Below are 72,089 nucleotides of genomic sequence, written 5' to 3' on the forward strand. Positions count from 1 at the left end.
CACCATGCATATAGCCTCCACATTGACTCTGTACCGGTACCCACCTGTATATAGTCTCCACATTGACTCTGTACCGTAATAGCCTGTATATAGCCTCCACATTGACTCTGTACCGTAACACCCTGTATATAGCCTCCACATTGACTCTGTACTAGTACCCCCTGTATATAGACTCTGTACCAGTACCCCCTGTATATAGCCTCCACATTGACTCTGTACCAGTACCCCCTGTATATAGCCTCCACATTGACTCTGTACCGTAACACCCTGTATATAACCTCCACATTGACTCTGTACCGTAACACCCTGTATATAGCCTCCACATTGACTCTGTACCGTAATACCCTGTATATAGCCTCCACATTGACTCTGTACCAGTACCCCCTGTATATAGCCTCCACATTGACTCTGTACCGGTACCCCCTGTATATAGCCTCCACATTGACTCTGTACCGTAACACCCTGTATATAGCCTCCACATTGACTCTGTACCGTAACACCCTGTATATAGCCTCCACATTGACTCTGTACTGGTACCACCTGTATATAACCTCCACATTGACTCTGTACCGTAACACCCTGTATATAGCCTCCTCATTGACTCTGTACTGGTACCTCCTGTATATAGCCTCCACATTGACTCTGTACCGGTACCTCCTGTATATAGCCTCCACATTGACTCTGTACTGGTACCACCTGTATATAGCCTCCACATTGACTCTGTACTGGTACCACCTGTATATAGCCTCCACATTGACTCTGTACCGGTACCCCCTGTATATAGCCTCCACATTGACTCTGTACCGGTACCACCTGTATATAGCCTCCACATTGACTCTGTACCGGTACCCCCTGTATTTACCCTCCACATTGACTCTGTACCGTAATACCCTGTATATAGCCTCCACATTGACTCTGTACCTTAACACCCTGTATATAGCCTCCACATTGACTCTGTACTGTAACACCCTGTATATAGCCTCCACATTGACTCTGTACCGTAACACCCTGTATATAGCCTCCACATTGACTCTGTACCGTAATACCCTGTATATAGTCTCCACATTGACTCTGTACCGTAACACCCTGTATATAGCCTCCACATTGACTTTGTACCATAACACCATGCATATAGCCTCCACATTGACTCTGTACCGGTACCCACCTGTATATAGTCTCCACATTGACTCTGTACCGTAATAGCCTGTATATAGCCTCCACATTGACTCTGTACCGTAACACCCTGTATATAGCCTCCACATTGACTCTGTACTGGTACCCCCTGTATATAGCCTCTACATTGACTCTGTACCGTAATACCCTGTATATAGCCTCCACATTGACTCTGTACTGTAATACCCTGTATATAGCCTCCACATTGACTCTGTACCAGTACCCCCTGTATATAGCCTCCACATTGACTCTGTACCGGTACCCCCTGTATATAGCCTCCACATTGACTCTGTACCGTAACACCCTGTATATAGCCTCCACATTGACTCTGTACCGTAACACCCTGTATATAGCCTCCACATTGACTCTGTACTGGTACCGCCTGTATATAGCCTCCATATTGACTCTGTACCGATACCCTCTGTATATAGCCTCCACATTGACTCTGTACCGTAACACCCTGTATATAGGCTCCACATTGACTCTGTACTGGTACCCCCTGTATATAGCCTCCACATTGACTCTGTACCGGTACCCCCCTGTATATAGCCTCCACATTGACTCTGTACTGGTACCCCCTGTATATAGCCTCCACATTGACTCTGTACCGGTACCTCCTGTATATAGCCTCCACATTGACTCTGTACAGGTACCACCTGTATATAGCCTCCACATTGACTCGGTACCGTAACACCCTGTATATAACCTCCACATTCACTCTGTACCGGTACCTCCTGTATATAGTCTCCACATTGACTCTGTACCGGTACCTCCTGTATATAGCCTCCACATTGACTCTGTACTGGTACCACCTGTATATAGCCTCCACATTGACTCTGTACCGGTACCTCCTGTATATAGCCTCCACATTGACTCTGTACTGGTACCACCTGTATATAGCCTCCACATTGACTCGGTACCGTAACACCCTGTATATAGCCTCCACATTGACTCTGTACCGGTACCACCTGTATATAGCCTCCACATTGACTCTGTACCCCCTGTATTTAGCCTCCACATTGACTCTGTACCGTAATACCCTGTATATAGCCTCCACATTCTCTGTACCGTAACACCCTGTATATAGCCTCCACATTGACTCTGTACTGTAACACCCTGTATATAGCCTCCACATTGACTCTGTACCGTAACACCCTGTATATAGCCTCCACATTGACTCTGTACCGTAATACCCTGTATATAGCCTCCACATTGACTCTGTACCGTAACACCCTGTATATATCCTCCACATTGACTTTGTACCATAACACCCTGTATATAGCCTCCACATTGACTCTGTACTGGTACCCCCTGTATATAGCCTCCACATTGACTCTGTACCGGTACCCCCCTGTATATAGCCTCCACATTGACTCTGTACTGGTACCACCTGTATATAGCCTCCACATTGACTCTGTACCGGTACCTCCTGTATATAGCCTCCACATTGACTCTGTACTGGTACCACCTGTATATAGCCTCCACATTGACTCGGTACCGTAACACCCTGTATATAGCCTCCACATTGACTCTGTACCGGTACCCCCTGTGTATAGCCTCCACATTGACTCTGTACCGGTACCACCTGTATATAGCCTCCACATTGACTCTGTACCGGTACCCCCTGTATTTAGCCTCCACATTGACTCTGTACCGTAATAACCTGTATATAGCCTCCACATTGACTCTGTACCGTAACACTCTGTATATAGCCTCCACATTGACTCTGTACCGTAACACCCTGTATATAGCCTCCACATTGACTCTGTACTGTAACACCCTGTATATAGCCTCCACATTGACTCTGTACCGTAACACCCTGTATATAGCCTCCACATTGACTCTGTACCGTAATACCCTGTATATAGCCTCCACATTGACTCTGTACCGTAACACCCTGTATATAGCCTCCACATTGACTTTGTACCATAACACCCTGTATATAGCCTCCACATTGACTCTGTACCGGTACCCACCTGTATATAGTCTCCACATTGACTCTGTACCGTAATACCCTGTATATAGCCTCCACATTGACTCTGTACCGTAACACCCTGTATATAGCCTCCACATTGACTCTGTACTGGTACCCCCTGTATATAGCCTCCACATTGACTCTGTACCGGTACCCCCCTGTATATAGCCTCCACATTGACTCTGTACCGGTACCCCCTGTATATAGCCTCCACATTGACTCTGTACCGTAACACCCTGTATATAGCCTCCACATTGACTCTGTACCGGTACCACCTGTATATAGCCTCCACATTGACTCTGTACCGGTACCCCCTGTGTATAACCTCCACATTGACTCTGTACCGGTACCCCCTGTATATAGCCTCCACATTGACTCTGTACCGTAATACCCTGTATATAGCCTCCACATTGACTCTGTACCGGTACCCCCTGTGTATAGCCTCCACATTGACTCTGTACCGGTACCCCCTGTGTATAACCTCCACATTGACTCTGTACCGTAACACCCTGTATATAGCCTCCACATTCACTCTGTACCGGTACCCCCTGTATACGGCCTCCACATTGACTTTCTTAACACTTATTTTTCTTAAAACTGCATTGTTGGTTAAGTGCTTGTATGTCAGCATTTTCACTGTTGTATTCGGCTCGTGACAAAATGAGGTGGAAACTGAGCTGCACTTCCTAACCTCCTTCCAGAATGTATGACCATATTAGAGAGAGACATTTCCCTCAGATAACACAGAACCACAAAGAATTCAAAAACAAACCCAAGTTTGATAAACTCTCATATCTACTGGGGTGAAATACCACCGTGTGACATCACAGCAGCAAGATGTGTGACCTGTTGCACAAGAAAAGGGCAACCAGTGAAGAACAAACACCATTGTAAATACAACCAGTGACCAGTATATTTATTTTCCCTTTTGTACTTTTAACTATTTGCACATCTTTACAACACTGAATAAAGACATAATATCACATTTGAAATGTCTTTATTCTTTTGGAACATTGTGTGAAATAATGTTTACTGTTTGTTTTCACTGTTGTTTATTATCTACTTCACTTGCCAATAAAACTCTTAAATTGAAATGTAATTATATTAAAGGCTGTTTTATTGCTTAAGGCAATTAGTCTGGATGAGAAGGGGTGAGAAGGGGTGAGAATAGAGGGAGGGGAAGGTTTTAAACCAAGAGTCGTGATCTGAAAGGAGGGACACAAGAGTGAAAGAGGGAATATGGTGTCATAAATACCCTCCTGTCTCTTGAGTGCCCATCTGTGCTGCACCTTAAAACATCCAACACGAAAGAAAAACATCACAAATGGATGAAATGTTATTTTGTGTTATAGGCTACCAAGAAAAAAACGTTGTGAAAGTTATTACGCATGATTTAGGTCCTACTGTATGTAACTAATGCCAATCAAAATAGCAGTTGAGTTCAAGCTGTCTCGAAGAAAAAGCCCTATTATTTGAAATGTTAACAATGCTAGTTTTTAGTGGTGGGTGTGAGCGTCCAGTACTCTACCATACCTTCGAGGTGAAGCGCTGCGCGTATGGAAACGGGTGGACGGACACTTCAACCACAGAGCGAACCTCGCGGTGAGGAATGAGCACATGACTGAACTGAACGCTGTTGCTGCGCCCGTACTATTGGATTTATCAGTGATTATTAGTAATTCCCGAGGACAGTGTCGTAACATTTTGGATATATCTACTGGTTCGTGTTCTTTAAAAGCTTTGGGAAACATATTTCACTTCTCTCGGTTCTATAAAGGGTAAGTTTGAGGCGCTCTCTCCAATTCAGTCCCCCATTCCGTTCGTATCGAAAATGTCACGCAGTAATTCGAAATTGTATTTGGATGTTAACTGTGACTTTGTATCCCACCCAATTTATTCAAGGCTTTTTGTTATGTTACATTAAAACACTATGGACACATTAGCTTTTGAAATGTATAGACTCAAGCAACCACGATGTTTTTATTCAGTGCTGAACGTTTTCTCTCAGAAACTCGGGAAGTTTTGGTTTGGCTTCCATCAATATTGACGATAGGCTAATGCACGATGTGTCTGTTTGTTATTTATTTATTTAACGAGGCAAGTCAATTAAGAACAAATTCTTATTTACAACGACGGCCTAGGAACAGTGGGTTAACTGCCTTGTTCAGAGGCAGAACGACAGATTTTTTACCTTGTCAGCTCGGGGATTCGATCTTACAACCTTTCTTGTTGCTAGTCCAACGCTCTAACCACTAGACTATGTATTAACTGTCAATTGCAAACCATAATGCCATAATGTCTGAAGACCAATAGGCTACTATTCTGATATGTTTGTTATTAGGACGAGGGTAGTGAGAACACATCAGTCTGGGAGAAGGCTATAAAATCATCTCGAAATTATTTGAGCTCCATCAGTTCACTTGTGAGGCTAATCATTTACAAATGGGGAGTATTTAACATGACAGCAACTCGGCCTACTATTCTGATATGTTTGTTATTAGGTCTCACCGTACTTCATATGTGTCTGTACTATAGTAATGACATCAGGTAATAACATGGAATAACAGCAACGAGGGGTTGGAAGTGTCCTGAAATAGTTTGTGAAATAGTATTTCCTGTCCTGGCCTCCTCTCACATGCATACTGCAGCTTGTAGTCTACATTCAGTCATCACAAAGACAGCTGAAACCTATTGGTGAGAAAATCTGATGTTAGAGGGGGTCTGGGGTCAAAGAGGGTCTGGGGTCAGAGAGGGTATAAGGTTATTGAGGGTCTGGGGTTAGAGAGGGTCTGGGGTTAGAGGGGGTCTGAGAGGGGTCTGGGGTTAGAGGGGGTCTGGGGTTATTGAGGGTCTGAGGTTAGAGGGGGTCTGAGGTTAGAGAGGGTCTGGGGTTAGAGGGGGTCTGAGGTTAGAGAGGGTCTGGGGTCTGAGGGGGTCTGGATTTATTGAGGGTCTGAGGTTAGAGGGTCTGAGGGGGTCCGGGGTTAGAGAGGGTCTGGGGTTAGTGGGAGTCAGAGAGGGTCTGAGGTTAGAGAGGGTCTGAGGTTAGAGAGGATCTGAGTTTAGAGAGGGTCTGGGGTTAGAGGGGGTCTGAGAGGGGTCTGGGGTTAGAGGGGGTCTGGGGTTATTGAGGGTCTGAGGTTAGAGGGGGTCTGAGGTTAGAGAGGGTCTGGGGTTAGAGGGGGTCTGAGGTTAGAGAGGGTCTGGGGTCTGAGGGGGTCTGGATTTATTGAGGGTCTGAGGTTAGAGAGGGTCTGAGGGGGTCCGGGGTTAGAGAGGGTCTGGGGTTAGTGGGAGTCAGAGAGGGTCTGAGGTTAGAGAGGGTCTGAGGTTAGAGAGGATCTGAGTTTAGAGGGGGTCTGGGGTTAGAGGGGGTCTGGGATTAGAGAGGGTCTGAGGGGGGTCTGGGGTTAGAGGGGGTCTGGGGTTATTGAGGGTCTGAGGTTAGAGGGGGTCTGAGGTTAGAGAGGGTCTGGGGTTAGAGAGGGTCTGAGGTTAGAGAGGGTCTGGGGTCTGAGGGGGTCTGGGGTTATTGAGGGTCTGAGGTTAGAGAGGGTCTGGGATTAGAGGGGGTTAGAGGATCTGAGATTAGAGAGGGTCTGGGGTTAGAGAGGGTCTGAGGGCAGAAAGGGTCTGAGGTTAGAGAGGGTCTGAGGAGGTCTGAGGTTAGAGAGGGTCTGAGGTCAGAGAGGGTCTGGGGTCAGAGAGGGTCTGCGGTTAGAGAGTCTGAGGTTAGAGAGGGTCTGAGGGGGTCCGGGGTTAGAGAGGGTCTGGGGTTAGTGGGAGTCAGAGAGGGTCTGAGGTTAGAGAGGGTCTGAGGTTAGAGAGGGTCTGGGGTTAGAGAGGGTCTGGGGTTAGAGAGGGTCTGAGGGGTCTGGGGTTAGAGAGGTTCCTGGGTAAGAGAGGGTCTGAGGTCAGTGAGGGTCTGGGGTCAGAGAGGGTCTGCGGTTAGAGAGAGTCTGAGGTTAGAGAGGGTCTGAGGCGGTCTGAAGTTAGAGAGGGTCTGGGCTTGGGGGGGTTCTGGAGGCAAAGAGATGAGGTAAAGCTTATTGAAGAGAGTTGAAGTAGAGGTATTGGGAGAAATGTCCAATTGACATAATATATACATAAGCTTTTCATATTCACATCAAACTAACTTAAAATAGGCTAGCTAGTTGAATGCTAACGTTAGCCAACGTTAGCTAAACAATAGCTAGATTGTTTTTCCTTAGAATAAACCCATGCTTCATTTTCATCAATATCGACACAAAATCATTACAGGAAAACAAAAACAAATGAAGGGATAGTTCACCTGAATGACATCACGTCACATTGATTTCCTGACCCTGTACGCAGTCTATGGACAAGGTATGACAGAGAACCATGCTTTGGCTGAGTTTCCCTGCCACTGTTTCCACATGCTAACGTTTTTAGCATTTGTGGCACAAATCCCATTCGAGTCACGCGACCGATAATTAGCATTTTTTCTGTGCGCCAGGTCCAAATCATCAGAAAGTATGTGAAATTGATTGTGCAGCTCAACAAAGTCAAATGGCATCCTTTCCCCTACATAGTGCACTACATTTAACCAGGAGCCGTAGGGTTGGGAATAGGATGCCATATTTTGGAAGCGACCTGGTAGCTAGCTGCACCTGGAGCTGTAGACAGGCAGTAGAGCCTGGTAGAGTAATCACATGGTTTAAAGTCAATTACACACCGTGTCACTGTGTCTAGGCTTAGTGGGTGGGCGTACCAGCTGCAAAAGTTTTTTTTTGGGGGGGGGGGGATTTATCAATGCTGAAATCTGTTACAGTTTATATATATCACAGACTGGATGTGTGATCCCTTGTATGTATGGTCTAACTGAGTGGCTGTAAAGGAGACCCCCTGTAGTCGTTCTTCCTCAACCCCTTCAGTGTGGACAGATCTGGAACTACGTACAGTACTGATGGAAGGTATGTGAACTACGTACAGTACTGATGGAAGGTATGTGAACTACGTACAGTACTGATGGAAGGTATGTGAACCCCTTGTGCAATTTACAGATTTATTTTTTGTTGTAGTTTTTTCAAATTGATTTTTAAATTGAATCGATGCAAAAAGATAAGTGAACCTCGAGTTGCATTGGGTTAAATCAAGAAGTTAATAAGTAGAATCAGGTGGGTCAATAATTGGGTATCAAATGAACCAATCAAAGGAGAGATGGTTAGGGGGGGGCGGGACTCTGATAAATAGAGAGATACCTGCTCAGTTTAATGTTACCCGTCCAGGTGAATGCAAAGCAGACCATACAGAGAGGAGAAGATCTCAGAGGACATCAGGACGAGGGTAGTGAGAACACATCAGTCTGGGAGAAGGCTGTAAAATCATCTCGAAATGATTTGATCTCCATCAGTTCACTTGTTAGGCTTATCATTTACAAAAGGAGAGTATTTAACATGACAGCAACTCTTCCTAGAAGTGGACGCCCTTCCGAAGTATACCAAAGAGCCACAGGAACAATCATAAATCAGGTAAAAGTCAACCCAAAACATAACATCTAGCCTGGTTCCTCTCTAGGTTTCTTCCTAGGTTTTGGCCTTTCTAGGGAGTTTTTCCTAGCCACCGTGCTTCTACACCTGCATTGCTTGCTGTTTGGGGGTTTTAGGCTGGGTTTCTGTACAGCACTTTGAGATATCAGCTGAAGTACGAAGGGCTATATGAATACATTTGATTTGATTTGATTTTAGAGATGTGCGGACCTCCCTTGCTGCGTCTCAGGTAACTGTGCTTCAACAATAAGGAGAACACTGAATCAAAATGCCACCCGTGGTAGGGTTGCTAGGAAGAAAGGCTCTGCTGTTAAAAAAAAAGAACCAAACTGCCCCGTCTTAACTTGGTCAGAAACCCCCTGGACAAACCTGAAGAACCTGAAGTCCATACTCTGGACCGTGCATCATGTCCCAAATTGACCTTTTTGGGCACAAGCAACACCGCTATGTTTGGCGAAAACCCAACACAGCCTACCAACAAAATAACAGAAAACCCAACACTGCCTACCACCAAAATAACAGAAAACCCAACACCCCCTACCACCAAAATAACAGAAAACCCAACACCCCCTCCACCAAAATAACAGAATAGCCAACACTGCCTACCACCAAAATAACAGAAAACCCAACACCCCCTACCACCAAAATAACAGAATACCCAACACTGCCTACCACCACAATAACAGAATACCTAACACTGTCTACCACCACAATAACAGAATACCCAACACTGCCTACCACCAAAATAACAGAATACCCAACACTGCCTACCACCAAAATAACCTTATCCCAACACTGTCTACCACCAAAATAACAGAATACCCAACACTGCCTACCACCAAAATAACAGAAAACCCAACACTGCCTACCACCAAAATAACAGAATACCCAACACTGCCTACCACCAAAATAACAGAATACCCAACACTGCCTACCACCAAAATAACCTTATCCCAACAGTCCAGCATGGTGGAGGGGGTCCAGATCTGGGTCTGCTGTGCCTCCTCTGGACCTGGACGACTCCACATTATTAGTCCACGGGACGGTTGAGCTAACGTAGGCTAATGTGATTAGCATGAGGTTGTAAGCAGTCACATCTACCTTCAATCAGCCCTGTAGCTGTATAGCAACATTGTGGAAGCCCCCCAACGTCCACTGGAAGTCGAGGTGGGTACAGTAGATAGAGAAGAGGCACCAGTCACATCTACCTGGAAACAAGGGATCAGTTCAAAACCAAGAAACCCTTCATTCTTTCTCAAAAAACATTTACACCTTTATTTAACTAGGCAAGTCGGTTAAGAACAAATTCTTATTTTCGATGACAGCCTAGGAACAGTGGGTTAAGTGCCTTGTTCAGGTGGCAGAACAACAGATTTTTTACCTTGTCAGCTCGGGGATTCAATCTTGCAACTTTTTGGTTACTAGTCCAACGCTCTAACCACTAGGCTACCTGCTGGTTACTAGTCCAACACTCTAACCACTAGACTACCTGCTGGTTACTAGTCCAACGCTCTAACCACTAGACTACCTGCTGGTTACTAGTCCAACGCTCTAACCACTAGACTACCTGCTGGTTACTAGTCCAACGCTCTAACCACTAGACTACCTGCTGGTTACTAGTCCAACGCTCTAACCACTAGGCTACCTGCTGGTTACTAGTCCAACGCTCTAACCACTAGACTACCTGCTGGTTACTAGTCCAACGCTCTAACCACTAGACTACCTGCTGGTTACTAGTCCAACGCTCTAACCACTAGACTACCTGCTGGTTACTAGTCCAACGCTCTAACCACTAGACTACCTGCTGGTTACTAGTCCAATGCTCTAACCACTAGGCTACCTGCTGGTTACTAGTCCAACGCTCTAACCACTAGACTACCTGCTGGTTACTAGTCCAACGCTCTAACCACTAGACTACCTGCTGGTTACTAGTCCAACGCTCTAACCACTAGGCTACCTGCTGGTTACTAGTCCAACGCTCTAACCACTAGGCTACCTGCTGGTTACTAGTCCAACGCTCTAACCACTAGGCTACCTACTGGTTACTAGTCCAACACTCTAACCACTAGACTACCTGCTGGTTACTAGTCCAACGCTCTAACCACTAGGCTACCTGCTGGTTACTAGTCCAACGCTCTAACCACTAGGCTACCTGCTGGTTACTAGTCCAACGCTCTAACCACTAGGCTATGCTGCCGCCCCGATTAATTCTCAAAACACATGATCGTTGTTTGTGAGTGTCTCTGACTGTCTTTCACCCAGGATGACCAAAATGTCCTTTGACAATTAACGAGCTTTCCAGAGACCTGGTGTTTCTTGGTCCTCTAATGGTCTTTAGTCTTTGTGATTGATAGCTACGTTTACTTTCAGCTGACAAACAAATGCATTTTCTACATGAAAACGAGCCAAACCCATCGATCGACAGTTGATGGGACACGACAGGCATTAGTTGTAAAACACAATCCATTCCAAAATAAACATCAACAACAACAACAACAACAGGCTCTAGTTCATTTATTTGAAAGAGGTGGCCCAGTAAACACAATCCATTCCAAAATAAACATCAACAACAACAACAGGCTCTAATTCATTTATTTGAAAGAGGTGGCCCAATAAAACACAATCCATTCCAAAATAAACATCAACAACAACAACAACAACAGGCTCTAATTCATTTATTTGAAAGAGGTGGCCCAGTAAACACAATCCATTCTAAAATAAACATCAACAACAACAACAACAGGCTCTAATTCATTTATTTGAAAGAGGTGGCCCAGTAAACAAAATCCATTCCAAAATAAACATCAATAACAACAACAACAACAGGCTCTAATTCATTTATTTGAAAGAGGTGGCCCAGTAAACACAATCCATTCTAAAATAAACATCAACAACAACAACAACAGGCTCTAATTCATTTATTTGAAAGAGGTGGCCCAGTAAACACAATCCATTCCAAAATAAACATCAACAACAACAACAACAACAGGCTCTATTTCATTTATTTGAAAGAGGTGGCCCAGTAAACACAATCCATTCCAAAATAAACATCAACAACAACAACAGGCTCTAATTCATTTATTTGAAAGAGGTGGCCCAGTAAACACAATCCATTCCAAAATAAACATCAACAACAACAACAACAGGCTCTAGTTCATTTATTTGAAAGAGGTGGCCCAGTAAACACAATCCATTCCAAAATAAACATCAACAACAACAACAACAGACTCTAGTTCATTTATTTGAAAGAGGTGGCCCAGTAAACACAATCCATTCCAAAATAAACATCAACAACAACAACAACAACAGGCTCTAGTTCATTTATTTGAAAGAGGTGGCCCAGTAAACACAATCCATTCCAAAATAAACATCAACAACAACAACAGGCTCTAATTCATTTATTTGAAAGAGGTGGCCCAGTAAACACAATCCATTCCAAAATAAACATCAACAACAACAACAGGCTCTAGTTCATTTATTTGAAAGAGGTGGCCCAGTAAACACAATCCATTCCAAAATAAACATCAACAACAACAACAACAGACTCTAGTTCATTTATTTGAAAGAGGTGGCCCAGTAAACACAATCCATTCCAAAATAAACATCAACAACAACAACAACAACAGGCTCTATTTCATTTATTTGAAAGAGGTGGCCCAGTAAACACAATCCATTCCAAAATAAACATCAACAACAACAACAGGCTCTAATTCATTTATTTGAAAGAGGTGGCCCAGTAAACACAATCCATTCCAAAATAAACATCAACAACAACAACAGGCTCTAGTTCATTTATTTGAAAGAGGTGGCCCAGTAAACACAATCCATTCCAAAATAAACATCAACAACAACAACAACAACAGGCTCTAGTTCATTTATTTGAAAGAGGTGGCCCAGTAAACACAATCCATTCCAAAATAAACATCAACAACAACAACAACAACAACAGACTCTAGTTCATTTATTTGAAAGAGGTGGCCCAGTAAACACAATCCATTCCAAAATAAACATCAACAACAACAACAACAACAGGCTCTAGTTCATTTATTTGAAAGAGGTGGCCCAGTAAACACAATCCATTCTAAAATAAACATCCTGAATGAAACAACAACAACAACAGGCTCTAGTTCATTTATTTGAAAGAGGTGGCCCAGTAAACACAATCCATTCCAAAATAAACATCAACAACAACAACAACAGGCTCTAGTTCATTTATTTGAAAGTGGTGGCCCAGTAAACACAATCCATTCCAAAATAAACATCATCAACAACAACAACAACAGGCTCTAATTCATTTATTTGAAAGAGGTGGCCCAGTAAACACAATCCATTCCAAAATAAACATCAACAACAACAACAACAACAGGCTCTAGTTCATTTATTTGAAAGAGGTGGCCCAGTAAACACAATCCATTCCAAAATAAACATCAACAACAACAACAGGCTCTAGTTCATTTATTTGAAAGAGGTGGCCCAGTAAACACAATCCATTCCAAAATAAACATCAACAACAACAACAACAGGCTCTAATTCATTTATTTGAAAGAGGTGGCCCAGTAAACACAATCCATTCCAAAATAAACATCAACAACAACAACAACAACAGGCTCTAGTTCATTTATTTGAAAGAGGTGGCCCAGTAAACACAATCCATTCCAAAATAAACATCAACAACAACAACAACAGGCTCTAATTCATTTATTTGAAAGAGGTGGCCCAGTAAACACAATCCATTCCAAAATAAACATCAACAACAACAACAACAGGCTCTAGTTCATGTATTTGACAGATAGATGTGAAACATGTCTCTGTGAGGGTTTACAGATGGCTACATGTCCTCTGGTATCTTCTACAGAGTCTTCTACATCCCCATTCTTCTGAGTAGTGCTGCTGTCAGTCATAGTTCTGTTGAAATTACCATGGTTAGTTAGTCGAGTAGCTCTTTAGGCAGCAGGCGTAACTACAGAGCCGTACACAGACACTTTTGGGGGGGGGGGGGGGGGGGGGGGGTCATGTGCTCATACCTAAAAACACAAAAAAAGGGCACCGGAAACTGTTTTTTCCCCGTAACCGTGGTAACGGGCTGGTTGATCAATTCTGAGAAGAAGAAGAGGTGAAAACAGCCCAATCTGACAGTTAAACTGTTTGAGAACTGGAATAAATGTTGTGCTTATTAACAAGGACCAACACAATTCCAGTCAAAATAGAAGATTGTAAGAAATACTATATCCTACCATGATTATATCAACCCAACTCCATGTGTTGTCACTATCATGTATCCTACCATGATTATATCAACCCAACTCTATGTGTTGTCACTATCATGTATCCTACCATGATTATATCAACCCAACTCAATGTGTTGTCACTATCATGTATCCTACCATGATTATATCAACCCAACTCAATGTGTTGTCACTATCATGTATCCTACCATGATTATATCAACCCAACTCAATGTGTTGTCACTATCATGTATCCTACCATGATTATATCAACCCAACTCAATGTGTTGTCACTATCATGTATCCTACCATGATTATATCAACCCAACTCAATGTGTTGTCACTATCATGTATCCTACCATGATTATATCAACCCAACTCAATGTGTTGTCACTATCATGTATCCTACCATGATTATATCAACCCAACTCAATGTGTTGTCACTATCATGTATCCTACCATGATTATATCAACCCAACTCCATGTGTTGTCACTATCATGTATCCTACCATGATTATATCAACCCAACTCCATGTGTTGTCACTATCATGTATCCTACCATGTCTATATCAAATCACCCAACTCCATGTGTTGTCACTATCATGTATCCTACCATGTCTATATCAACCCAACTCCATGTGTTGTCACTATCATGTATCCTACCATGTCTATATCAACCCAAATCCATGTGTTGTCACTATCATGTATCTTACCATGTCTATATCAACCCAACTCCATGTGTTGTCACTATCATGTATCCTACCATGACTATATCAACCCAACTCCATGTGTTGTCACTATCATGTATCCTACCATGTCTATATCAACCCAACTCCATGTGTTGTCACTATCATGTATCCTACCATGTCTATATCAACCCAACTCCATGTGTTGTCACTATCATGTATCCTACCATGTCTATATCAACCCAACTCCATGTGTTGCCACTATCATGTATTCTACCATGTCTATATCAACCCAACTCCATGTGTTGTCACTATCATGTATCCTACCATGTCTATATCAACCCAACTCCATGTGTTGTCACTATCATGTATCCTACCATGTCTATATCAACCCACCTCCATGTGTTGTCACTATCATGTATCCTACCATGTCTATATCAACCCAACTCCATGTGTTGTCACTATCATGTATCCTACCATGTCTATATCAACCCACCTCCATGTGTTGTCACTATCATGTATCCTACCATGTCTATATCAACCCAACTCCATGTGTTGTCACTATCATGTATCCTACCATGTCTATATCAACCCACCTCCATGTGTTGTCACTATCATGTATCCTACCATGACTATATCAACCCAACTCCATGTGTTGTCACTATCATGTATCCTACCATGACTATATCCAACCCAACTCCATGTGTTGTCACTATCATGTATTCTACCATGTCTATATCAACCCAACTCCATGTGTTGCCACTATCACGTGTTGAATCAGAAAGAGGTGGCCCAGTAGACACCACCCAGACCCTGTGTTGAAGCAGAAAGAGGTGGCCCAGTAGACACCACCCAGACCCTGTGTTGAAGCAGAAAGAGGTGGCCCAGTAGACACCACCCAGACCCTGTGTTGAAGCAGAAAGAGCTGGCCCAGTAGACACCACCCAGACCCTGTGTTGAAGCAGAAAGAGGTGGCCCAGTAAACACCACCCAGACCCTGTGTTGAAGGAGAAAGAGGTGGCCCAGTAGACACCACCCAGACCCTGTGTTGAAGCAGAAAGAGGTGGCCCAGTAGACACCACCCAGACCCTGTGTTGAAGGAGAAAGAGGTGGCCCAGTAAACACCACCCAGACCCTGTGTTGAGGCAGAAAGAGGCGGCCCAGTGAACACCACAGGTGTCTTCTCTTCACGGCCGGGCCCTTCTCCATTGACAAGCCCAACGTTTCCTGCTGCTGAGAGCTCATTAGGCCACAGGCTACGTCACAAATGGCATCTTATTCTCTATGCAGTGCACACTGGGCCTTGGTCAAAAGTAGTGCACTATTTAGGAAATGATATGGTGCCTTTTGGGACACACAAACAGGGAAAGGGGACAGTTTTTTTTTTGTCTGTGTTCAACAACATGTGTGAACATGACATACTAGTCATGCTATCATGCCATGTCCAGGTGTAGCTACTAGCCAGGGGTCAGGGGTCAGGGTGAGTCACGTGATCAGTCCATCTGTCCCTTTCCTTCCTGTTGCAGTTTGACAATAAGGTTCTGCTTGTATCTCAAATGGCTAACTGTTCCCTATGTAGTGGCCCACACACACACACACACACACACACACACACACACACACACACACCCCTGATCAGTAGCAGTGCACAACATAAAGGACAGGGCTCCATTAGGGACAGAGTGTGTTCTATTGTTGGATCACAGCGTGGTGTCACTCTGCCAGCCTGGACCAGACCAGCAGAGCCCAGTAGGGGCTGAGGGCCTGAAAGACTGTCTGGCAATTAGTTTGTTCCCCTCCTGCCAGGCCAGGGCAGGGGACAAGCTCCCGCTACGCTGGCTGATCCAACCAGACCTCAGGGTTTAAATAGGATTCTGAAGAGAACAAATACTGTTTGAATCCAGGTTTGTAGCCAACACAGGCGGGGAACAGAGGCCAGGCTAGGTAGGCCTCCTGAAGACTGGCAGGACTAATGCAGACTGGCAGTCCTCCTGAAGACTGGCAGGACTAATGCGGACAGGGTTCCTGAAGACAGGCAGGACTAATGTAGACTGGCAGGACTAATGTAGACTGGCAGGACTAATGCAGACTGGCAGGACTAATGAAGACTGGCAGGACGAATGCAGACTGGCAGGACTAATGCAGACTGACATGACAAATGCAGACTGACGGGACTAATGCAGACTGACTTGACTAATACAGACTGGCATCCTGCAGACTGACAGGACTAATGCAGACTGACAGGGCTAATGCAGACTGGCAGGACTAATGCAGACTGACAGGACTAATGCAGACTGACTTGACTAATGCAGACTGGCATCCTGCAGACTGACAGGACGAATGGAGACTGGCAGGACTAATGCAGACTGACAGGACGAATGGAGACTGGCAGGACTAATGCAGACTGACAGGACTAATGCAGACTGACAGGACTAATGCAGACTGACATGGCTAATGCAGACAGGGTTCCTGCAGACTGGCAGGTCTAATGCAGACAGGCCTCCTGCAGACTGGCAGGACTAATGCAGACTGGCAGGACTAATGCAGACAGGTTTCCTGAAGACTGGCAGGACTAATGTAGGCAGACCTCCTGCAGACTGGCCGGAATAATGCAGATGGACAGGACTAATGCAGACTGACTTGACTATTGCAGACTGACATGACTAATACAGACTGACATGACTAATGCTGACTGGCAGGACTAATGCAGACTGACAGGACTAATGCAGACTGACAGGACTAATGCAGACTGGCAGGACTAATGCAGACTGGAAGGACTAATGCAGACAGTCCTCCTGGAGACTGGCAGGACTAATGCAGACTGGCAGGACTAATGCAGGGACAAGTCAGGGACAAGGCAGGGCTGAGGGAAACAGGAAGTCAGGGACAAGGCAGGGCTGAGGGAAACAGGGAGTCAGGGACAAGGCAGGGCTGATGGAAACAGGGAGTCAGGGGCAAGGCAGGGCTGATGGAAACAGGGAGTCAGGGACAAGGCAGGGCTGAGGGAAACAGGGAGTCAGGGACAAGGCAGGGCTGAGGGAAACAGGGAGTCAGGGACAAGGCAGGGCTGAGGGAAACAGGCTGTTACAGGGACAAGGCGTGGCTGAGGGAAACAGGAAGTCAGGGACAAGGCAGGGCTGAGGGAAACAGGAAGTCAGGGACAAGGCAGGGCTGAGGGAAACAGGAAGTCAGGGACAAGGCAGGGCTGAGGGAAGCATGGAGTCAGGGACAAAGCAGGGCTGAGGGAAACAGGCTGTTACAGGGACAAGGCAGGGCTGAGGGAAACAGGAAGTCAGGGACAAGGCAGGGCTGAGGGAAACAGGAAGTCAGGGACAAGGCAGGGCTGAGGGAAGCAGGGAGTCAGGGACAAGGCAGGGCTGAGGGAAACAGGAAGTCAGGGACAAGGCAGGGCTGAGGGAAACAGGGAGTCAGGGACAAGGCTGGGCTGAGGGAAACAGAGAGTCAGGGACAAGGCAGGGCTGAGGGAAACAGGGAGTCAGGGACAAGGCAGGGCTGAGGGAAACAGGGAGTCAGGGACAAGGCAGGGCTGAGGGAAACAGGGAGTCAGGGACAAGGCTGGGCTGAGGGAAACAGAGAGTCAGGGACAAGGCAGGGCTGAGGGAAACAGGGAGTCAGGGACAAGGCAGGGCTGAGGGAAACAGGGAGTCAGGGACAAGGCAGGGCTGAGGGAAACAGGGAGTCAGGGACAAGGCAGGGCTGAGGGAAACAGGGAGTCAGGGACAAGGCTGGGCTGAGGGAAACAGAGAGTCAGGGACAAGGCATGGCTGAGGGAAACAGGGTGTCAGGGACAAGGCAGGGCTGAGGGAAACAGAGAGTCAGGGACAAGGCAGGGCTGAGTGAAACAGGGAGTCAGGGACAAGGCAGGGCTGAGGGAAACAGGGAGTCAGGGACAAGGCAGGGCTGAGGGAAACAGGCTGTTACAGGGACAAGGCAGGGCTGAGGGAAACAGGGAGTCAGGGACAAGGCAGGGCTGAGGGAAACAGGCTGTTACAGGGACAAGGCTGGGCTGAGGGAAACAGGCTGTTACAGGGACAAGGCAGGGCTGAGGGAAACAGGAAGTCAGGGACAAGGCAGGGCTGAGGGAAACAGGAAGTCAGGGACAAGGCAGGGCTGAGGAAAACAGGAAGTCAGGGACAAGGCAGGGCTGAGGGAAACAGGAAGTCAGGGACAAGGCAGGGCTGAGGGAGTCAAGGACAAGGCAGGGCTGAGGGAGTCAAGGACAAGGCAGGGCTGAGAGAAACAGGCTGTTACAGGGCCTCTGAGTGGGCTGCAGCCGGGAGGAGAGACCTTGACCCTGGGAACTTTGGTGAGCGAGATAAGAGACTTCCTGAGATCTACTTCCTAACAACGCTTAGCGAGTAGAGATGTGAGGAGGACGGTAAACTCCCCAGATATGTTCTCTGAAGATGCAAGGACCAGGTCTTAAAATGTCTTCTTAGATCCTGATGAAGGCTGTTGTAGCTGGAACTGTATTGAACAGGTCGTATAATGCCTTCTGTCACAGATCACTAGGTTTCTGATATACAGTACTTTAATAAACACCATTAAACAGATATATCAATGATCACACAAAACCAACAGTGTGTGAAGGTTCTCTTCTCTCTCCTGCTCTCCCTCGCTCTCTCTCTCTCTCTCTCTCTCTCCCCGATAGCTCTCTCTCCCTCTCCCTCTCCCTCTCTCGCTTCTCTCTCTCTCTCTCTCTCTCTCTCTCTCTCTCTCTCTCTCTCTCTCTCTCTCTCTCTCTCTCTCTCTCTCTCTCTCTCTCTCTTTCCCTCCTTCTCTTAGCTCTCTCTCTCCCTCTCTCCCTTAGCTCTCTCTCTCTCTTCCTTAGCTCTCTCTCGCTCCCTCTCTCCCTTTGCTCTCTCTCTCTCCCTCTCTCCCTTAGCTCTCTCTCTCCCTCTCTCCCTTAGCTCTCTCTCTCTCCCTCTCTCCCATAGCTCTCTCTCTCTCCCTCTCTCCCATAGCTCTCTCTCTCTGTCTCCCTCTCTCCCTTAGCTCTCTCTCTCTCTCTGTCTCCCTCTCTCCCTTAGCTCTCTCTCTCCCTCTCTCCCATAGCTCTCTCTCTCTCTCTGTCTCCCTCTCTCCCTTAGCTCTCTCTCTCTCTTCCTTAGCTCTCTCTCTCTCCCTTAGCTCTCTCTCTCTCTCCCTTAGCTCTCTCTCTCTCCCTTAGCTCTCTCTCTCTCCCTCTCTCCCATAGCTCTCTCTCTCTCTCTCTCTCCCTTAGCTCTCTCTCTCTCCCTCTCTCCCATAGTTCTCTCTCTCTGTCTCCCTCTCTCCCTTAGCTCTCTCTCTCTCTCTCTCTGTCTCCCTCTCTCCCTTAGCTCTCTCTCTCTCCCTCTCTCCCATAGCTCTCTCTCTCTGTCTCCCTCTCTCCCTTAGCTCTCTCTCTCTCTTCCTTAGCTCTCTCTCTCTCCCTCTCTCCCTTAGCTCTCTCTCTCTCTCCCTTAGCTCTCTCTCTCTCCCATAGCTCTCTCTCTCTCTCTGTCTCCCTCTCTCCCTTAGCTCTCTCTCTCTCTCTCTGTCTCCCTCTCTCCCATAGCTCTCTCTCTCTCTCTCTGTCTCCCTCTCTCCCTTAGCTCTCTCTCTCTCTCTCTCTCTGTCTCCCTCTCTCCCTTAGTTCTCTCTCTCTCTCTCCCATAGCTCTCTCTCTCTCCCTCTCTCCCTTAGCTCTCTCTCTCTCTCTCTCTCTCTCTCTCTCTCTCTCTCTCTCTCTCTCTCTCTCTCTCTGCTAATGAGTAACTGATATGACAGAGTGATAGTCAGCATGGAAGGAGGGATATGGAAATAAACCTCCCTGACTCTTGATACCCTTAATAGTGTTGATGAAACATCTGTCGTGTGTTTTAACTCAGCAGCCTGTTGTCATGGATATTATTTGACTGGGCACCAGAGGAGTAATGCTGTGTGGCTCTTTCAAGGTCTCCTAAATCTAATGGGATTAAATGAATCCTATTGAATTAAAAGCAGATGGTCACTGCTACCCCCCCCCCCCCCCCCACGGAACTGTCCCGACCCCCCTACCCCCTCCTATAGGACTGTCCTCTGAACCCCTTACCCCCCACGGAACTGTCCCCCTCCAGCCAACACTACAGAACCCCAGTACAGACTATAGAACCCCTCCACCACAACAACAACAGAACCCCAGGACAGACTATAGAACCCCTCCACCACAACAACAACAGAACCCCAGGACAGACTATAGAACCCCTCCACAACAACAACAACAGAACCCCAGGACAGACTATAGAACCCCTCCACCACAACAACAACAGAACCCCAGTACAGACTATAGAACCCCTCCACAACAACAACAACAGAACCCCAGGACAGACTATAGAACCCCTCCACAACAACAACAGAACCCCAGGACAGACTATAGAACCCCTCCACAACAACAACAACAGAACCCCAGTACAGACTATAGAACCCCTCCACAACAACAACAACAGAATCCCAGTACCGACTATAGAACCCCTCCACCACAACAACAACAGAACCCCAGGACAGACTATAGAACCCCTCCACCACAACAACAACAGAACCCCAGTACAGACTATAGAACCCCTCCACCACAACAACAACAGAACCCCAGTACAGACTATAGAACCCCTCCACAACAACAACAACAGAACCCCAGTACAGACTATAGAACCCCTCCACAACAACAACAACAACAGAACCCCAGGACAGACTATAGAACCCCTCCACAACAACAACAGAACCCCAGTACAGACTATAGAACCCCTCCACCACAACAACAACAGAACCCCAGTACAGACTATAGAACCCCTCCACAACAACAACAACAGAACCCCAGGACAGACTATAGAACCCATCCACCACAACAACAACAACAGAACCCCAGTACAGACTATAGAACCCCTCCACAACAACAACAACAACAGAACCCCAGTACAGACTATAGAACCCCTCCACAACAACAACAGAACCCCAGGACAGACTATAGAACCCCTCCACAACAACAGAACCCCAGGACAGACTATAGAACCCCTCCACAACAACAACAGAACCCCAGTACAGACTATAGAACCCCTCCACAACAACAACAACAGAAAACCTAGATAAAAATCACCTCTGACAAAACATCTTCTTGCGTTGTCTTCGATTGGCTAATGATTTCCTAAATATAAAAAAGGAATTCATTTGATCTGGCCATTATCTTTGCCTGGTCCTGATGCTGTGTTGGTCTTCATACCCGTCCTGCTGTTCTGACAACACCACAGTAACATCAGTTAATAACACCATGTCCTCATGTGTTTGGTGAGTTACAGACAGGAGCCTATTGGTCGTTATGATACTAGGTTACTTGGCAAATCCCTGTTATGGAGAACAATGGGTTGTAATCCCAAATGGCACCCTATTCCTTATATAGTGCACTACTTTCGACCAGGACCCATAGAGCTCTGGTCAAAAGTAGTGCACTGTATAGGGAATAGGGTGCGATTTGGGACTACTGGTTGAAAACAGAAAACAATCTCCTTCCTCTGGATGTTAAGAGTTATGTTCCATCCAGCTGGAACCAGATGGGTCCTACTGGCTGTGGATGTTAAGGTGTTGTTGCATCCAGCTGAAACCAGATGGGTCCTACTGGCTGTGGATGTTAAGGTGTTGTTGCATCCAGCTGGAACCAGATGGGTCCGACTGGCTGTGGATGTTAAGGTGTTGTTGCATCCAGCTGAAACCAGATGGGTCCGACTGGCTGTGGATGTTAAGAGTTTATGTTGCATCCAGCTGGAACCAGATGGGTCCGACTGGCTGTGGATGTTAAGGTGTTGTTGCATCCAGCTGGAACCAGATGGGTCCGACTGGCTGTGGATGTTAAGGTGTTGTTGCATCCAGCTGAAACCAGATGGGTCCTACTGGCTGTGGATGTTAAGGTGTTGTTGCATCCAGCTGAAACCAGATGGGTCCGACTGGCTGTGGATGTTAAGGTGTTGTTACATCCAGCTGGAACCAGATGGGTCCTACTGGCTGTGGATGTTAAGGTGTTGTTACATCCAGCTGGAACCAGATGGGTCCTACTGGCTGTGGATGTTAAGGTGTTGTTGCATCCAGCTGAAACCAGATGGGTCTGACTGGCTGTGGATGTTAAGGTGTTGTTACATCCAGCTGGAACCAGATGGGTCCTACTGGCTGTGGATGTTAAGGTGTTGTTACATCCAGCTGGAACCAGATGGGTCCTACTGGCTGTGGATGTTAAGGTGTTGTTACATCCAGCTGGAACCAGATGGGTCCTACTGGCTGTGGATGTTAAGGTGTTGTTACATCCAGCTGAAACCAGATGGGTCCTACTGGCTGTGGATGTTAAGGTGTTGTTACATCCAGTTGGAACCAGATGGGTCCTACTGGCTGTGGATGTTAAGGTGTTGTTGCATCCAGCTGAAACCAGATGGGTCCGACTGGCTGGAACCAGATGGGTCCTACTGGCTGTGGATGTTAAGGGTTTATGTTGCATCCAGCTGAAACCAGATGGGTCCGACTGGCTGAAACCAGATGGGTCCTACTGGCTGGAACCAGATGGGTCCTACTGGCTGTGGATGTTAAGGTGTTGTTGCATCCAGCTGAAACCAGATGGGTCCGACTGGCTGTGGATGTTAAGGTGTTGTTACATCCAGCTGGAACCAGATGGGTCCGACTGGCTGTGGATGTTAAGGTGTTTTTGCATCCAGCTGAAACCAGATGGGTGCGACTGGCTGTGGATGTTAAGGGTTTATGTTGCGTCCAGCTGAAACCAGATGGGTCCTACTGGCTGTGGATGTTAAGAGTTTATGTTGCGTCCAGCTGGAACCAGATGGGTCCTACTGGCTGGAACCAGATGGGTCCGACTGGCTGTGGATGTTAAGGTGTTGTTGCATCCAGCTGAAACCAGATGGGTCCTACTGGCTGTGGATGTTAAGGTGTTGTTGCGTCCAGCTGAAACCAGATGGGTCCTACTGGCTGTGGATGTTAAGGGTTTATGTTGCATCCAGCTGAAACCAGATGGGTCCTACTGGCTGTGGATGTTAAGAGTTTATGTTGCATCCAGCTGGAACCAGATGGGTCCGACTGGCTGTGGATGTTAAGGTGTTGTTGTATCCAGCTGAAACCAGATGGGTCCGACTGGCTGTGGATGTTAAGGTGTTGTTGCATCCAGCTGAAACCAGATGGGTCCTACTGGCTGTGGATGTTAAGGGTTTATGTTGCATCCAGCTGAAACAAGATGGGTCCTACTGGCTGTGGATGTTAAGAGTTTATGTTGCATCCAGCTGGAACCAGATGGGTCCGACTGGCTGTGGATGTTAAGGTGTTGTTGCATCCAGCTGAAACCAGATGGGTCCGACTGGCTGTGGATGTTAAGGGTTTATGTTGCGTCCAGCTGAAACCAGATGGGTCCTACTGGCTGTGGAGGTTAAGGGTTTATGTTGCATCCAGCTGGAACCAGATGGGTCCGACTGGCTGTGGATGTTAAGGTGTTGTTACATCCAGCTGGAACCAGATGGGTCCTACTGGCTGTGGATGTTAAGGGTTTATGTTGCATCCAGCTGAAACAAGATGGGTCCGACTGGCTGAAACCAGATGGGTCCGACTGGCTGTGGATGTTAAGGTGTTGTTACATCCAGCTGGAACCAGATGGGTCCTACTGGCTGTGGATGTTAAGAGTTTATGTTGCACCCAGCTGGAACCAGATGGGTCCTACTGGCTGTGGATGTTAAGGTGTTGTTGCATCCAGCTGAAACCAGATGGGTCCGACTGGCTGTGGATGCTAAGGGTTTATGTTGCATCCAGCTGGAACCAGATGGGTCCGACTGGCTGTGGATGTTAAGGTGTTGTTACATCCAGCTGGAACCAGATGGGTCCGACTGGCTGTGGATGTTAAGGTGTTGTTGCATCCAGCTGGAACCAGATGGGTCCGACTGGCTGTGGATGTTAAGGTGTTGTTACATCCAGCTAGAACCAGATGGGTCCTACTGGCTGTGGATGTTAAGGTGTTGTTGCATCCAGCTGAAACCAGATGGGTCCTACTGGCTGTGGATGTTAAGGTGTTGTTGCGTCCAGCTGGAACCAGATGGGTCCGACTGGCTGTGGATGTTAAGGTGTTGTTGCGTCCAGCTGAAACCAGATGGGTCCTGACTGGCTGAAACCAGATGGGTCCTACTGGCTGTGGATGTTAAGGTGTTGTTGCATCCAGCTGAAACCAGATGGGTCCTACTGGCTGTGGATGTTAAGGTGTTGTTGCGTCCAGCTGGAACCAGATGGGTCCGACTGGCTGTGGATGTTAAGGTGTTGTTGCGTCCAGCTGAAACCAGATGGGTCCGACTGGCTGTGGATGTTAAGGTGTTGTTGCGTCCAGCTGAAACCAGATGGGTCCGACTGGCTGTGGATGTTAAGGTGTTGTTACATCCAGCTGGAACCAGATGGGTCCTACTGGCTGTGGATGTTAAGGTGTTGTTACATCCAACTGGAACCAGATGGGTCCGACTGGCTGTGGATGTTAAGGTGTTGTTACAGCAACACGGCCATCTCAGCCGGGGGGGGGCGGGTTATATTGGTCCTATTTCAACTCTGTATTAATATGTGTGAGTTTGGAAATGTGTCTTCTGCGTATCCCAAGTCCCCTGGAGACACCCGGCGATAGTGGAGGTCACGGTCATCTCAGCCTGAGTGTTCAGCAGCTCTCTGTGTGGTCCTGGTCTGGTTCAACCAGAAACAGTCTGTGGTTCATTTACCATTCTGACAGTCACTCACCATTATGGCAAAGTTGGGCATCTTGATATATGGAAAACAGATTGAATTACTTGAATAACTTGAAGTTGTCATGAACATTAGTTAGTTTGGCTTTGAAGCATTAGCTTAATCATCTCTCCTCCCCTTTCCTCTCCAGTGCTCTCCTGTCCTGTTCTCTCCAGTCCTTTCCTCTCCAGTGCTCTCCTGTCCTGTTCTCTCCTGTCCTTTCCTCTCCAGTGCTCTCCTGTCCTGTTCTCTCCTGTCCTTTCCTCTCCAGTGCTCTCCTGTCCTGTTCTCTCCTGTCCTTTCCTCTCCTGTCCTGTTCTCTCCTGTCCTTTCCTCTCCTGTCCTGTCCTCTCCTGTCCTCTCCTTTCCTCTCTTCTCCTGTCCTCTCCTGTCCTCTCCTTGCCTCTCCTGTCCTGTCTTCTCCTGTCCTCTCCTCTCCACTCCTGTCCTCTGTTCCTGTCCTCTCCTGTCCCCTCCTGTCCTGTCTTCTCCTGTCCTGTCCTTTCCTGTCCTGTCTTCTCCTCTCCTGTCCTGTTCTCTCCTGTCCCCTCCTGTCCTCTCCTGTCCTGTCTTCTAATGTCGTGTCTTCTCCTGTCCTCTCCAGTCCTGTCTTCTCCTGTCCTCTCCTGTCTTCTCCTGTCCTCTCCTGTCCTCTCCAGTGCTCTCCTGTTCTCTCCTCTCCCGTCCTCTCCTGTCTTCTCCAGTGCTCTTGTCCTGTCCTCTCCTGTCCTCTCCTGTCCTCCTCTCCTGTCCTCTCTTTTCCCCTCCTGTCCTCTACGGTCCTCTCTGTTTGACAGAAAATTGAATGACAGTGAGTAAGAGGTTGTGTTGTGTGTGGGCAGCAGAAGTCTGGCCATCAACAGGTTCTGACTGTTCTGTTCCCCAGATGAGATGAGTCATCTATCATCATCTATCATTCAATCTATCTCTCAGTCTTCTGTTGAACAGCCCTGCAACCTCCACTACAGAAAAAACTATAATAAACTAGATGTTATTTTAAATGGTTTTTCTCTGTTTCCTCCACAGTGGATGTAATGTGCTGTGAGGTTAAAGGTTGAAGAGCGGCCGGCCACTCGCTCTCGAGCTCCTCCTGAAACCAACCACCTGGAGTCATTAACAGGTACATGATGGTATGGCGCCAGTTCTGTTGCTTTGCAATCAACACCTACAACTATAGCTGATATACAGTCTATATACCATCAACACCTACAACTATAGCTGATATACAGTCCATATACCATCAACACCTACAACTATAGCTGATATACAGTCTATATACCATCAACACCTACAACTATAGCTGATATACAGTCCATATACCATCAACACCTAAACAACTATATAAAGTCAACAGGTGTAGTAGACCTCACAGTGAAATGCTGAATACAACAGGTGTAGTAGGACCTCACAGTGAAATGCTGAATACAACAGGTGTAGTAGACCTTACAGTGAAATGCTGAATACAACAGGTGTAGTAGACCTCACAGTGAAATGCTGAATACAACAGGTGTAGTAGACCTTAGAGTGAAATGCTGAATACAACAGGTGTAGTAGACCTAACAGTGAAATGCTGAATACAACAGGTGTAGTAGACCTTAGAGTGAAATGCTGAATACAACAGGTGTAGTAGACCTAACAGTGAAATGCTGAATACAACAGGTGTAGTAGACCTTAGAGTGAAATGCTGAATACAACAGGTGTAGTAGACCTTACAGTGAAATGCTGAATACAACAGGTGTAGTAGACCTAACAGTGAAATGCTGAATACAACAGGTGTAGTAGACCTCACAATGAAATGATGAATACAACAGGTGTAGTAGACCTTACAGTGAAATGATGAATACAACAGGTGTAGTAGACCTTACAGTGAAATGCTGAATACAACAGGTGTAGTAGACCTTAGAGTGAAATGCTGAATACAACAGGTGTAGTAGACCTAACAGTGAAATGCTGAATACAACAGGTGTAGTAGACCTCACAGTGAAATGCTGAATACAACAGGTGTAGACCTTAGAGTGAAATGCTGAATACAACAGGTGTAGATAGACCTTAGAGTGAAATGCTGAATACAACAGGTGTAGTAGACCTTACAGTGAAATGCTGAATACAACAGGTGTAGTAGACCTTAGAGTGAAATGCTGAATACAACAGGTGTAGTAGACCTAACAGTGAAATGCTGAATACAACAGGTGTAGACCTTAGAGTGAAATGCTGAATACAACAGGTGTAGTAGACCTTACAGTGAAATGCTGAATACAACAGGTGTAGTAGACCTAACAGTGAAATGCTGAATACAACAGGTGTAGTAGACCTCACAGTGAAATGCTGAATACAACAGGTGTAGTAGACCTATCAGTGAAATGCTGAATACAACAGGTGTAGTAGACCTTACAGTGAAATGCTGAATACAACAGGTGTAGTAGACCTCACAGTGAAATGCTGAATACAACAGGTGTAGTAGACCTCACAGTGAAATGCTGAATACAACAGGTGTAGTAGACCTAACAGTGAAATGCTGAATACAACAGGTGTAGTAGACCTAACAGTGAAATGCTGAATACAACAGGTGTAGTAGACCTTACAGTGAAATGCTGAATACAACAGGTGTAGTAGACCTTACAGTGAAATGCTGAATACAACAGGTGTAGTAGACCTAACAGTGAAATGCTGAATACAACAGGTGTAGTAGACCTCACAATGAAATGATGAATACAACAGGTGTAGTAGACCTTACAGTGAAATGCTGAATACAACAGGTGTAGTAGACCTTACAGTGAAATGCTGAATACAACAGGTGTAGTAGACCTTACAGTGAAATGATGAATACAACAGGTGTAGTAGACCTCACAGTGAAATGCTGAATACAACAGGTGTAGTAGACCTTACAGTGAAATGATTACTTACAAGCCCCTAACCAACAATGCAGCTAAAAAAATTGTCAATGTGGAGGCTATATACAGGGTGTTACGGTACAGAGTCAATGTGGAGGCTATATACAGGGTATTACGGTACAGAGTCAATGTGGAGGCTATATACAGGGTATTACGGTACTGAGTCAATGTGGAGGCTATATACAGGTGGTACCGGTACAGAGTCAATGTGGAGGCTATATACAGGGTATTACGGTACAGAGTCAATGTGGAGGCTATATACAGGGTATTACGGTACTGAGTCAATGTGGAGGCTATATACAGGGTGTTACGGTACAGAGTCAATGTGGAGGCTATATACAGGGTATTACAGTACAGAGTCAATGTGGAGGCTATATACAGGGTATTACGGTACTGAGTCAATGTGGAGGCTATATACAGGGTGTTACGGTACAGAGTCAATGTGGAGGCTATATACAGGGTATTACGGTACTGAGTCAATGTGGAGGCTATATACAGGGTATTACGGTACAGAGTCAATGTGGAGGCTATATACAGGGTGTTACGGTACAGAGTCAATGTGGAGGTTATATACAGGGTATTACGGTACAGAGTCAATGTGGAGGCTATATACAGGGTGTTACGGTACAGAGTCAATGTGGAGGCTATATACAGGGTGTTACGGTACAGAGTCAATGTGGAGGCTATATACAGGGTGTTACGGTACAGAGTCAATGTGGAGGCTATATACAGGGTGTTACGGTACAGAGTCAATGTGGAGGTTATATACAGGGTATTACGGTACAGAGTCAATGTGGAGGCTATATACAGGGTGTTACGGTACAGAGTCAATGTGGAGGCTATATACAGGGTGTTACGGTACAGAGTCAATGTGGAGGCTATATACAGGATGTTACGGTACAGAGTCAATGTGGAGGCTATATACAGGGTGTTACGGTACAGAGTCAATGTGGAGGCTATATACAGGGTGTTACGGTACAGAGTCAATGTGGAGGCTATATACAGGGTGTTACGGTACAGAGTCAATGTGGAGGCTATATACAGGGTGTTACGGTACAGAGTCAATGTGGAGGCTATATACAGGGTATTACGGTACAGAGTCAATGTGGAGGCTATATACAGGGTATTACGGTACAGAGTCAATGTGGAGGCTATATACAGGGTATTACGGTACAGACTCAATGTGGAGGCTATATACAGGGTGTTACGGTACAGAGTCAATGTGGAGGCTATATACAGGGTGTTACGGTACAGAGTCAATGTGGAGGCTATATACAGGGTGTTACGGTACAGAGTCAATGTGGAGGCTATATACAGGGTGTTACGGTACAGAGTCAATGTGGAGGCTATATACAGGGTGTTACGGTACAGAGTCAATGTGGAGGCTATATACAGGGTGTTACGGTACAGAGTCAATGTGGAGGCTATATACAGGGTGTTACGGTACAGAGTCAATGTGGAGGCTATATACAGGGTGTTACGGTACAGAGTCAATGTGGAGGCTATATACAGGGTGTTACGGTACAGAGTCAATGTGGAGGCTATATACAGGGTGTTACGGTACAGAGTTAATGTGGAGGCTATATACAGGGGGTACTGGTACAGAGTCAATGTGGAGGCTATATACAGGGTATTACGGTACAGAGTCAATGTGGAGGCTATATACAGGGTGTTACGGTACAGAGTCAATGTGGAGGCTATATACAGGGTATTACGGTACAGAGTCAATGTGGAGGCTATATACAGGGTGTTACGGTACAGAGTCAATGTGGAGGCTATATACAGGGTATTACGGTACAGAGTCAATGTGGAGGCTATATACAGGGTGTTACGGTACAGAGTCAATGTGGAGTCTATATACAGGGTGTTACGGTACAGAGTCAATGTGGAGGCTATATACAGGGGGTACCTGTACAGAGTCAATGTGGAGGTTATATACAGGGGGTACCTGTACAGAGTCAATGTGGAGGCTATATACAGGGGGTACCTGTACAGAGTCAATGTGGATACTATATACAGGGGGTACCAGTACAGAGTCAATGTGGATACTATATACAGGGGGTACCAGTACAGAGTCAATGTGGAGGCTATATACAGGGGGTACCTGTACAGAGTCAATATGGATACTATATACAGGGGGTACCAGTACAGAGTCAATGTGGAGGCTATATACAGGGGGTACCTGTACAGAGTCAATGTGGAGGTTATATACAGGGGGTACCTGTACAGAGTCAATGTGGAGACTATATACAGGGGGTACCTGTACAGAGTCAATGTGGATACTATATACAGGGGGTACCTGTACAGAGTCAATGTGGAGGCTATATACAGGGGGTACCTGTACAGAGTCAATGTGGAGACTATATACAGGGGGTACCTGTACAGAGTCAATGTGGAGACTATATACAGGGGTACCTGTACAGAGTCAATGTGGATACTATATACAGGGGGTACCTGTACAGAGTCAATGTGGAGACTATATACAGGGTGTACCGGTACAGAGTCAATGTGGAGGCTATATACAGGGGTACCTGTACAGAGTCAATGTGGATACTATATACAGGGGGTACCTGTACAGAGTCAATGTGAAGGCTATATACAGGGTGTTACGGTACAGAGTCAATGTGGATACTATTTACAAGGGGTACCGGTACAGAGTCAATGTGGAGGCTATATACAGGGGGTACCGGTACAGAGTCAATGTGGAGGCTATATACAGGGGGTACCGGTACAGAGTCAATGTGGAGGCTATATACAGGGTATTACGGTACAGAGTCAATGTGGAGGCTATATACAGGGTATTACGGTACAGAGTCAATGTGGAGGCTATATACAGGGTATTACGGTACAGAGTCAATGTGGAGGCTATATACAGGGGGTACCGGTACAGAGTCAATGTGGATGCTATATACAGGGTGTTACGGTACAGAGTCAATATACAGGGGGTACCGGTACAGAGTCAATGTGCGGGGGCACCGGTTAGTTGAGGGAGAGTTATTAAAGTGACTTTGTATAACAACAGAGAGTAGCAGCGGTATAAAAGAAGAAGGGGGGGAATGCAAATAGTCTGGGTGGCAATTTGATTAGATGTTCAGGAGTCTTATGGCTTGGGGGGTAGAAGCTGTTTAGAAGCCGCTTTGTCCTAGACTTCGCGCTCCGGTACCGCTTGCCGTGCAGTAGCAGAGAGAACTGTCTATGACTGGGGTGGCTGGGGTCTTTGACATTTTTAGGGGCTTCCTCTGACACCGCCTGGTATAGAGGTCCTGGATGGCAGGAAGCTTGGCCCCAGTGATGTACTGGGCCGTATGCATTACCCTCTGTAATGCCTTGCGGTCGGAGGCCGAGCAGTTTCCATACCAGGCATTAATGTAACCAGGATGCTCTCGATGGTGCAGCTGTAGAACCTTTTGAGAATCTGAGGACCCGTGACAAATTTTTTCAGTCTCCTGAGGGGGAATAGGTTTTGTCGTGCCCTCTTCACGGCTGTCTTGGTGTGCTTGGACCATGTTAGTTTGTTAGTGATGTGAACACCAAGAAACTTGAAGCTCTCAACCTGCTCCACTACAGCTCCGTCAATGAGAATGTGGGCGTGCTCTGTCCTCTTTTTCCTGTATTCCATAATCTTCTCCTTTGTCTGACTGACGTTGAGGGAGAAGTTGTTGTCCCGGCACCACACGGCCAGGTCTCTGACCTCCTCCCATAGGCTGTCTCGTCATTGTCGGTGATCAGGCCTACCACTGTTGTGTCATCTGCAAACTTGATGGTGTTGCAGTCATGAGTGAACAGGGAGTACAGGGAGACTGAGCGCACACCCGAGGGGCCCACGTGTTGATGATCAGCGTGGTGGATGTGTTGTACCTACCCTTACCACCTGGGGGCGGCCCGTCAGGAAGTCCAGGATCCAGTTGCAGAGGGAGGTGTTTAGTCCCAGGGTCCTTAGCTTAGTGATGAGCTTTGAGGGCACTATGGTGTTGAACACTGAGCTGTTATCAATGAACAGCATTCTTACACATGTGTTCCTTTTGTCCAGGTGGGAAAGGGCAGTGGAGTTTTCATCTATTTTATTTTCCAAAGATTTCACGCAGAATGAAAGGAAGTGGGGGTTTTATTCGATCGCCTACGAATTTTCAGAAAGCAGCCCGCCCTCTGGCCCCTTTTTCTCCACCTCCTCTTCACGTAAATCCCGGGGATCTGGGCCTGTTCCCGGGGTAGCAGTATATATCGTTCACGTCGGGCTCGTCAGACTCATTAAAGGATAAAAAAGGGATTCTGCCAGTTCGTGGTGAGTAGCAGCAGTTCTGATGCCCAGAAGTTATTTTCGGTCATAAGAGACGGTAGCAGCAACATTATGTACAAAATAAATAAAATAAATAAATAAATTAACTAATAAATTACAAACAGAGCAAAGAAACAAACAATTGTTTAGGAAAACGTAAAACGTCAGCCTTGTTCTCCAGCACCATCTTATAACTTATATAGAATCCATATACCATCACGATATCCAATCAACACCTACAACTATAACTTATATACAATCCATATAACATCACCATATCCAATCACCACCTACCACTACCGCTATAGCTATACCAGTACCATTCCTCCTCATCAAATGAAAATAATACAAATTGATCGATTCGTCCATTGATTTCAGTTTCCCACCCCATTCCTACAGGACCTGAGAAATATACCTTCCTGCTTTATAGAGAAGATCAATTCTAAATTCTCATTGATCCAGTCATATATCGTATAGATCACTATCATGTTGCTGTCTCTCTCTCCCCCTCTCTCCCTCTCCCCCTCTCCCCCTGTCTGTCTGTCTGACTGTCTGTCTCTCTCCCCCTCTCTCCCTCTCCCCCTCTCCCCCTGTCTGTCTGTCTCTCTCCCCCTGTCTGTCTGTCTGTCTCTCTCCCCCTCTCCCCCTCTCCCCCTGTTTGTCTGTCCCCCTGTCCATCCGTCTGTCTGTCTGTCTGTCTGTCTGTCTGTCTGTCTTTTGTGTCTCTCCCCTGTCTGTCTGTCTCTCCCCCTGTCTGTCTGGTCTGGTCTGGTCTGGTCTTTCTCCTCTCTCTCTCTCTCTCTCTCTCTCTCTCTCTCTCTCTCTCTCTCTTCTCTTCTCTTCTCTTCTCTTCTCTTCTCTTCTCTTCTCTTCTCTTCTCTTCTCTTCTCTTCTCTTCTCTTCTCTTCTCTTCTCTTCTCTTCTCTTCTCTTCTCTTCTCTTCTCTGCTCTTCTCTCTCTCTGATTGACTACATTGTCGGGCAGCTTTGAGCCTCTGTCTCCATGCTAGATCAATACACATCAGAGTGGGTAGATATGTCTGCTCATCACCCCATTCTGCTAGTCTAACGAGTTGATTCTCCCTTAGGAACTATAGCCTTCCTTCAGACTCTAGTTAACAACTGTCAGGTTCTGGAATGACTGTCCTTCAGACTCTGGTTAACAACTGTCAGGTTCTGGAATGACTGTCCTTCAGACTCTAGTTAACAACTGTCAGGTTCTGGAATAACTGTCCTTCAGACTCTAGTTAACAACTGTCAGGTTCTGGAATGACTGTCCTTCAGACTCTAGTTAACAACTGTCAGGTTCTGGAATGACTGTCCTTCAGACTCTAGTTAAAAACTGTCAGGTTCTGGAATGACTGTTCTTCAGACTCTAGTTAACAACTGTCAGGTTCTGGAATGACTGTCCTTCAGACTCTGGTTAACAACTGTCTGGTTCTGGAATGACTGTCCTTCAGACTCTGGTTAACAACTGTCAGGTTCTGGAATGACTGTCCTTCAGGGCCCATAGGGTGCACTGGGAATAGGGTGTCATTACTTCTCCTGACCAGGGCCCATAGGGTGCACTGGGAATAGGGTGCCATTACTTATTTTGACCAGGGCCCATAGGGTGCCATTACTTATTTTGACCAGGGCCCATAGGGTGCCATTACTTCTTCTTACCAGGGCCCATAGGGTGCACTGGGAATAGGGTGCCATTACTTATTTTGACCAGGGCCCATAGGGTGCCATTACTTCTTCTGACCAGGGCCCATAGGGTGCCATTACTTCTTCTTACCAGGGCCCATAGGGTGCACTGGGAATAGGGTGTCATTACTTCTCCTCACCAGGGCCCATAGGGTGCACTGGGAATAGGGTGCCATTACCTATTTTGACCAGGGCCCATAGGGTGCCATTACTTATTTTGACCAGGGCCCATAGGGTGCACTGGGAATAGGGTGTCATTACTTCTTCTGACCAGGGCCCATAGAGTGCACTGGGAATAGGGTGCCATTACTTCTTCTGACCAGGGCCCATAGGGTGCCATTACTTCTTCTGACCAGGGCCCATAGGGTGCCATTACTTCTTCTGACCAGGGCCCATAGGGTGCCATTTCTTCTTTTGACCAGGGCCCATAGGGTGCCATTACTTCTTCTGACCAGGGCCCATAGGGTGCCATTACTTCTTCTGACCAGGGCCCATAGGGTGCCATTACTTCTTCTGACCATGGCCCATAGGGTGCCATTACTTCTTCTGACCAGGGCCCATAGGGTGCCATTACTTCTTCTGACCAGGGCCCATAGGGTGCCATTACTTCTTCTGACCAGGGCCCATAGGGTGCCATTACTTCTTCTGACCAGGGCCCATAGGGTGCCATTACTTCTTCTGACCAGGGCCCATAGGGTACCATTACTTCTTGTTACCAGGGCCCATAGGGTGCACTGGGAATAGGGTGCCATTACTTCTTCTGACCAGGGCCCATAGGGTGCCATTACTTCTTCTGACCAGGGCCCGTAGGGTGCCATTACTTCTTCTGACCAGGGCCCATAGGGTGCCATTACTTCTTCTGACCAGGGCCCATAGGGTGAGATTACTTCTTCTGACCAGGGCCCATAGGGTGCACTGGGAATAGGGTGTCATTTGGGACACAGCCATGGCATGTTTCACACTTTGGATCTGAAGTTGTTTGTGACATGTTGATGTTTCTGTTTCAACTACGGGGTAAACATACATTATTAAGAGCCATCTCATCAGAGAGCAGAGCTGAAACAGTCAGCTGTGGAGCCATCTCATCAGAGAGCAGAACTGAAACAGTCAGCTGAGGAGCCATCTCATCAGAGAGCAGAGCTGAAACAGTCAGCTGAGGAGCCATCTCATCAGAGAGCAGAGCTGAAACAGTCAGCTGAGGAGCCATCTCATCAGAGAGCAGAGCTGAAACAGTCAGCTGGGGAGCCATCTAATGAGAGAGCAGAACTGAAACAGTCAGCTGAGGAGCCATCTCATCAGAGAGCAGAGCTGAAACAGTCAGCTGAGGAGCCATCTCCTCATTAGCTCTCCTCTGTCTACTCCTCCCTTCCCTCTCTTCTCTCCATTTGATTGGTATGCATCTCAGACCTGGTGGTGGGGTATCAAGGGGACTGGCAGACCTGGTGGTGGGGTATCAAGGGGACTGGCAGACCTGGTGGTGGGGTATCAAGGGGACTGGCAGGGCTGGTGGTGGGGTATCAAGGGGACTGGCAGGGCTGGTGGTGGGGTATCAAGGGGACTGGCAGGGCTGGTGGTGGGGTATCAAGGGGACTGGCAGGGCTGGTGGTGGGGTATCAAGGGGACTGGCAGGGCTGGTGGTGGGGTATCAAGGGGACTGGCAGACCTGGTGGTGGGGTATCAAGGGGACTGGCAGGGCTGGTGGTGGGGTATCAAGGGGACTGGCAGACCTGGTGGTGGGGTATCAAGGGGACTGGCAGGGCTGGTGGTGGGGTATCAAGGGGACTGGCTGACCTGGTGGTGGGGTATCATGGGGACTGTCAGACCTGGTGGTGGGGTATCAAGGGGACTGGCAGGGCTGGTGGTGGGGTATCAAGGCGACTGGCAGACCTGGTGGTGGGGTATCAAGGGGACTGGCAGGGCTGGTGGTGGGGTATCAAGGGGACTGGCAGACCTGGTGGTGGGGTATCATGGGACTGGCAGGGCTGGTGGTGGGGTATCAAGGGGACTGGCTGACCTGGTGGTGGGGTATCAAGGGGACTGGCTGGGCTGGTGGTGGGGTATCAAGGGGACTGGCAGACCTGGTGGTGGGGTATCATGGGACTGGCAGGGCTGGTGGTGGGGTATCAAGGGGACTGGCAGGGCTGGTGGTGGGGTATCAAGGGGACTGGCTGGGCTGGTGGTGGGGTATCAAGGGGACTGGCTGGGCTGGTGGTGGGGTATCAAGGGGACTGTTAGACCTGGTGCTGGGGTATCATGGGGACTGGCAGACCTGGTGGTGGGGTATCAAGGGGACTGGCTGGGCTGGTGGTGGGGTATCAAGAGGACTGGCTGGGCTGGTGGTGGGGTATCAAGGGGACTGTTAGAACTGGTGCTGGGGTATCATGGGGACTGGCAGACCTGGTGGTGGGGTATCAAGGGGACTGGTTGACCTGGTGGTGGGGTATCAAGGGGACTGTTAGACCTGGTGCTGGGGTATCAAGGGGACTGTCAGACAATGAGTCTCAGGGGACCTGCAGAGATTTTCTACACTCTTAATTTGTTTTCTAAATTGATTTGTCCTTTTGTTCATTCATTCTTTCATTCAGTCATATATCTCCTCTTCATATCTCTTCTCTCAAAACCACCAGATTGAAATGGTTTTGTTTGTGTGCTTTAATTTCTAAGTTACCGCAGATGGGGTTGCCATAATGACGTGTGGTTTGTGAGGAGGACAGTTAAGTGGTTGTGTCTGTTTTAGAATAGCCTACTCTATTAGGGTGGCGGGTAGCCAAGTGGTTAGAGCGTTGGACTTGTAACCGTAAGGTCATAAGATCAAATCCCAGAGCTGAAAAGTTCTCATTCTGCCCCTGAACAAGGCAGTTATCCCACTGTTCCTAGGCTGTCATCAAAAAATAAGAATTTGTATTTACTTGACTTGCCAAGTTAAAACAAGGTTATAAAATAAAATTCCTCAGGTTGACAGAATGACTCTGAAAAACAACAGGCATTGATGGGGTTTATGGGTACACACAGCATGTACAGTACATCTTAACATTTGACTTTTGGTTTGGTTTGTGTCATGAGGAAACTCTGCTGTCCCCCGTTTTCACTGCCCACAGAGGTTTTTTAAAGAAGATATTTTTACACTGAGAATTAACGGAATAAAGATGGTGAGATAAAGAGAATGAAGAGAGAGATCTGCCGGGGCCTGAACTGTGTCTCTGTGATGTCGGCCCAGAGTCATAAAGCTACCAGAGGTAGACAGAGACACAGACAGTACGGAGACACACAGTACGGAGACACACAGTACGGAGACACACAGTACGGAGACACACAGTACGGAGACACACAGTACGGAGTTTACCTCAGGAAAACCCCTTCTCCTCTCTGACACAGACAGTACAGAGTTTACCTCAGGAAAACCCCTTCTCCTCTCTGACACAGACAGCAGTACAGAGTTTACCTCAGGAAAACCCTTTCTCCTCTCTGACAGAGACACAGTACAGAGTTTACCTCAGGAAAACTCCTTCCCCTCTCTGACACAGACAGCAGTACAGAGTTTACCTCAGGAAAACCCCTTCCCCTCTCTGACACAGACAGCAGTACAGAGTTTACCTCAGGAAAACCCCTTCTCCTCTCTGACACAGACAGCAGTACAGAGTTTACCTCAGGAAAACTCCTTCCCCTCTCTGACACAGACAGTACAGAGACACAGTACAGAGTTTACCTCAGGAAAACCCCTTCCCCTCTCTGACACAGACAGTACAGAGACACAGTACAGAGTTTACCTCAGGAAAACCCCTTCTCCTCTCTGACACAGACGGTACAGAGTTTACCTCAGGAAAACCTCTTCCCCTCTCTGACACAGACAGCAGTACAGAGTTTACCTCAGGAAAACCCCTTCCCCTCTCTGACAGAGACAGCAGTACAGAGTTTACCTCAGGAAAACCCCTTCTCCTCTCTGACACAGACAGTACAGAGTTTACCTCAGGAAAACCCTTTCTCCTCTCTGACACAGACAGTACAGAGTTTACCTCAGGAAAACCCCTTCTCCTCTCTGACACAGACAGTACAGAGTTTACCTCAGGAAAACCCCTTCCCCTCTCTGACACAGACAGTACAGAGACACAGTACAGAGTTTACCTCAGGAAAACCCCTTCTCCTCTCTGACACAGACGGTACAGAGTTTACCTCAGGAAAACCTCTTCCCCTCTCTGACACAGACAGCAGTACAGAGTTTACCTCAGGAAAACCCCTTCCCCTCTCTGACAGAGACAGCAGTACAGAGTTTACCTCAGGAAAACCCCTTCTCCTCTCTGACACAGACAGTACAGAGTTTACCTCAGGAAAACCCTTTCTCCTCTCTGACACAGACAGTACAGAGTTTACCTCAGGAAAACCCCTTCTCCTCTCTGACACAGACAGTACAGAGTTTACCTCAGGAAAACTCCTTCCCCTCTCTGACACAGACAGTACAGAGTTTACCTCAGGAAAACCCCTTCCCCTCTCTGACACTGGAGCTGAACCAGAGTCACAAATGGCTCCCTGTTTTCTATAAAGTGCACTACTTTTGACCCCTCCAGGCTCCGCTCTTTATAGGGAATAGGGTGCAGGGGCTTTGATCAGAAGCAGTGCACTATGTAGGCAGTGAAGAGTACACCGTTAACGTGAGGGAACGTAAAAAACCTCTAAAATAAAACTCTGATCTGGATCATGTCAGTCGGGTGGCCAAAAATATGCCACGCGTGACACTATATAAACTAAACCTTAAACTATAACCCAAATAAACTCTTGAGGATTTCCAGTATTTCCGTTGCTTCTCCTAGTCTGGCGTAGCACACAGACGATTGTTTACCCACCTTGTTATTATCATACTGCTCTCAAGGTCTGAGAGAGAGAGAGAGGATCCTTTCATCAGACTAAAGATAGTGGAGGAGGTGGAGGAGGATGTGGAGCAGATAATGGAGGAGGAGGTGGAGGAGGATGTGGAGCAGATAATGGAGGAGGAGGTGGAGGAGGATGTGGAGCAGATAATGGAGAAGGAGGTGGAGGAGGATGTGGAGCAGATAATGGAGAAGGTGGAGCAGATAATGGAGGAGGAGGAGGAGGTGGAAGAGATAGTAGTGAAGGAGGAGGAGGAGGTGCAGATAATGGAGGAGGAGGAGATAGTAGTGAAGGAGGAGGTGGAGGAGGATGTGGAGCAGATAATGGAGAAGGAGGTGGAGGAGGATGTGGAGCAGATAATGGAGGAGGAGGAGGTGGAGGAGATAGTAGTGAAGGAGGAGGAGGAGGTGCAGATAATGGAGGAGGAGGAGATAGTAGTGAAGGAGGAGGTGGAGGAGGAGGTGGAGCAGATAATGGAGAAGGAGGTGGAGGAGGAGGAGGAGCAGATAATGGAGGAGGAGGAGGAGGTGGAGGAGGAGATAGTAGTGAAGGAGGAGGAGTAGGTGCAGATAATGGAGGAGGAGATAGTAGTGAAGGAGGAGGTGGAGGAGGAGGTGGAGCAGATAATGGAGAAGGAGGTGGAGGAGGAGGAGGAGGAGGAGGAGCAGATAATGGAGGAGGAGGAGATAGTAGTGAAGGAGGAGGTGGAGGAGGAGGTGGAGCAGATAATGGAGAAGGAGGTGGAGGAGGAGGAGGAGGAGGAGGAGGTGGAGCAGATAATGGAGGAGGAGGAGAGAAGATACTGCTCTCAAGGTCTGAGAGAGAGAGAGAGGATACTTTCATCAGACTAAAGATAGTGAAGGAGGAGGAGGAGGTGGAGGAGGAGGTGGAGGAGGAGGAGGAGATAGTAGTGAAGGAGAAGGAGGAGGTGGAGCAGAAGGTGGAGGAGATAGTGGAGGAGGTTGTGGAGCAGATAATGGAGGAGGAGGAGATAGTAGTTAAGGAGGAGGTGGAGGAGATAATGGAGGAGGAGGAGGTGGAGGAGATAGTAGTGAAGGAGGAGGAGGAGGTGGAGCAGATAATGGAGAAGGAGGTGGTGGAGAGTGGAGGAGGAGGAGGTGGAGCAGATAATGGAGGAGGAGGAGATAGTAGTGAAGGAGAAGGAGGAGGTGGAGCAGAAGGTGGAGGAGATAGTGGAGGAGGTTGTGGAGCAGATAATGGAGGAGGAGGAGATAGTAGTTAAGGAGGAGGTGGAGGAGATAATGGAGGAGGAGGAGATAGTAGTTAAGGAGAAGGTGGAGCACATAGTAGTGAAGGAGGTGGAGGATGTGGAGGAGATAGTAGTGAAGGTGGAGGTGGAGGAGGAGGTGGAGCAGATAATGGAGAAGGAGCCTCCTAGCCTCCCCCAGCCCCACCGCTATCCACCTCCTAGCCTCCCCCAGCCCCACCGCTAGCCACCTCCTAGCCTCCCCCAGCCCCACCGCTAGCCACCTCCTAGTCTCCCCAGCCCCCACCTCCTAGCCTCCCCCAGCCCCCACCGCTAGCCACCTACTAGCCTCCCCCAGCCCTACCTCCTAGCCTCCCCCAGCCCCACCGCTAGCCACCTCCTAGCCTCCCCAGCCCCACCCGCTATCCACCTCCTAGCCTCCCCCAAGCCCCACCGCTAGCCACCGTCCTAGCCTCCCCCAGCCCCACCGCTAGCCACCTCCTAGCCTACCCCAGCCCCACCGCTAGCCACCTCCTAGCCTCCCCCAGCCCCACCTCTAGCCTCCCCCAGCCCCACCGCTAGGCCACCTCCTAGCCTCCCCCAGCCCCCACCTCCTAGCCTCCCCCAGCCCCACCTCCTAGCCTCCCCAGCCCCACCGCTAGCCACCTACTAGCCTCCCCCAGCCCCACCGCTAGCCAACTCCTAGCCTCCCCCAGCCCCACCGCTAGCCACCTCCTAGCCTCCCCCAGCCCCACCGCTAGCCACCTCCTAGCCTCCCCCAACCCCACCGCTAGCCAACTCCTATCCCCACTGCTAGCCACCTCAATAGGTGGGGCTGGGGGAGGCTAGGAGGTAGTTAGCGGTGGGGCTGGGGGAGGCTAGTCGGGCGGGAGGGTGCCAAACATACCCTCTCATAAAACTGACTATCCTACCAATCATTGACTGACTGATCCTTGGCGATGTCATTTACAAAATAGCCTCCAACACTCTACTCAGCAAACTGGATGTAGTCTATCACAGTGCCATCCTTTTAGTCACCAGAGCCCCATATACTACCCACCTCTGTGACCTGTACGCTCTCGTTGGCTGGTCCTCGCTACATATTCATCGCCAAACCCACTGGCTCCAGGTCATCTATAAGTCTATGCTAGGTAAAGTCCCGCCTTATCTCAGCTCACTGGTCACCATAGCAGCACCCACCCGTAGCACGTGCTCCAGCAGGTATATTTCACTGGTCATCCCCAAAGCCAATTCCTCCTTTGGCTGCCTTTCCTTCCAGTTCTCTGCTGCCAATGACTGAACGAATTGCAAAAATCACTGAAGCTGGAGTCTCATATCTCCCTCTCTAACTTTAAGCATCAGCTGTCAGAGCAGCTTACCGATCACTGTACCTGTAGGCCCTGAAGAGGTTTGGTTGTGTGTTTCAGTTCGTTTCTGAGCAGATATGAATTTGTTCTTAACTGACATGCCTAGTTAAATAAAGATAAAAAAATGGGTGAATGAGTCTCTGGATGGGTGAGCACAGCAGAATCTATCAGGGCTTGTGACAGAAACACACACACACACACACACACAACACACACACACACACACACACACACACACGCACAAACCACACACTCCATAACATGGGTCTATTGAAACCACACACTCTATAACATGGGGTCTATTGAAACCACACACTCTATAACATGGGTCTATTGAAACCACACACTCTATAACATGGGTCTATTGAAACCACACACTCTATAACATGGGTCTATTGAAACCACACACTCTATAACATGGGTCTATTGAAACCACACACTCTATAACATGGGTCTATTGAAACCACACACTCTATAACATGGGTCTATTGAGCTCTACACCTGAGGGAGGGCCAGTATTGTGCTGTAAACTGCTTTAGGGAACAGCAGGATGCAGGACTATTGAATTATACTGGAACTGCTGCTCTCTGAGGAGGAGGAGAATAGAGAGGAGAGGAGGAGAAGAGAGGAATGAGAGGAGAAGAGAGGAGGAGGAGAAGATAGGAATGAGAGGAGAAGAGAGGAGGAGGAGAGAGGAATGAGAGGAGAATAGATAGGAGAGGAGGAGAATAGAGAGGAGGAGGAGAATAGAGGAATGAGAGGAGAAGAGAGGAGGAGGAGAGAGGAATGAGAGGAGAATAGATAGGAGAGGAGGAGAATAGAGAGGAGGAGGAGAATAGAGAGGAGAGGAGGAGAATAGAGAGGAGGAGGAGAGAGGAGGAGGAGAGAGGAATGAGAGGAGAATAGATAGGAGAGGAGGAGGAGGAGAATAGAGAGGAGAGGAGAAGAGAGGAGGAGAGAGGAATGAGAGGAGAATAGATAGGAGAGGAGGAGGAGGAGAGAGGAGGAGGAGAATAGAGAGGAGAGGAATGAGAGGAGAATAGATAGGAGAGGAGGAGAATAGAGAGGAGGAGAATAGAGAGGAGAGGAGGAGAATAGAGAGGAGGAGGAGAGAGGAGAATAGATAGGAGAGGAGGAGAATAGAGAGGAGGAGGAGAATAGAGAGGAGAGGAGGAGAAGAGAGGAGGAGAAAGGAATGAGAGGAGAATAGATAGGAGAGGAGGAGGGGGAGAATAGAGAGGAGAGGAGAAGAGAGGAGGAGAGAGGAATGAGAGGAGAATAGATAGGAGAGGAGGAGGAGGAGAGAGGAGGAGGAGAATAGAGAGGAGAGGAATGAGAGGAGAATAGATAGGAGAGGAGGAGAGAGGAATGAGAGGAGAATAGAAAAGAGAGGATGAGGATGGAGAGGAAAGAAGGAAAGGAGGAGAGTAGAGGAGAGAGAGAGGGGGAGATAGTGAAGGGAATTATTTCTGTCCATCTTCTATTTGGCAGTGTGGAATCGCCCAGCTGCCCCTAGTCCTATTTTAAACAGGAACCACAGCTGCAGAGTGGGACACTGGAGTTCTGTGCATTGTGTGTGTGTGTGTGTGTTTCTCTCTCTCTCTGTGTGTGTGTGTGTTTCTCTCTCTCTCTGTGTGTGTGTGTGTTTCTCTCTCTCTCTCTCTCTCTGTGTGTGTGTGTGTGTGTGTGTGTGTGTGTGTGTGTTTCTCTCTCTCTCTGTGTGTGTGTGTTTCTCTCTGTGTGTGTGTGTGTTTCTCTCTGTGTGTGTGTGTGTGTGTGTGTTTCTCTCTCTGTGTGTGTGTGTGTGTTTCTCTCTGTGTGTGTGTGTGTGTTTCTCTCTCTGTGTGTGTGTGTGTGTTTCTCTCTGTGTGTGTGTGTGTGTTTCTCTCTTTCTGTGTGTGTGTGTGTGTTTCCTTCTCTGTGTGTGTGTGTGTGTTTCTCTCTCTCTCTTTGTGTGTGTGTGTTTCTCTCTCTCTTTGTGTGTGTGTGTGTGTGTGTGTCAATAAACCCAAATTCCCCAGACACTTATGAAAAAAAGACTTCACTTCATTACCCAAAATCTCCTTTAAAGGACACCAATTACCCAGAGTGCTCTACTCTGTCCCGGCCAGTCATAGCAGAACTGGACTCCACCAAACACACACACACACACACACACCACACACACACACACACACACACACACACACACACACACACACACACACACACACACACACACACACACACACACACACACACACACACACACACACACACACACACACACACACACACACACACACACACACACACCATTTAGTTAAATGCAACACAGGTCAGACAGTGTTCAGATAGGCAGTAAATACACTCAGCTGAGTTCCCACTGAGGGACTAACAATAGGGGTGTATGTAGCAGATAGCACCCTATTCCCTATGTAGTACCCACAGGGCTCATAGTGCACTATACAGGGATGGGATGTACCCAGGGAGAGTCGGGTTTCATTTATTGCTGGTGTGAACAGGGAGGGCAGACAGACAGCACACTGCCTATCTAAGGTCAGACAGACAGCACACTGCCTATCTAAGGTCAGACAGACAGCACACTGCCTATGTAAGTGATGACAGACAGCACACTGCCTATCTAAGGTCAGACAGACAGCACACTGCCTATCTAAGGTCAGACAGACAGCACACTGCCTATCTAAGGTCAGACAGACAGCACACTGCCTATCTAAGGTCAGACAGACAGCACACTGCCTATCTAAGGTCAGACAGACAGCACACTGCCTATCTCAGGTCAGACAGCACACTGCCTATCTAAGGTCAGACAGACAGCACACTGCCTATCTAAGGTCAGACAGACAGCACACTGCCTATCTAAGGTCAGACAGACAGCACACTGCCTATCTAAGGTCAGACAGACAGCACACTGCCTATCTAAGGTCAGACAGACAGCACACTGCCTATCTAAGGTCAGACAGACAGCACACTGCCTATCTAAGGTCAGACAGACAGCACACTGCCTATCTAAGGTCAGACAGACAGCACACTTTCTATCTAAGTGATGAGGTCAGACAGACAGCCTTGCCTATCTAAGTGATAAGGTCAGACAGACAGCACACTTTCTATCTAAGTGATGAGGTCAGACAGACAGCACACTTCCTATCTAAGTGATGAGGTCAGACAGACAGCACACTGCCTATCTAAGTGATGAGGTCAGACAGACAGCACACTACCTATCTAAGTGACGAGGTCAGACAGACAGCACACTTCCTATCTAAGTGACGAGGTCAGACAGACAGCACACTGCCTATCTAAGTGACGAGGTCAGACAGACAGCACACTTCCTATCTAAGTGACGAGGTCAGACAGACAGCACACTGCCTATCTAAGTGACGAGGTCAGACAGACAGCCTTGCCTATCTAAGTGATAAGGTCAGACAGACAGCACACTTTCTATCTAAGTGATGAGGTCAGACAGACAGCACACTTCCTATCTAAGTGATGAGGTCAGACAGACAGCCTTGCCTATCTAAGTGATAAGGTCAGACAAACAGCACACTTTCTATCTAAGTGATGAGGTCAGACAGACAGCACACTGCCTATCTAAGTGATGAGGTCAGACAGACAGCACACTTCCTATCTAAGTGACGAGGTCAGACAGACAGCACACTGCCTATCTAAGTGACGAGGTCAGACAGACAGCACACTGCCTATCTAAGTGATGAGGTTTGTGTCGTCTGAACGGTGTCACTGCAGCATGTGAAGTGAGTCAGCTGTGACAGGTGACAGCAGGTGGCGTCGTCCTGGTCAACACCATCATAGCTGGAAGAGACTGTTGGTCCTCATCACACCAGGATCACTGATTCTGACGAAGTATAACACATCCTCCCACACGGTCCCCACATGACACAGAGTCGCTCACTAGTCACTCGGGGACTCAGCCTGGCAGTGACAGGTTCCCACAATCTCTTGGGGACTGACATCTCTCTGCGCTTAGCTTTTACTCTCTCATGTCTGTCCTTGTATCTCCTTGTTGTGGAAGAGAGGAGACGACGGCTCTTCTCACCTCAGTCTCTAAGAGGACGATTTAACTTCTCTAGAGTCCAAAGACCCGTAGGTGAACTGCAGCTCATCCATCCTGGAGACCCGTAGGTGAACTGCAGCTCATCCATCCTGGAGACACGCTATGGCATAACCTTCTGTTTTATGTTGTACAGGGCTCTATGCTTTTCAGTAATTAACAGGCTTCTCTCTCTCTGTGTGTGTGTGTGTGTGTGTGTGTGTGTGTGTGTGTGTGTGTGTGTGTGTGTGTGTGTGTGTGTGTGTGTGTGTGTATGTGTATGTGTATGTGTGTGTGTGTGTGTGTGTTTGTGTGTGTGTGTGTGTGTGTGTGTTTCTGCAGGGGTCCAGGGAGGCTTCAGCACAGGGAACAGCCATGGAGGGGGACTGTCTCAGCTGTATCAAGTACCTCATGTTCTTCTTCAACTTCCTCATTTTTGTGAGTACATGCTGCTTGCTTTACACTCCCTGTTCTGATGTTCTGATGTCTGATGTTCTGTTGTCTGATGTTCTGATGTCTGATGTTCTGATGTCTGATGTCTGATGTTCTGATGTTCTGCTGTCTGATGTTCTGATGTTCTGCTGTCTGATGTTCTGATGTCTGATGTTCTGATGTTCTGCTGTCTGATGTCTGATGTCTGATGTTCTGTTGTCTGATGTTCTGTTGTCTGATGTTCTGTTGTCTGATGTTCTGATGTTCTACTGGCTGATGTTCTGCTGTCTGATGTTCTGCTGTCTGATGTTCTACTGGCTGATGTCCCACTGAACAAAAATAGAAATGCAACATGTAAAGTGTTGGTCTCATGTTACATCAGCTGAAATAAAAATATCCTAGAAATGTTCCATGCGAACAAAAAAGCGTATTTTTCTCAAATGTTGCGCACCAATTTGTTTACATCCCTGTTAGTGAGCATTTCTCCTCTGCCAAGATAATCCATCCACCTGTCATACTTGAGTGACAAGCATCATTAACTTGGGCCCACGGTATAGCCTCTCCCAATTAAATCAGACATCAACTTCCTACTATACTTCCTTCTTCCTGGCTATACTCTGTTCTGATTGGCTGCCTGTGTGTCTCTCCTATTCTGATTGGCTCCCTCTCTGTGTGTGTGTGTGTGTGTGTGTGTGGTCCAGTTAGGAGGCTCCTTCCTGCTTGGTGTGGGTGTGTGGGTACTGGTGGACCCTATGGGCTTCAGGGAGATTGTAGCAGCCAACCCTCTGCTCTTCACTGGGGTCTACATCATCCTGGCCATGGGGGCAATGCTCTTCCTCCTGGGCTTCCTGGGCTGCTGCGGAGCCATCCGGGAGAACAGGTGTCTGCTGCTCTTTGTAAGTTCAGTGTGTTATAATAGTGCTATAAACATTCCTCTTTGTAAGTCAACTACTCTACGTTATGTTTGGTTAGTTATCTACTCTACGTTATGTTTGGTTAGTTATCTACTCTACGTTATGTTTGGTTAGTTATCTACTCTACGTTATGTTTGGTTAGTTATCTACTCTACATTATGTTTGGTTAGTTATCTACTCTACATTATGTTTGTTTAGTTATCTACTCTACATTATGTTTGGTTAGTTATCTACTCTACGTTATGTTTGGTTAGTTATCTACTCTACATTATGTTTGGTTAGTTATCTACTCTACATTATGTTTGGTTAGTTATCTACTCTACGTTATGTTTGGTTAGTTATCTACTCTACGTTATGTTTGGTTAGTTATCTACTCTACATTCTGTTTGGTTAGTTATCTACTCTAACCCTAACCCTAACCCTCTACATTCTGTTTGGTTAGTTATCTACTCTACATTATGTTTGGTTAGTTATCTACTCTACATTATGTTTGGTTAGTTATCTACTCTACATTATGTTTGGTTAGTTATCTACTCTACGTTATGTTTGGTTAGTTATCTACTCTACGTTATGTTTGGTTAGTTATCTACTCTACGTTATGTTTGGTTAGTTATCTACTCTACATTATGTTTGGTTAGTTATCTACTCTACATTATGTTTGGTTAGTTATCTACTCTACATTATGTTTGGTTAGTTATCTACTCTACGTTATGTTTGGTTAGTTATCTACTCTACGTTATGTTTGGTTAGTTATCTACTCTACGTTATGTTTGGTTAGTTATCTACTCTACGTTATGTTTGGTTAGTTATCTACTCTACATTATGTTTGGTTAGTTATCTACTCTACATTATGTTTGGTTAGTTATCTACTCTACATTCTGTTTGGTTAGTTATCTACTCTACGTTATGTTTGGTTAGTTATCTACTCTACATTATGTTTGGTTAGTTATCTACTCTACGTTATGTTTGGTTAGTTATCTACTCTACGTTATGTTTGGTTAGTTATCTACTCTACGTTATGTTTGGTTAGTTATCTACTCTACATTATGTTTGGTTAGTTATCTACTCTACATTATGTTTGGTTAGTTATCTACTCTACATTCTGTTTGGTTAGTTATCTACTCTACATTCTGTTTGGTTAGTTATCTACTCTACATTATGTTTGGTTAGTTATCTACTCTACATTATGTTTGGTTTAGCGCTCTTGGCTTGTCAGCATGTAGAATTACACAAAGCAGTGCTGGTAATTGGATATCGCTGATAAACTGCATGAAAACCAATCAGGTGACAACTAAGCTGTGTGAAAACCAATCAGGTGACAACTAAGCTGCGTGAACCAATCAGGTGACAACTAAGCTGTGTGAAAACCAATCAGGTGACAACTAAGCTGTGTGAAAACCAATCAGGTGACAACTAAGCTGCGTGAAAACCAATCAGGTGACAACTAAGCTGTGTGAAAACCAATCAGGTGACAACTAAGCTGCGTGAACCAATCAGGTGACAACTAAGCTGTGTGAAAACCAATCAGGTGACAACTAAGCTGTGTGAAAACCAATCAGGTGACAACTAAACTGCGTGAAAACCAATCAGGTGACAACTAAGCTGTGTGAAAACCAATCAGGTGACAACTAAGCTGTGTGAAAACCAATCAGGTGACAACTAAGCTGCGTGAAAACCAATCAGGTGACAACTAAGCTGCGTGAAAACCAATCAGGTGACAACTAAGCTGTGTGAAAACCAATCAGGTGACAACTAAACTGTGTGAAAACCAATCAGGTGACAACTAAACTGCGTGAAAACCAATCAGGTGACAACTAAGCTGTGTGAAAACCAATCAGGTGACAACTAAACTGCGTGAAAACCAATCAGGTGACAACTATTTCCCTCCTGAACCTTCACCCCGTCTACACTAATCATTATGATTGGCTATAAGATGTCTCAGCTGGTACCTTGATGCTGTAAAACGCTGGGGTTATTCAGGTAGTGAAGCGATATAAGAAATAGTGCCACCTAGTGGACTAAATGATGGTGTGTTAATTATTGGTCACTGAAACGAACGAGATCTTTGACTTATTTTTTATTTATTTTTAATTTTACCTTCAGTTAAGAACACATTCTTATTTTATAATGATGGCCTACCGGGGAACAGTGGGTTAACTGCCTCGTTCAGGGGGCAGAACGACAGATTTGTACCTTGTCAGCTCGGGGGATTCGATCTCTCTGTCTGTATATTGAGTTTTATTTATGAGGTTCCATATGTTAGCAGCCATTTAAAAACATTTTTTTTAATCTAAAGTGTTTAGTGAATGGAGTCACTATTCGGATTGTCCCTCTTCTCTCTCCCTCTCCTCAGTTCTTCCTGCTCATCCTGGTCATCTTCCTGGCAGAGTTAGCAGCAGCCATCTTGGCCTTCGTATTCCGGGAGCATGTGAGTGTTTCTCTGTTTCTCTCTCTGATTGGAATCCGGTAACCTCATCAGGATGTTACGCCCGTATTAGGACAGGGTAGACTTACACTATCAGGCATCAGTCCCAGATACGACGACCGTGAGGGATGCCTTTTACAGGGGTTGCTATGGTAATGGGGTTGTCAAAACAAGCCTGCCGTGGAGACTTTTTGCTTCGAGGAATCAGCTACAACAGGGAAACAGTACCGTGGCGTTGCTACGGTAATGGGGTTGTCCAAGCAAACGAACTCACCGTAAAGCACCTGGTAACGATTCTCAATTAGAATTCTGGCCAAAGGTTATCGAGACCGTTAGAGATTGCCGTGGTTTTAAAAGGACGTCGTAAACTGTTTGGTAGAATCCTAAAGACACTATTCTCTTTATTGTGCAGCTCACCAGAGAGAAGTTTACCAGAGATCTGAAGAGACACTACCAGGGACACAACAACACCGACGTCTTCACCTCCACGTGGAACGCCCTCATGACCACCGTAAGAGTCCAGTCAGGGTCCGGTCAGCGTCTGGTCAGGGTCTGGTCAGGGTCAGGGTCAGGGTCTGGTCAGGGTCTGGTCAGGGTCAGAGTCCGGTCAGGGTCCGGTCAGGGTCTGGTCAGGGTCCGGTCAGAGTCCGGTCAGGGTCAGAGTCCGGTCAGGGTCAGAGTCCGGTCAGGGTCCGGTCAGAGTCCGGTCAGGGTCCGGTCAGGGTCCGGTCAGGGTCCGGTCAGGGTCCGGGTCCGGTCAGGGTCCGGTCAGGGTCAGGGTCCGGTCAGGGTCCGGTCAGAGTCCGGTCAGGGTCAGGGTCCGGTCAGGGTCAGAGTCCGGTCAGGGTCCGGTCAGGGTCTGGTCAGGGTCAGAGTCCGGTCAGGGTCCGGTCAGGGTCCGGTCAGGGTCCGGTCAGAGTCCGGTCAGGGTCAGGGTCCGGTCAGGGTCCGGTCAGGGTCAGGGTCCGGTCAGGGTCCGGTCAGAGTCCGGTCAGGGTCCGGTCAGAGTCCGGTCAGGGTCAGGGTCCGGTCAGGGTCAGGGTTCGGTCAGGGTCCGGTCAGGGTCAGGGTCCGGTCAGGGTCTGGTACTGTATACAGTACTAATCTACCATGTCTCTCTGTCTGTATAAAACATCACTATACAGTACTAATCTACCATGTCTCTCTGTCTGTATAGAACATCACTATACAGTACTAATCTACCATGTCTCTCTGTCTGTATAGAACATCACTATACAGTACTAATCTACCATGTCTCTCTGTCTGTATAGAACATCACTATACAGTACTAATCTACCATGTCTCTCTGTCTGTATAGAACATCCCTATACAGTACTAATCTACCATGTCTCTCTGTCTGTATAGAACATCACTATACAGTACTAATCTACCATGTCTCTCTGTCTGTATAGAACATCCCTATACAGTACTAATCTACCATGTCTCTCTGTCTGTATAGAACATCACTATACAGTACTAATCTACCATGTCTCTCTGTCTGTATAGAACATCACTATACAGTACTAATCTACCATGTCTCTCTGTCTGTATACAGTACTAATCTACCATGTCTCTCTGTCTGTATAGAACATCACTATACAGTACTAATCTACCATCCCTGTCTGTATAAAACATCACTATACAGTACTAATCTACCATGTCTCTCTGTCTGTATAAAACATCACTATACAGTCCTAATCTACCATGTCTCTCTGTCTGTATAGAACATCACTATACAGTACTAATCTACCATGTCTCTCTGTCTGTATAGAACATCACTATACAGTACTAATCTACCATGTCTCTATCTCTGTATAGTTTGACTGCTGTGGGGTGAACAGCCCGGATGACTTTGAGGAGAGCCTGTTCAGGCTCCTCAGTCCAGACAAGATGGTTCCTGGGGTGTGTTGCCAGGGCAACACGGTGGATGACCTCAGCAGGGACGAGTGTCTGAGGGGAAGCATGGAGCTCCGCTACAACAAGGTAACAAGAAACCTGTCTGTCTGTCTGTCTGTCCTTCTGTCCGTCTGTCTGTCTGTCTGTCTGCGTGTCTGCGTGTCTGTCTGTCTGTCTGTCTGTATGTCTATCCTTCTGTCTGGCTGTCTGTCTGTCTGTCTGCGTGTCTGTCTGTCTGTGTGTCTGTCTGTCTGTCTGTCTGTCTGTCTGTCTGTCTGTCTGTCTGTCTGCGTGTCTGTCTGTCTGTCTGTCTGCGTGTCTGTCTGTCTGTCTGCGTGTCTGTCTGTCCTTCTGTCTGTCTGTCTGCGTCTGTCTGTCGGTCTGTCTGTCTGTCCTTCTGTCTGTCTGTCTGTCTGTCTGTCTGTCTGTCTGTCTGTCTGTCTGTCTGTCTGTCTGTCTGTCTGTCTGTCTGTCTACGTGTCTGTCTGTGTGTCTGTCTGTCTGTCTGCGTGTCCTACTGTCCTTCTGTCTGCGTGTCTGTCTGCCTGTCTGCGTCTGTCTGTCTGTCCTTCTGTCTGTCTGTCTGTCCTTCTGTCTGTCTGTCTGTCTGTCTGTCTGTCTGTCTGTCTGTCTGTCTGTCTGTCTGTCTGTCTGTCTGTCTGTCTGTCTGTCTGTCTTCTCTCTCTCTGTCTGTCTGTCTGTCTGCGTGTCTGTCTGTCTGTCTGTCTGTCTGTCTGTCTCTCTCTGTCTGTCTGTCTGTCTGCGTGTGTCGTCTGTCTGTCTGTCTGTCATGTGATGTTATGTTATGTTTACAATGCCTCAGAAGTGTTAGTTTTCCAATGTGGTTAACATGAAATGTGACTCTCTGTCTCTCTCTGTCTCTCCCTGTCTCTCCCTGTCTCTCTCTGTCTCTCCCTGTCTCTCTCTGTCTCTCTCTGTCTCTCCCTGTCTCTCTCTGTCTCTCTCTGTCTCTCTCTGTCTCTCCCTGTCTCTCTCTGTCTCTCTCTGTCTCTCCCTGTCTCTCTCTGTCTCTCTCCCTGTCTCTCCCTGTCTCTCCCTGTCTCTCCCTGTCTCTCCCTGTCTCTCTCTGTCTCTCTCTGTCTCTCCCTGTCTCTCTCTGTCTCTCTCTGTCTCTCCCTGTCTCTCCCTGTCTCTCTCTGTCTCTCCCTGTCTCTCTCTGTCTCTCTCTGTCTCTCTCTGTCTCTCCCTGTCTCTCCCTGTCTCTCTCTGTCTCTCCCTGTCTCTCTCTGTCTCTCTCTGTCTCTCTCTGTCTCTCTCTGTCTCTCTCTGTCTCTCCCTGTCTCTCTCTGTCTCTCTCTGTCTCTCTCTGTCTCTCTCCCTGTCTCTCCCTGTCTCTCCCTGTCTCTCCCTGTCTCTCCCTGTCTCTCCCTGTCTCTCTCTGTCTCTCTCTGTCTCTCTCTGTCTCTCTCTGTCTCTCCCTGTCTCTCTCTGTCTCTCCCTGTCTCTCCCTGTCTCTCTCTGTCTCTCCATGTCTCTCTCTGTCTCTCTCTCTCTCTCTCTCTGTCTCTCTCTGTCTCTCTCCCTGTCTCCTCCCTGTCTCTCCCTGTCTCTCCCTGTCTCTCTCTGTCTCTCCCTGTCTCTCTCTGTCTCTCTCTGTCTCTCCCTGTCTCTCTCTCTCTCTCTCTGTCTCTCTCTGTCTCTCCCTGTCTCTCTCTGTCTCTCTCTGTCTCTCTCTCTCTGTCTCTCTCTGTCTCTCTCTCCGTCTCTGTCTCTCCGTCTCTGTCTCCCCCCTCTCTCTCTCTCTCTGTCTCCTCTCCCTCTCCCTCCCTCCCTCTCTCTCTCTCTCTCTCTCTCTCTCTCTCTCTCTCTCTCTCTCTCTCTCTCTCTCTCTCCCTCTCTCTCTGTCTCTCTCTCTCTCTCTCTCTCTCTCTCTCTCTCTCTCTCTCTCTCTCTCTCTCTTTCTCTCCAGGGTTGTTACTCAGCGGTGGTGGAATATTTTGAGACGTATATCTACATGGCAGGAGCTCTGGCCATTGTTGTCCTGACGATTGAAGTACGTTCTCAAGGGTTTCTCCTGTTCTTGTAGAGCAGGTCCATCTTTAGTCGTTTAGTTTTTTTTTCTCTCCAGGATTATTGTGAGTTAGATTGCCAGGCATTTCCCAACAATAAGACCCACTAGTGATGTCCACAATGTGCTGTACCTTTACTGCAAGAAGTGTGGAACGTACATTTACTGCAAGATGTGTGGAATGAGTCCATCTAGTGGGCAGAAGTGGAATGACCTAACAATCAATGTTACTATAGACCAGGGCTGCCCAACCCTCTTCCTGGAGATCTACTGTCCTGTAGGTTTTCAGTCCAACCCTCTTCCTGGAGATCTACTGTCCTGGGGGGTTTTCAGTCCAACCCTCTTCCTGGAGATCTACTGTCCTGTAGGTTTTCAGTCCAACCCTCTTCCTGGAGATCTACTGTCCTGGAGGGGTTTCAGTCCAACCCTCTTCCTGGAAGAGGGTTGGAGTGCAAACCTACAGGACAGTAGATCTCCAGGAAGAGGGTTGAGCAGTCTTGCTATAGAAGATACAGTATTGGCCTTCTTTCCTTGCTATACTGTGGATTCAATCCCTCTAACTTTTTGTTTGAGTTCAGCAGTAAATAATCTAGCTACAATGTTAGCCAATAGTGACAATACATTGCAGTGATCCTCCTAACCCTTCCTAAACTGTCTCCCTTGTTCTCGCAGCTGTTTGCCATGGTGTTTGCCATGTGTCTGTTCAGAGGAATCGACCAGTAACCATGACAACACACACAACTCCAGGAAGACGCTCAACAGAGGGACACAGACTGATGAAGGAGAAGAGAGCCTGAAGAGAACCACCTGTAGATTATTCATTCAGATGTTCGGAGAATAGAAACTAAAGATATCCACCTGTAGATTATACATCAGATGTTCAGAGAATAGAGACTAAAGATAACCACCTGTAGATTATACATCAGATGTTCAGAGAATAGAGACTAAAGATAACCACCTGTAGATTATACATCAGATGTTCAGAGAATAGAGACTGTAGATTATACATCAGATGTTAAGAGAATAGAAACTAAAGATATCCACCTGTAGATTATACATCAGATGTTCAGAGAATAGAGACTGTAGATTATACATCAGATGTTCGGAGAATAGAGACTGTAGATTATAAATCAGATGTTCGGAGAATAGAAACTAAAGATATCCACCTGTAGATTATACATCAGATGTTCAGAGAATAGAGACTAAAGATAACCACCTGTAGATTATACATCAGATGTTCAGAGAATAGAGACTAAAGATAACCACCTGTAGATTATACATCAGATGTTCAGAGAATAGAGACTAAAGATAACCACCTGTAGATTATACATCAGATGTTCAGAGAATAGAGACTAAAGATAACCACCTGTAGATTATACATCAGATGTTCAGAGAATAGAGACTAAAGATAACCACCTGTAGATTATACATCAGATGTTAGGAGAATAGAGACTAAAGATAACCACCTGTAGATTATAATTCAGATGTTAGGAGAATAGAGCCTGTAGATTATAAATCAGATGTTAAGAGAATAAAGCCTGTAGATTATAATTCAGATGTTAGGAGAATAGAGACTGTAGATTATAATTCAGATGTTAGGAGAATAGAGACTAAAGATATCCACCTGTAGATTATAATTCAGATGTTAGGAGAATAGAGACTGTAGATTATAAATCAGATGTACAGTATTTGTATGTTTATGTTTCAGGTTTGATGATAGGAGAACAGTGACTTGTACTTCACAGCTGGACCTCAGAGGTGCTGTTCAGGCCAGGACATTGTAGACCAGGGCTGGGGGGGGGGCAATTCTATTTCAAATCAGGAGGTAAAGCCGAAATGCACATTCCAATGTTACACATTAAAAAGTTGAAAAAAAAGGAGAATTGGAATTTCAGTTGTACTTCCTGAATCGACTGATTTGAAATGGAATTGAGCCCAATCCTGTTATAGACAAACAGCATGAAGTTTGTGTTATCACGCCAACTCCCTGTCACACTGATGACCCTAGCCTGAGTGCCGCTCTGTTTGTGTTATCACGCCAACTCCCTGTCACACTGATGACCCTAGCCTGAGTACCAGTCTGTTTGTGTTATCATGCCAACTCCCTGTCACACTGATGACCCTAGCCTGAGTACCAGTCTGTTTGTGTTGTCATGCCAACTCCCTGTCACACTGATGACCCTAGCCTGAGTGCCAGTCTGTTTGTGCTATCATGCCAACTCCCTGTCACACTGACCCTAGCCTGAGTGCCAGTCTGTTTGTGTTATCATGCCAACTCCCTGTCACACTGACCCTAGCCTGAGTGCCAGTCTGTTTGTGCTATTATGCCAACTCCTTGTCACACTGAAAACAGATCTGGGGTCAGGCTATAGAAGGAGACAACATATCTGGGGTCAGGCTATAGAAGGAGACAACAGATCTGGGGTCAGTGTGTGTGTGTGTGTGTGTGTGTGTGTGTGTGTGTGTGTGTGTGTGTGTGTGTGTGTGTGTGTGTGTGTGTGTGTGTGTGTGTGTGTGTGTGTGTTGATATAACCTTGTCATTATTTAGTAATATGTTCGTTCCAACACTGGTCATTGATTGGTGCGTTTTGCCTGATGTGAATTCCTGTTAACTACTGTGTTGTGTGTTAGACTTACAACCTGAAGTATCTGTACGTGTCCCTGATATTAAAATGGATCCTGTGAAGTGACGGTCCGTGTTCTTCAGAGAGGGGGTGTACGTGTCCCTGATATTAAAATGGATCCTGTGAAGTGTTCTTCAGAGAGGGGGTGTACGTGTCCCTGATATTAAAATGGATCCTGTGATCCTCTGTTCTTCAGAGAGGGGGGGTACGTGTCCCTGATATTAAAATGGATCCTGTGAAGTGACGGTCCGTGTTCTTCAGAGAGGGGGTGTACGTGTCCCTGATATTAAAAGGGATCCTGTGACACTCAGACATCATTTACAGATAGCCAGGAGAACACTCCAATACTCAGACATCATTTACAGATAGCCAGGAGAACACTCCAATACTCAGACATCATTTACAGATAGCCAGGGGAACACTCCAACACTCAGACATCATTTACAGATAGCCAGGGGAACACGCCAACACTCAGACATCATTTACAGATAGCCAGGGGAACACTCCAACACTCAGACATCATTTACAGATAGCCAGGGGCACACTCCAACACTCAGACATCATTTACAGATAGCCAGGGGAACACTCCAACACTCAGACATCATTTACAGATAGCCAGGGGAACACTCCAACACTCAGACATCATTTACAGATAGCCAGGGGAACACTCCAACACTCAGACATCATTTACAGATAGCCAGGGGCACACTCCAACACTCAGACATCATTTACAGATAGCCAGGGGAACACTCCAACACTCAGACATCATTTACAGATAGCCAGGGACACACGCCAACACTCAGACATCATTTACAGATAGCCAGGGGCACACGCCAACACTCAGACATCATTTACAGATAGCCAGGGGCACACTCCAACACTGAGACATCATTTACAGATAGCCAGGGGCACACTCCAACACTGAGACATCATTTACATATAGCCAGGGGAACACTCAGACATCATTTACAGATAGCCAGGGGCACACGCCAACACTCAGACATCATTTACAGATAGCCAGGGGCACACTCCAACACTCAGACATCATTTACAGATAGCCAGGGGCACACTCCAACACTCAGACATCATTTACAGATAGCCAGGGGCACGCTCCACCACTCAGACATCATTTACAGATAGCCAGGGGCACACGCCAACACCCAGACATCATTTACAGATAGCCAGGGGCACACGCCAACACTCAGACATCATTTACAGATAGCCAGGGGCACACGCCAACACTGAGACATCATTTACATATAGCCAGGGGAACACTCAGACATCATTTACAGATAGCCAGGGGAACACTCCAACACTCAGACATCATTTACAGATAGCCAGGTGCACACGCCAACACTCAGACATCATTTACAGATAGCCAGGGGAACACTCAGACATCATTTACAGATAGCCAGGGGCACACGCCAACACTCAGACATCATTTACAGATAGCCAGGGGCACACTCCAACACTCAGACATCATTTACAGATAGCAAGGGGCACACTCCAACACTCAGACATCATTTACAGATAGCCAGGGGCACACTCCAACACTCAGACATCATTTACAGATAGCCAGGGGCACACTCCAACACTCAGACATCATTTACAGATAGCCAGGGGCACACGCCAACACTCAGACATCATTTACAGATAGTCAGGGGCACGCTCCAACACTCAGACATCATTTACAGATAGCCAGGGGCACGCTCCACCACTCAGACATCATTTACAGATAGCCAGGGGCACACGCCAACACCCAGACATCATTTACAGATAGCCAGGGGCACACGCCAACACTCAGACATCATTTACAGATAGCCAGGGGCACACGCCAACACTCAGACATCATTTACAGATAGCCAGGGGAACACCCCAACACCCAGACATCATTTACAGATAGCCAGTGGCACACTCCAACACCCAGACATCATTTACAGATAGCCAGGGCCACACTCCAATACTCAGACATAATTTATCATTTACAGACAGCCAGGGGAACACTCCAACACTCAGACATCATTTACAGATAGCCAGGGGAACACTCCAATACTCAGACATCATTTACAGATAGCCAGGGGAGATCAGAGATGTTCTCTGTTTAGTGAGTCCACCAGATCAGAGGCAGTAGGGATGACCAGGGATGTTCTCTGTTTAGTGAGTCCTCCAGATCAGAGGCAGTAGGGATGACCAGGGATGTTCTCTGTTTAGTGAGTCCACCAGATCAGAGGCTGTAGGAATGACCAGGGATGTTCTCTGTTTAGTGAGTCCTCCAGATCAGAGGCAGTAGGGATGACCAGGGAGGTTCTCTGTTTAGTGAGTCCTCCAGATCAGAGGCAGTAGGGATGACCAGGGATGTTCTCTGTTTAGTGAGTCCTCCAGATCAGAGGCAGTAGGGATGACCAGGGATGTTCTCTGTTTAGTGAGTCCTCCAGATCAGAGGCAGTAGGAATGAGCAGGGATGTTCTCTGTTTAGTGAGTCCTCCAGATCAGAGGCAGTAGGGATGACCAGGGATGTTCTCTGTTTAGTGAGTCCACCAGATCAGAGGCAGTAGGAATGACCAGGGATGTTCTCTGTTTAGTGAGTCCTCCAGATCAGAGGCAGTAGGGATGACCAGGGACTGCTCTTTATTAGGAAGAAACCCCCACACTGCTCTAGATAGGATCCCTGCTCTTTATTAAGGAGAAACCCTCACACTGATCTAGATAAGAACACTGCTCTAGATAGGATCACTGCTCTTTATTAAGAAGAAACCCACACACTGCTCTAGATAGGATCACTGCTCTAGATAGGATCACTGCTCTTAATTAAGAAGAATCCCCAACACTGCTCTAGATAGGATCACTGCTCTAGATAGGATCACTGCTCTAGATAGGATCACTGCTCTAGATAGGATCACTGCTCTTTATTAAGAAGAAACCCACACACTGCTCTAGATATGAACACTGCTCTAGATTGGATCACTGCTCTAGATAGGATCACTGCTCTAGATAGGATCACTGCTCTAGATTGGATCACTGCTCTAGATAGGATCACTGCTCTAGATAGGATCACTGCTCTAGATAGGATCACTGCTCTAGATAGGATCACTGCTCTAGATAGGATCACTACTCTAGATAGGATCACTACTCTAGATAGGATCACTGCTCTTTATTACGAAGAAACCCACGATCCGTGGGGCAACGCACAATTGCGCACAAGGCCTAGCGTCTTCCGGGTTAGGGAGGGCTTGGCCGGTAGGGATATCCTTGTCTCATCGCGCACCAGCGACTCCTGTGGCGGGCCGGGCGCAGTGCGCGCTAACCAAGGTCGCCAGGTACACGGTGTTTCCTCCGACACATTGGTGCGGCTGGCTTCCGGGTTGGATGCGCGCTGTGTTAAGAAGCAGTGCGGCTTGGTTGGGTTGTGTTTCGGAGGACGCATGACTTTCGACCTTCGTCTCTCCCGAGCCCGTACGGGAGTTGTAGCGATGAGACAAGATAGTAATTACTAACTACAATTGGATACCAATAAATTGGGGAGAAAAAGGGGGTAAAATACATTTAAAAAATTAAATAACCAGAATAAAGACATTCAAAATGCAGATGTTTATTTAAACTCCATTCCAGTTCCCTCCAGCCCCACGACCACAGGTAAAACCTTGCTGAAATTATCACATTCATAGACAGAGCTATGGATGCAAGGACTGACCATCCATGATATCAAAAAAAATGATAGTTAACGATGTTTTAGCCTGTATTTGTTTACATTTACTTTGTTTACAAACATTGGAGTAAAACAATATTCTATTTGGGGTTCTAATGAGGTACGACAGTTTAACTAAACTCATGAGGCATTTATACGTTATATTCTTCAAGGATCAATGGATGTATCAACTGCTGATTGCCCCTGTAATACGCGTTTGTTTCCTTTGCAGCGGGGTCTGTTTGTATGAGTTAATAAAACACGTGGTTCTAGCTCTGTCCTGGTGGCGCAGCGGACTGATTCAATGGATAGCAACAGAATATCGTAGGTTCGAATCTCACTGACACCGTGCCACAATAAAAATACATGTGTCTGCATGATTGATGCCTAAGGAAGTTAATTTCCATGTGTCCTATCTGTGCTGGGAGTTCAGAACAGTTAACCTTATTGAAAGTTTTAAGGCAGTGATTAAAAAAAAAACTCAAAATAACCTCTCTTAATCTCAGTTCTCAGAACGTTAATAAAACCTCCCGGGAAAACTTTTGGGGAACCATAGTAAAATGTTCTCAGAACCTCCCTGGAACAATAGTAAAACGTTCTGAGAACCTCCCTGCAACCAGAACAGGCTACACTTTCACTTCAGTTTTATCAGTCAGGAAACGTATGGCTTCGTTCCCAGAACGTATGGCTTCGTTCCCCTTCGTTCGGTAGAAGTGGTGCAGGAAACGCGCCGGTAGAAGTGGTGCAGGAAACGCGTCGGTAGAAGTGGTGCAGGAAACGAAGTGGTGCAGGAAACGAAGTGGTGCAGGAAATGAAGTGGTGCAGGAAACGCTGCGGTAGAAGTGGTGCAGGAAATGAAGTGGTGCAGGAAACGCTGCGGTAGAAGTGGTGCAGGAAATGCGTCGGTAGAAGTGGTGCAGGAAATGCGTCGGTATAAGTGGTGCAGGAAACAAAGTGGTGCAGGAAATGAAGTGGTGCAGGAAACGAAGTGGTGCAGGGAACGAAGTGGTGCAGGGAACGAAGTGGTGCAGGAAACGCGTCAGTAGAAGTGGTGCAGAAAACGAAGTGGTGCAGGAAACGCTGCGGTAGAAGTGGTGCAGGAAACGTGTCGGTAGAAGTGGTGCAGGAAACGAAGTGGTGCAGGAAACGTGTCGGTAGAAGTGGTGCAGGAAACGCGCCGGTAGAAGTGGTGCAGGAAACGCGTCAGTAGAAGTGGTGCAGGAAACGAAGTGGTGCAGGAAACGAAGTGGTGCAGGAAACGAAGTGGTGCAGGAAACGCTGCGGTAGAAGTGGTGCAGGAAATGAAGTGGTGCAGGAAACGCATCGGTAGAAGTGGTGCAGGAAATGCGTCGGTAGAAGTGGTGCAGGAAACGAAGTGGTGCAGGAAACGAAGTGGTGCAGGGAACGAAGTGGTGCAGGGAACGAAGTGGTGCAGGAAACGCGTCAGTAGAAGTGGCGCAGGAAACGAAGTGGTGCAGGAAACGCGTCAGTAGATGTGGTGCAGGAAACGCGTCGGTAGAAGTGGTGCAGGAAATGAAGTGGTGCAGGAAACGCTGCGGTAGAAGTGGTGCAGGAAACGCGTCGGTAGAAGTGGTGCAGGAAATGAAGTGGTGCAGGAAACGCGTCGGTAGAAGTGAGGTAGACCACAATTCCACCTAAATCAAATAAAATCAAATTTTATTGGTCACATACACGTGTTTAGCAGATGTTATTGTGGGTGTAGCGAAATGCTTGTGATTCTAGCTCCGACAGTACAGTAATATCTAACCATTTCACAACAATACAAACAAATCTAAAGTAAAGGAAGGGAATTAAGAATATCTAAATATTTGGATGAGCAACGTCAGAGTGGCACAGACTAAGATACAGTAGAATAGTATACATATGAGATGAGTTATGCAACATATATTATTAACATATATTATTAACATACAGTGCCTTGCGAAAGTATTCGGCCCCCTTGAACTTTGCAACCTTTTGCCACATTTCAGGCTTCAAACATAAAGATATAAAACTGTATTTTTTTGTGAAGAATCAACAACAAGTGGGACACAATCATGAAGTGGAACGACATTTATTGGATATTTCAAACTTTATTAACAAATCAAAAACTGAAAAATTGGGCGTGCAAAATTATTCAGCCCCCTTAAGTTAATGGGCGTAAGGGAACGACGTGTGGCCGTTGTGATTGGTTCCTGAGCCCACCCCTGCTGATGTGATTGGTTCCTGAGCCCACCCCTGCTGATGTGATTGGTTCCTGAGCCCACCCCTGCTGATGTGATTGGTTCCTGAGCTCACCCCTGCTGATGTGATTGGTTCCTGAGCCCACCCCTGCTGATACCCCTGCTGATGTGATTGGTTCCTGAGCCCACCCCTGCTGATGTGATTGGTTCCTGAGCCCACCCCTGCTGATGTGATTGGTTCCTGAGCCCACCCCTGCTGATGTGATTGGTTCCTGAGCCCACCCCTGCTGATGTGATTGGTTCCTGAGGATGTCATTGTTAAATGTATAAAATCCTCATAATTTTTTCTGTAAAGCCCATGATGAAGGCTGAACTGCGTTGGTTTTACTTTTAACACAAAGAAGCTTTCTTATCAGCTTCCACTGTCCCACTCAATTAAATGCTATTAACAATACCTATGTCTGTAGGGGTGGCCCGCAAGATGTTATATCTGCATTGCAGGTGTGATTGAATTACATGATCCCAAACTTTAGGTACCTTCCTGCAATGGTAACTATGGATTTAGTACACAACGCCAACGGTCAAGTCAGGACAAGTCATTTAAAAAACAAAAGTGATATTTAATTTAGCAGACGGACTCCTCTTCTGCAGTGTGAGGTATCTCTGGTGCCGATCAGAGATATGATGGGGGTATAGTTATAATAACCTGTAGACAGTCACCTGCCAGACCAATGTGGGGCAAACTGTTGACCGATATTGTTAGAAAGATGGCAACACTGTCTCTTGGACTGGTGATGTCACAGCTGGTTGTCAGAGGTAAGTCTCCTACCGAAAATCTAGATCAGGATAGGAATAGAATTTAATAGAATTGGTAATACCTCAATTACAAAAGTGTATAACTACTATGTATAAATGTGTAAATATTAAGTAACAACCTTTTTCAACATGACATTTCTGATTAAATACCAAGTAAGCTTTGGTAAAGTGTAAAGTGTAAAGTGTAAAGTGTAAAGTGTAAAGGGTAAAGTGTAAAGTGTAAAGGGTAAAGGGTAAAGGGTAAAGTGTAAAGTGTAAAGTGTAAAGGGTAAAGTGTAAAGTGTAAAGTGTAAAGGGTAAAGTGTAAAGTGTAAAGGGTAAAGGGTAAAGTGTAAAGTGTAAAGTGTAAAGTGTAAAGTGAGCACTTGTTAACGGTCTGTATGTGACTCTAACCCCTAGGCAGTGCAGTTAAAGTCCTGTCTCAGCCGGGGGACACAGTACAGTTTCCATGTGACTACAGCTATGAAGACCACCAGGACATCCCACAGCTGTCTGTCCAGTGGAGAGGCCCGAGCAACACGCTCCTCTGTCACTACATCAAACACAAGGTGTGGAATGCTGTGTGTAGGTTTTATCTGTTGTGGTTTTTACCCTGTAAGCCAGAGCGCCAAAGACAAAATGTCCATTGTTGGTGAAACCAGTTTTGATAGAGCATGGGCGTTTGTAACGCCGAGGGTCGTGAGTACGATTCCCGCTGGGACCACCCTTATGAGAAAAAATAAATGTATGCATGCCTTACTGTAATTTGCTCTGGATAAAAGCGTTTGCTAAATTGCATATATTGTTATATTATATGTTATGTTAAGGCCTTCCAGAACTGCACGCAGGGCTACTCATTGGACTACACGCCTAGGAAGATCACTCTGAGCATCACAGAGGTCAGAACGCAAGACTTCGGATCTCACGTCTGCTCCGTTAGCAAGAGACACGAGTTCACGGACTTTAGCATCGAGCTGGCCATGAAGACAGGTGAGTTGGTTTGTCTATATTGTCTGACTTTAGCATCGAGCTAGCCGCGGAGACAGGTGAGTTGGTTTGTCAATATTGTCTGACTTTAGCATCGAGCTAGCCGCGGAGACAGGTGAGTTGGTTTGTCTATATTGTCTGACTTTAGCATCGAGCTAGCCGCGAAGACAGGTGAGTTGGTTTGTCTGACTTTAGCATCGAGCTAGCCGCGAAGACGGGTGAGTTGGTTTGTCTGTATTGTCTGACTTTAGCAACGAGCTAGCCGTGAAGACAGGTGAGTTGGTTTGTCTATATTGTCTGACTTTAGCATTGAGCTAGCCGCGAAGACGGGTGAGTTGGTTTGTCTATATTGTCTGACTTTAGCATTGAGCTAGCCGTGAAGACAGGTGAGTTGGTTTGTCTATATTGTCTGACTTTAGCATCGAGCTAGCCGTGAAGACAGGTGAGTTGGTTTGTCAATATTGTCTGACTTTAGCGTCGAGCTAGCCGTGAAGACAGGTGAGTTGGTTTGTCTATATTGTCTGACTTTAGCATCGAGCTAGCCGTGAAGACAGGTGAGTTGGTTTGTCTATATTGTCTGACTTTAGCATCGAGCTAGCCGTGAAGACAGGTGAGTTGGTTTGTCTGACTTTAGCATCGAGCTAGCCGTGAAGACAGGTGAGTTGGTTTGTCTATATTGTCTGACTTTAGCATCGAGCTAGCCGTGAAGACGGGTGAGTTGGTTTGTCTATATTGTCTGACTTTAGCATCGAGCTAGCCGTGAAGACAGGTGAGTTGGTTTGTCTATATTGTCTGACTTTAGCATCGAGCTAGCCGTGAAGATGGGTGAGTTGGTTTGTCTATATTGTCTGACTTTAGCATCGAGCTAGCCGTGAAGACAGGTGAGTTGGTTTGTCAATATTGTCTGACTTTAGCATCGAGCTAGCCGTGAAGACAGGTGAGTTGGTTTGTCTATATTGTCTGACTTTAGCATCGAGCTAGCCGTGAAGACAGGTGAGTTGGTTTGTCTATATTGTCTGACTTTAGCATCGAGCTAGCCGTGAAGACAGGTGAGTTGGTTTGTCTGACTTTAGCATCGAGCTAGCCGTGAAGACAGGTGAGTTGGTTTGTCTATATTGTCTGACTTTAGCATCGAGCTAGCCGTGAAGACGGGTGAGTTGGTTTGTCTATATTGTCTGACTTTAGCATCGAGCTAGCCGTGAAGATGGGTGAGTTGGTTTGTCTATATTGTCTGACTTTAGCATCGAGCTAGCCGTGAAGACGGGTGAGTTGGTTTGTCTATATTGTCTGACTTTAGCATCGAGCTAGCCATGAAGACAGGTGAGTTGGTTTGTCTGTATTGTCTGACTTTAGCATCGAGCTAGCCGTGAAGACAGGTGAGTTGGTTTGTCTATATTGTCTGACTTTAGCATCGAGCTAGCCGTGAAGACGGGTGAGTTGGTTTGTCTATATTGTCTGACTTTAGCATCGAGCTAGCCATGAAGACAGGTGAGTTGGTTTGTCTATATTGTCTGACTTTATCATCGAGCTAGCCGTGAAGACAGGTGAGTTGGTTTGTCTGACTTTAGCATCGAGCTAGCCGTGAAGACAGGTAAGTTGGTTTGTCTATATTGTCTGACTTTAGCATCGAGCTAGCCGTGAAGACGGATGAGTTGGTTTGTCTATATTGTCTGACTTTAGCATCGAGCTAGCCGTGAAGACGGGTGAGTTGGTTTGTCTATATTGTCTGACTTTAGCATCGAGCTAGCCGTGAAGACAGGTGAGTTGGTTTGTCAATATTGTCTGACTTTAGCGTCGAGCTAGCCGTGAAGACAGGTGAGTTGGTTTGTCTATATTGTCTGACTTTAGCATCGAGCTAGCCGTGAAGACAGGTGAGTTGGTTTGTCTGACTTTAGCATCGAGCTAGCCGTGAAGACAGGTGAGTTGGTTTGTCTATATTGTCTGACTTTAGCATCGAGCTAGCCGTGAAGACAGGTGAGTTGGTTTGTCTATATTGTCTGACTTTAGCATCGAGCTAGCCGTGAAGACGGGTGAGTTGGTTTGTCTATATTGTCTGACTTTAGCATCGAGCTAGCCGTGAAGACGGGTGAGTTGGTTTGTCTATATTGTCTGACTTTAGCATCGAGCTAGCCGTGAAGACAGGTGAGTTGGTTTGTCAATATTGTCTGACTTTAGCATCGAGCTAGCCGTGAAGACAGGTGAGTTGGTTTGTCTATATTGTCTGACTTTAGCATCGAGCTAGCCGTGAAGACAGGTGAGTTGGTTTGTCTATATTGTCTGACTTTAGCATCGAGCTAGCCGTGAAGACAGGTGAGTTGGTTTGTCTGACTTTAGCATCGAGCTAGCCGTGAAGACAGGTGAGTTGGTTTGTCTATATTGTCTGACTTTAGCATCGAGCTAGCCGTGAAGACGGGTGAGTTGGTTTGTCTATATTGTCTGACTTTAGCATCGAGCTAGCCGTGAAGATGGGTGAGTTGGTTTGTCTATATTGTCTGACTTTAGCATCGAGCTAGCCTGGAAGACGGGTGAGTTGGTTTGTCTATATTGTCTGACTTTAGCATCGAGCTAGCCATGAAGACAGGTGAGTTGGTTTGTCTGTATTGTCTGACTTTAGCATCGAGCTAGCCGTGAAGACAGGTGAGTTGGTTTGTCTATATTGTCTGACTTTAGCATCGAGCTAGCCGTGAAGACGGGTGAGTTGGTTTGTCTATATTGTCTGACTTTAGCATCGAGCTAGCCATGAAGACAGGTGAGTTGGTTTGTCTGTATTGTCTGACTTTAGCATCGAGCTAGCCGTGAAGACAGGTGAGTTGGTTTGTCTGACTTTAGCATCGAGCTAGCCGTGAAGACAGGTGAGTTGGTTTGTCTATATTGTCTGACTTTAGCATCGAGCTAGCCGTGAAGACGGATGAGTTGGTTTGTCTATATTGTCTGACTTTAGCATCAAGCTAGCCGTGAAGACGGGTGAGTTGGTTTGTCTATATTGTCTGACTTTAGCATCGAGCTAGCCGTGAAGACAGGTGAGTTGGTTTGTCAATATTGTCTGACTTTAGCGTCGAGCTAGCCGTGAAGACAGGTGAGTTGGTTTGTCTATATTGTCTGACTTTAGCATCGAGCTAGCCGTGAAGACAGGTGAGTTGGTTTGTCTGACTTTAGCATCGAGCTAGCCGTGAAGACAGGTGAGTTGGTTTGTCTATATTGTCTGACTTTAGCATCGAGCTAGCCATGAAGACAGGTGAGTTGGTTTGTCTATATTGTCTGACTTTAGCATCGAGCTAGCCGTGAAGACAGGCGAGCTGGTTTGTCTATTGTCTGACTTTAGCATCGAGCTAGCCGCGGAGACAGGTGAGTTGGTTTGTCTATATTGTCTGACTTTAGTATCGAGCTAGCCATGAAGACAGGTGAGTTGGTTTGTCTATATTGTCTGACTTTAGCATCGAGCTAGCCGTGAAGACGGGTGAGTTGGTTTGTCTATATTGTCTGACTTTAGCATCGAGCTAGCCGTGAAGACGGGTGAGTTGGTTTGTCTATATTGTCTGACTTTAGCATCGAGCTAGCCATGAAGACAGGTGAGTTGGTTTGTCTATATTGTCTGACTTTAGCATCGAGCTAGCCGTGAAGACAGGTGAGTTGGTTTGTCTGACTTTAGCATCGAGCTAGCCGTGAAGACAGGTGAGTTGGTTTGTCTATATTGTCTGACTTTAGCATCGAGCTAGCCGTGAAGACGGGTGAGTTGGTTTGTCTATATTGTCTGACTTTAGCATCGAGCTAGCCGTGAAGACAGGTGAGTTGGTTTGTCTGACTTTAGCATCGAGCTAGCCGTGAAGACAGGTGAGTTGGTTTGTCTATATTGTCTGACTTTAGCATCGAGCTAGCCGTGAAGACGGGTGAGTTGGTTTGTCTATATTGTCTGACTTTAGCATCGAGCTAGCCGTGAAGATGGGTGAGTTGGTTTGTCTATATTGTCTGACTTTAGCATCGAGCTAGCCGTGAAGACGGGTGAGTTGGTTTGTCTATATTGTCTGACTTTAGCATCGAGCTAGCCACGAAGACAGGTGAGTTGGTTTGTCTGTATTGTCTGACTTTAGCATCGAGCTAGCCGTGAAGACAGGTGAGTTGGTTTGTCTATATTGTCTGACTTTATCATCGAGCTAGCCGTGAAGACAGGTGAGTTGGTTTGTCTGACTTTAGCATCGAGCTAGCCGTGAAGACAGGTGAGTTGGTTTGTCTATATTGTCTGACTTTAGCATCGAGCTAGCCGTGAAGACGGGTGAGTTGGTTTGTCTATATTGTCTGACTTTAGCATCGAGCTAGCCGTGAAGACAGGTGAGTTGGTTTGTCAATATTGTCTGACTTTAGCGTCGAGCTAGCCGTGAAGACAGGTGAGTTGGTTTGTCTATATTGTCTGACTTTAGCATCGAGCTAGCCGTGAAGACAGGTGAGTTGGTTTGTCTGACTTTAGCATCGAGCTAGCCGTGAAGACAGGTGAGTTGGTTTGTCTATATTGTCTGACTTTAGCATCGAGCTAGCCGTGAAGACAGGTGAGTTGGTTTGTCTATATTGTCTGACTTTAGCATCGAGCTAGCCGTGAAGACAGGCGAGCTGGTTTGTCTATTGTCTGACTTTAGCATCGAGCTAGCCGCGGAGACAGGTGAGTTGGTTTGTCTATATTGTCTGACTTTAGTATCGAGCTAGCCATGAAGACAGGTGAGTTGGTTTGTCTATATTGTCTGACTTTAGCATCGAGCTAGCCGCGGAGACAGGCGAGTTGGTTAGTCTATATGGTCTTTACTTTGTTTCTACTTTGTTTGTGTGTATTTGCATCTTCTCATGGGGAGTTTGGTATTTTTCTGTGTCTTTAGATCCCATCACTTCCTTACCGACGAACAGGTGGGCTCAGTCAGGTAAATTCACAGAATGTATACAGTAGGTCTACTGTGTGGGATGGGTAACTGTGTGACATGCCTTTTGAAGGCCCTCGGATTAATAAAACAAATATTATAATAATAAAAAGATAATATATATTTCTTAATTTATTTTTATTTTTACCCCCTAATTTTGTTGTATCCAATTGTTAGTAGCTACTATCTTGTCTCATCGCTACAACTCCTGTACGGGCTCGGGAGAAATGAAGGTCCTCCGATACACAACCCAACCAAGCTGCACTGCTTCTTAACACAGCGCTCATCCAACCCGGAAGCAAGCCGCACCAACGTGTCGGAGGAAACACCGTGCACCTGGCAACCTTGGTTAGCGCGCACTGCGCCCGGCCCGCCACAGGAGTCGCTGGTGCGCAATGAGCCAAGGATATCCCTACCGGCCAAGCCTTCCCTAACCCGGACGACGCTAGGCCAATTGTGCGTCGCCCCACGGACCTCCCGGTCGCGGCCGGTTACGACAGAGCCTGGGCGCGAACCCAGAGTCTCTGGTGGCACAGCCCTTAACCACTGCGCCACCCGGGAGGCCCTCATTAAATATATTTTAAACTCAGTCGGGGCCTCAACTTACTGTAGTAAAATACACAAGGTGCCATTTGAAAATGTGTCTGTGCATCAGCAGTTTTTCCTCTTGTTGTCAGTCACTGATCGTCTCTTAATTAATTTTTATTTTATTTATTTTATTTCACCTTTATTTAACCAGGTAGGCAAGTTGAGAACAAGTTCTCATTTACAATTGCGACCTGGCCAAGATAAAGCAAAGCAGTTCGACAGATAAAACGACACAGAGTTACACATGGAGTAAAAACAAACATACAGTCAATAATGCAGTATAAACAAGTCTATATACAATGTGAGCAAATGAGGTGAGAAGGGAGGTAAAGGCAAAAAAGGCCATGATGGCAAAGTAAATACAATATAGCAAGTAAAATACTGGAATGGTAGTTTTGCAATGGAAGAGTGTGCAAAGTAGAAATAAAAATAATGGGGTGCAAAGGAGCAAAATAAATAAATTAATTAAAATTAAATACAGTTGGGAAAGAGGTAGTTGTTTGGGCTAAATTATAGGTGGGCTATGTACAGGTGCAGTAATCTGTGAGCTGCTCTGACAGTTGGTGCTTAAAGCTAGTGAGGGAGATAAGTGTTTCCAGTTTCAGAGATTTTTGTAGTTCATTCCAGTCATTGGCAGCAGAGAACTGGAAGGAGAGGCGGCCAAAGAAAGAATTGGTTTTGGGGGTGACTAGAGAGATATACCTGCTGGAGCGTGTGCTACAGGTGGGAGATGCTATGGTGACCAGCGAGCTGAGATAAGGGGGGACTTTACCTAGCAGGGTCTTGTAGATGACATGTCGCCAAACCCACTGGCTCCGAGTATGAAGCGAGGGCCAGCCAACGAGAGCGTACAGGTCGCAATGGTGGGTAGTATATGGGGCTTTGGTGATAAAACGGATTGCACTGTGATAGACTGCGTCCAATTTGTTGTGTAGGGTATTGGAGGCTATTTTGTAAATGACATCGCCAAAGTCGAGGATTGGTAGGATGGTCAGTTTTACAAGGGTATGTTTGGCAGCATGAGTGAAGGATGCTTTGTTGCGAAATAGGAAGCCAATTCTAGATTTAACTTTGGATTGGAGATGTTTGATATGGGTCTGGAAGGAGAGTTTACAGTCTAACCAGACACCTAAGTATTTGTAGTTGTCCACGTATTCTAAGTCAGAGCCGTCCAGAGTAGTGATGTTGGACAGGCGGGTAGGTGCAGGTAGCGATCGGTTGAAGAGCATGCATTTAGTTTTACTTGTATTTAAGAGCAATTGGAGGCCACGGAAGGAGAGTTGTATGGCATTGAAGCTTGCCTGGAGGGTTGTTAACACAGTGTCCAAAGAAGGGCCGGAAGTATACAGAATGGTGTCGTCTGCGTAGAGGTGGATCAGGGACTCACCAGCAGCAAGAGCGACCTCATTGATGTATACAGAGAAGAGAGTCGGTCCAAGAATTGAACCCTGTGGCACCCCCATAGAGACTGCCAGAGGTCCGGACAGTAGAACCTCCGATTTGACACACTGAACTCTATCAGAGAAGTAGTTGGTGAACCAGGCGAGGCAATCATTTGAGAAACCAAGGCTGTCGAGTCTGCCGATGAGGATATGGTGATTGACAGAGTCGAAAGCCTTGGCCAGATCAATGAATACGGCTGCACAGTAATGTTTCTTATCGATGGCGGTTAAGATATCGTTTAGGACCTTGAGCGTGGCTGAGGTGCACCCATGACCAGCTCTGAAACCAGATTGCATAGCAGAGAAGGTATGGTGAGATTCGAAATGGTCGGTAATCTGTTTGTTGACTTACTTGGCTTTCGAAGACCTTAGAAAGGCACGGTAGGATAGATATAGGTCTGTAGCAGTTTGGGTCAAGAGTGTCCCCCCCTTTGAAGAGGGGGATGACCGCAGCTGCTTTCCAATCTTTGGGAATCTCAGACGACACGAAAGAGAGGTTGAACAGGCTAGTAATAGGGGTGGCAACAATTTCGGCAGATAATTTTAGAAAGAAAGGGTCCAGATTGTCTAGCCCGGCTGATTTGTAGGGGTCCAGATTTTGCAGCTCTTTCAGAACATCAGCTGAATGGATTTGGGAGAAGGAGAAATGGGGAAGGCTTGGGCGAGTTGCTGTTGGGGGTGCAGTGCTGTTGTCCGGGGTAGGAGTAGCCAGGTGGAAAGCATGGCCAGCCGTAGAAAAATGCTTATTGAAATTCTCAATTATGGTGGATTTATCAGTGGTGACAGTGTTTCCTATCTTCAGTGCAGTGGGCAGCTGGGAGGAGGTGTTCTTATTCTCCGTGGACTTTACAGTGTCCCAGAACTTTTTTGAGTTAGTGTTGCAGGAAGCAAATTTCTGCTTGAAAAAGCTAGCCTTGGCTTTTCTAACTGCCTGTGTATAATGGTTTCTAGCTTCCCTGAACAGCTGCATATCACAGGGGCTGTTCGATGCTAATGCAGAACGCCATAGGATGTTTTTGTGTTGGTTAAGGGCAGTCAGGTCTGGGGAGAACCAAGGGCTATATCTGTTCCTGGTTCTAAATTTCTTGAATGGGGCATGTTTATTTAAGATGGTTAGGAAGGCATTTTAAAAAAAATATCCAGGCATCCTCTACTGACGGGATGAGATCAATATCCTTCCAGGATACCCCGGCCAGGTCGATTAGAAAGGCCTGCTCGCAGAAGTGTTTCAGGGAGCGTTTTACAGTGATGAGTGGAGGTCGTTTGACCGCTGACCCATTACGGATGCAGGCATTACGGATGCAGTGATCGCTGAGATCGCTGAGATCTTGGTTGAAGACAGCAGAGGTGTATTTAGAGGGGAAGTTGGTTAGGATGATATCTATGAGGGTGCCCGTGTTTAAGGCTTTGGGGAGGTACCTGGTAGGTTCATTGATCATTTGTCTGAGATTGAGGGCATCAAGTTTAGATTGTAGGATGGCTGGGGTGTTAAGCATGTTCCAGTTTAGGTCGCCTAGCAGCACGAACTCT

General features: G+C 46.8%; 1 protein-coding gene across 3 annotated transcripts; it reads left to right on the forward strand.

Annotated features, from left to right (window-relative positions):
- Positions 1-4,656: 4,656 nt before the first annotated feature.
- Positions 4,657-56,110, forward strand: LOC116361509 (tetraspanin-18). 3 transcript variants are annotated; one of them, XM_031816001.1, is made up of 9 exons: positions 4,657-4,926; positions 26,348-26,441; positions 46,001-46,096; positions 46,792-46,986; positions 49,358-49,432; positions 49,842-49,940; positions 51,248-51,412; positions 53,256-53,339; positions 54,027-56,110. In XM_031816001.1, the coding sequence occupies exons 3-9, from the start codon at positions 46,034-46,036 to the stop codon at positions 54,075-54,077; spliced, it is 732 nt and encodes a 243-aa protein (XP_031671861.1). In that variant the 5' UTR covers positions 4,657-4,926; positions 26,348-26,441; positions 46,001-46,033; the 3' UTR covers positions 54,078-56,110. The 3 variants fall into 3 exon arrangements, with proteins under 3 accessions (XP_031671861.1, XP_031671859.1, XP_031671860.1); XM_031815999.1 differs by having other exon boundaries at positions 4,664-4,926; positions 26,348-26,451; XM_031816000.1 differs by lacking the exon at positions 4,657-4,926 and adding an exon at positions 7,985-8,082 and having other exon boundaries at positions 26,348-26,451.
- The last annotated feature ends 15,979 nt before the right edge of the window (positions 56,111-72,089 follow it).

Source organism: Oncorhynchus kisutch, unplaced genomic scaffold (assembly GCF_002021735.2).
Source record: "Oncorhynchus kisutch isolate 150728-3 unplaced genomic scaffold, Okis_V2 scaffold722, whole genome shotgun sequence".
Taxonomy (NCBI): Eukaryota; Metazoa; Chordata; class Actinopteri; order Salmoniformes; family Salmonidae; genus Oncorhynchus; species Oncorhynchus kisutch.

What these genes read in the sequence shown, in the direction of transcription:
- LOC116361509 (XM_031815999.1), top strand. An exon ending in ACAGGTGTCTGCTGCTCTTT is followed by an intron (nt 46,987 to 49,357) that starts GTAAGTTCAGTG and finishes CCCTCTCCTCAG; the next exon opens with TTCTTCCTGCTCATCCTGGT. An exon ending in CCTTCGTATTCCGGGAGCAT is followed by an intron (nt 49,433 to 49,841) that starts GTGAGTGTTTCT and finishes TTTATTGTGCAG; the next exon opens with CTCACCAGAGAGAAGTTTAC.